Source organism: Zootoca vivipara, chromosome 8, assembly GCF_965207765.1.
Source record: "Zootoca vivipara chromosome 8, rZooViv2.hap1.1, whole genome shotgun sequence".
Taxonomy (NCBI): domain Eukaryota; kingdom Metazoa; phylum Chordata; class Lepidosauria; order Squamata; family Lacertidae; genus Zootoca; species Zootoca vivipara.
The window spans coordinates 57,198,053-57,270,141 of NC_142591.1; the positions used below are offsets into that span (position 1 = coordinate 57,198,053).

At 41.8% G+C, this 72,089-nt stretch overlaps 1 protein-coding gene across 1 annotated transcript; it reads left to right on the plus strand.

Moving 5' to 3' along the window:
• Positions 1–6,012: 6,012 nt before the first annotated feature.
• Positions 6,013–44,750, plus strand: CRISPLD1 (cysteine rich secretory protein LCCL domain containing 1). The gene is made up of 15 exons (XM_035125455.2): positions 6,013–6,447; positions 8,194–8,516; positions 22,869–22,987; positions 23,132–23,264; positions 23,731–23,846; positions 27,181–27,281; positions 28,311–28,463; positions 28,571–28,631; positions 28,735–28,801; positions 32,585–32,715; positions 33,763–33,806; positions 33,900–33,972; positions 34,673–34,748; positions 40,886–41,016; positions 42,467–44,750. Exons 1-15 carry the CDS (start codon positions 6,417–6,419, stop codon positions 42,516–42,518), a joined length of 1,611 nt encoding a protein of 536 aa, XP_034981346.1. The 5' UTR covers positions 6,013–6,416; the 3' UTR covers positions 42,519–44,750.
• The last annotated feature ends 27,339 nt before the right edge of the window (positions 44,751–72,089 follow it).

The following is a 72,089-nucleotide window of genomic DNA, read 5'->3' on the forward strand; positions in this document are numbered from 1 at the left end:
GATAAGGTACCCTGCAAAGTAGATACGTTTGCTCTGCCAATGCTACTTGTAACTCAATACTTGTCTTATTATTCACATAATGATTATTCAGAGAATCCGTAAAAAGTCAGAAATGGAGGGGGGAACCTGGCCTAACATTATAAAGCAATTTGCCCAGTACAAGGAAACACTGTTTAGCCAGGTTAGCACTCTTGCCCGTAAGCTGAATTGCAAATGACTAGCAAATAAGCTATTAATTAAAATGGAAATTGAATCCATCTTATGGGATTTATGGGAGAAATCTGATTTTCATGAGGTCTCTTCTGAGTGCTCCTTGAGTATAGCTGGAAACAGTGCTTTAATCTTTATATAATCCAACTCAATAATTAAAATATTTTTTCCCATAAACTTTAAAATATTAATAAAAACTTAACAAGTCTAGCCAAACTGCTGCTGGGCAATACTAAGGAGCTACTAATGATCATACATAATATATGTTTGCATTTTTGGCTCACTGGCCATTGCAAATTTTTATTCAGAAGTGCATACAATTACTGAAATTGAGCAATATTCACATGGCATTTCCCATCATTTTGTTAAATGCAATCTGCTGGTTGTGAGGATTTAAATGAGACTTTGAGGGTCATTCAAAAGGAATGTGAATAGCATGCTACCAAATAGGCAAGGAGCTGGGCAATAGATGTTGAATCTAATAGCCAGTATGGTAAGATGCCTTGGGTGCCAGAGTTCCAGGCACTGGGTGCATGAAATCCTTGAATGGGAGCACAGTCTCCTTGGGGGAAGGGTTCCTGATTATAGCATTTCCCCCCAGAAATCCATGCCAATCAATGGAGCAAAAATCACTTCCTGCCTTTCTTCATGAGTATGGAAAAGAGGCTGCAATATATATGGAAAAATATTTGGGGTGGAATATCCTATTCCTTGTGGCAGAGAACGAGAAGTGTGGATATTACTTTCTCAGAAAGATTGCCTGAATTAGGTCTTGTACTAAGCCTACCCCACTGTCCTAATAGGGCCATGCAGTGTATGGCCTCGAAGAAGCCATGGCTGCTTGAAAGAGGGCAGTTCTATGAATACAAGATTCCAGGTGGGGGAGTAATGAATGGCCTGGTTGCCAAGGATCCTTATCAGAGATTTTTTTGCCCCAGACTTTCAAACTATTCTATGCACTGAGGGTTTCCTAGATTATTGGAAAAGAACTGTGCTACTTATAAAGTGTGCTACTCATAGGCTGCCTTCTCTCCTAGAGGTGTCCAAGTGGGATCCATAAGCTGCTGCCTCCTTCTGCAATACAACCATAGCACCGTCTTCTTGGATGTTGGAAATGGGCAATGGGCCTGACCTGCTATGCAGCGGTGTGAAGCAACCCAGTTCAAAGGGATGGGTTATATGATGGTCGGAAATGATGCCTTAAGGATGCAGCAAGACTTTTAAAAATATTGACGCTAGAAATTATGTGTGGAAGGGAACATTTGGGCTCCTATTCAGGTAGCAAAATGTCTTGGGCCAGCGCCAATAGTTAACAATCCCCATTGTCACACACAAAAGCCAATTGAGTGTTTATAGGTCAAGGAACTGGTGGGGAAGAGGGCCATGGTGTTGTGCCCTGACTCTGACCTACACACATCCAGATTGTGTGCATTTATGCACTTAAGACTGTATGGATCTTAAGATACAGGGGCTGCAATAAATCTGCACAGTCTGCACACATAGAGTTTGCATGCACATAGTCTGTTCACACAATTTACTTAAGATACATTGATTGGAGGCACAGCCTGCCATCAAGATCCTGCTCCGTCCCTCCATGCTCACATGAATCCATCAGGGATGAGGAACCTGTGGCCATCCAGATGTTGTTGGACTCCAGTTCCCCTAGTCTGTGAACAATGGTAAATTCCATAATTTTACTTTGTGTTGTATGAAGAAGTACCGGTACTTATTTTTTAATTTCGTTTTGCTTTTAACTTGTCCCTCCCCCCCCCTTTTATGGTGTTATTGTTTGGTTCTAAGTTTTCACATTAATGTAAACCACTGTGATGTATTTTTTAATGATACATCAGGATATAAATATTTTTATAAATAAATAAAAGTCTTCTGAGATTCAGCTTCTTTGGATGTCTATGAATTTGAGTGTTATGGAGGACAGAGAAAAACTTTTTTCTGTCCATTTTCTCCATGTCATGCATACTGTAATTTTATAAATGCCTATCATGTCACGTATAACTCTGCTTTACTCCAAATGACAAAGTCCCCAATGCTGCAAGTTTTCCTCCACCCACTTTATAATTTTGGTTGTCCTTTTCTGAAGTTGCTAGTGAGCGACGTGCGCTGCCCTTGCATGGGTAAGTGAAAGAACAAATCCATAATCTGTGAGAGAAGTCTTGAGACCTGTATAAAATAGTGTCTTCTTACAATGTTAAGTGACACTGGCTATTATTGGTTGCCTTGCAGAAGGCTAGGCAGATTGTCAGCTCAGTTCACCACAGGGTCTGACTGCATTCTTGTCACCAGTTCAGCTAGGGCATTTCCCCCCGACTGCAGTTCATCTATATGATGTAAACTGATGAAGCAGGAAAGTGGTCTGATTAATCGTTCTTCTGTAGAACCACAGAGCAATGAAGGGCACCTGCCCTTTCTATCTGAACATCCATCCATACAAAATCCCCCTGGAATTCATTTGTGAAAGAGTGTGACAGCAGTGTGGTCCTTCCCAGCCATATAATTATGCTAAACCACGATTGCAGAAAAAATGTGCTGGTTTCCCACAATGCTATATTTCATGTTATTCTCTTAGGTCACCATTGCCACCAGTAGGGGAAAAGAAATCAGCTGAGAATAGCTTAGGAAAAAACAAAATCATTCTGGTGGCACAACCAAATCCTCCGAAGAAGTGGTTGTGAGCTCATCCAGTACATCTCCATCTAAAGTCAAGTGTTTGTCAGAAGGTCTCAGTATTTGGGCTTTGGACAGATCACCAATGTTTCTTAACATCAAGGATGGGTTATCACATATCACATGTCCACTCTGTCTATTTTTGTAATGCAGAGAGATGGAGACCCAATGGCCCTCCAGATGTTGTTGGACTATAACTCGCCTCAACCAGAGCCAGCTTGGCCAATAGTCAGGGACGATGCCCAGCATCATCTAGAGGGCCACAGGTCTCCCCTACTAGATTTAAGAATATGTGTGTGCCCACAAATTTATAGTAAAACATATTCATGGAAACCACAGACTTGTAGCATGTATTTATGAAATACTTTCATATGAATGCTTTTCAAATATTATTCATGGTGCAAATAACCTGCAGTGTAGACAGTAGGCCCCATTTTGTTGTGATCTGTGAAGTGGTCCTAAGCATAACATGTAAATCCGTACAATAACAACTCCCTCTTTGTCGCCTGAAATTTCACAAGAAGGTTTTTACTTTAAACATCTAAAGTCTTAAGCAATACATGTAAGTGGTTTTTTTGGGGGGGGGGATTTTAATATCTGTCAGGATAAGAGTTTCACCCAATAAATAAAGTGTGTGTGTGTGTTCTTAATAAGATCAGTTGCAAACTTACTAGTTAGAGATAATCTAATGCAAAGTAAATTCTTATCTACCTTCCATGTAAGTAATTCACTTTGAATCTAATATCTGTATGGAGACTGATTCTAGCCTCGGTCAAACCCACATTTGTCAAGGTTGCAAAAATGTTATGTTCCCACAAATCAAACAAATGCAGTCAGAGCACAGTCATAAAGTTTAAGTGCTTATTTACTTTCTGATAATTTAACAGCCCAAACTGAAATTGTAATCATCTTAAGATCTATCATTTCTGTTATATTTTCCTGAACATAAAAACTGCAATAAATTTTTAAGAGCAGATACAAAATCAGTATATCAGATCATAAGAAGAGCCTGGCTGGATCAGACCAGAGTAAAGTGAAATAATCTATTTCATTTAAATTCTGATGGCGTAGGTGTATGCAAGGTTGCATGTCACCCCAAGCAGACACCACTGAAACACAAACACAACACTTTTGGCTACAGGTTACTGTAGCAAAAAAAGATTAAAAACAGTGAACTAGATAATATTGATGGAAGTTGTTATGGAGATTCTGAGGCTTAATCAGAAGTTGAGTTTGCTGGTGGCACTTCTGTTTTTCTTTTATATTGTTGATGTTTGTTATGTTGTTATTATGTTTGTATTAGGTATATTATTATGTGATTGCCATGGCCTTTGGCTAGCACAATAAACTTACCAAATGAGAATAAGGTTACTCATGACCAGGTTATCCTAGTTATTGCTAGACTCTGATTTATATGATATGGCAAAGTGCCACTGGTAAAAGAAATGACCTCAGTTGAAATGATGCTACACTTACACTCTACCACTGCTGTTTCTCTAGTACACCACAACTGGACCACTGAAATATTTCTTTTGTATTCAAGTGCAGGGATGAGTTTTCATTAGCATCAACCTGCCTTCCTATGTCACAACCAAAACACGCTCAGTGGCACCAGCTTACTTAAAAGTGGTGTGACATGATGTAAACATACATCAAATGTTACCTGTGTCACAGCTGGCTGCCACTTCTCTGTGGCCTAATCAGCACCAAGGTGTGAGCCATGTGGGCTGGGTGGTGGCATGTTGGTCCTGACTACCAACTAGGATTTCCTGCCTTCATTTCTGGGTGGATCTCCACTCTGTCCATAGGGTAATCAGTTTATTTATTTCAGGTCAGGGGTGTCAACTTGAATAAAATATTGGGGGTGTGGCAGGGACAGGTAAGCCCCACCCTACATAATATATCACAATGAAAGGCACAAATACAGGATGTGTGACACCTGGCTTGAGAGCAGTACATGTGAAAAGGATCTAGGAGTCTTGGTAGACCACAAACTTGACATGAGTCAGCAGTGTGATGCAGCAGCTAAAAAAGCCAATGCAATTCTGGGCTTCATCAATAGGAGTATAGCATCTAGATCAAGGGAAGTAATAGTACCACTGTATTCTGCTCTGGTCAGACCTCACCTGGAGTACTGTGTCCAGTTCTGGGCACCACAGTTCAAGAAGGATACTGACAAGCTGGAACGTGTCCAGAAGAGGGCAACGAAAATGGTCAAAGGCCTGGAAACGATGCCTTATGAGGAACTGCTTAGGGAGCTGGGTATGTTTAGCCTGGAGAAGAGAAGGTTAAGGGGTGATATGATAGCCATGTCCAAATATATAAAAGGATGTCATATAGAGAAGGGAGAAAGGTTGTTTTCTGCTGCTCCAGAGAAGTGGACACGGAGCAATGGATTCAAACTACAAGAAAGAAGATTCCACCTAAACATTAGGAAGAACTTCCTGACAGTAAGAGCTGTTCAGCAGTGGAATTTGCTACCAAGGAGTGTGGTGGAGTCTCCTTCTTTGGAGGTCTTTAAGCAGAGGCTTGACAGACATATGTCAAGAATGCTTTGATGGTGTTTCCTGCTCGGCAGGGGGTTGGACTGGATGGCCCTTGTGGTCTCTTCCAACTCTATGATTCTATGATTCTAAACATGGCACACTCACTATTTGAATCAACTATGTGACCCATCAGCTGGGGGGGTTCTTAGCCCCCTCGAATATTTTATAGGAGAGGCGAAGGCACCTTGTCCCCCCCCCCCGCCCAGTTGGCTCCTATGTTTCAGGTGCAAAACTGTCTCTACCTGGCACGGGTGGAGCTGAGCACACTTTTTAACCTTTTGAGTTCACCCTAGGGCTACAATTCTACCTCTTCCGGAAGGCTTCCCCCTCCCTGCATCTCCATGGCAGAAGGTCCCAGTGGGTTCTCTTGAAGAGCAAGACAGGCCTCCTTTGCCTTCCATCCATGGACAGCCCGGCAAATCCGCGCCCCGCCCCTTTCCCACACGAGCTCGGCTAATTGTCCACTGACCCGCCCTCGAGCAGGTCTTTGAGTGACATCATGCGCAGCGTCTCACCGGAGCCCCTGACGTGGGCTGCTGCGGCATCCAGTCACCCAAAACGGGGTCAGGCCGGAGGTGGCTCTGGCCGGCGGGCGCGCGGGCGGGAGCGGTGAACCAGCAGGGCGGGAGCGTCCTGGTGGGTGTGGGCGCCCTCCGAGCTCAGGATAAAGGGCTGGTGGTGGCCAAGGAGGCGAAACAGAGCAGCGCCTCAGCTCCTCGGGCTCACCAGCGGCTGCCACTTGGAGGCGGGAGACCGTGCTCCGTCCGTGCCGCTGAGGGGGGGAAAGGCGGGAGGGAGAAGCAGGGAAGTGGCCGCACTGAGGGGATAAGAAAAAAAAAGGAGGAGGCGAGAAACTTGGACGAGCCAAAGTTTGCAGCGGGCGCCTGCTCGCTTCTCACAGGCCCCGAACCCGCCTTTCACCTCCGTGGGATAGGAGCTGAGGGGAGAAGGCGCGCTCGGCTCTCTCCTGAGCCGCGTATGCACAAGCGAGACCCCAGAGAGGCCCGAGGTAAGAGCTTTGCTTCACTCCGGCGAACTGCCGCGGGCTCTCTCGGCATCCCTGCCGGGAAATGAGCTGCACTTCTGCCGAAACGCAACGGGGGGAGACGTGAAGGAACGAGCCGGCGACGCTTCTGCCTCTCTCTCTCTCCTCTCTCTCTCCCCTCACAGTCCCTCCTCACTCCCGCCCTCCTCGATAGAGATCAAGGTAGCCAGCGGGAAAGTCATGCTCGCAGGCAGGCTGCTTGGCTCTCGGGAGAACAGCACCGACGCGGCAAAGGGAACATTGGGGGCGGGGGGGGGGGCGACGTGCAAAGGGTGGACTTCATCAAAGCTCATGGACCGTTGAACATCTCAAGGATGAAGACCAAACGTGGCGTCTTGCAGGATTCCGAACTGTGATTGTTTAGGGCAACTAAAGTTTTCTTGTTAAAAGTTTCTGAGATAAAGCGCTCTCCCTCCCCACCCCCCTTCATGTGACAGAAACGCAGGAAGACCAGGGAGCCGGTCTGAATGGTTCGTAGTGGGCAAAACCCCACACTGTCTAAGATGGCAATATAGGTGGGAGGTAGCAAATTACAGCCGGTCCTGACATTTTCTTCAATAATAAACGCGCTCTGTTTCTTGCCCGCCTCCCCCCCGCCTCCGATCATTTGGTTCACAGCTTTGAATGCAGGGGATGCTGAAACGTTTATATGGTTGTGGCCCCTTTCCAATCTAAGCAATCCTGTGTTGATATAAATTAAATGATGTGCGCTCCATTCATTTCTGTGAGAACTGCCCTCTCTGTTCAGGACATCTACTAGAATAATTTTTAAGAGTGTCAGCAATACTCCAAGGTGACTATTGATTGTAAAGTAAAGTAAACTTAGGCTGCAGCTTATAGATTTTGAAAACCTTATTATAATTTGTTGTTATGCTGGACGTTGAAAAGATTTTTAAAATGTGTGGCAAAGCCTTTTCACCAGACTTGTGGCATGATTGAGCCAACATTAAGTACTTTTACATTTTGGTGGGAGAGTTAAGCACACTGATTTCAGTGAGAATCAATGGGATATGCAGCACAGCCCTGTGCACATTTACTCACTAGCAAGTACTTCAGTATTTACTGGGGCTTCATCCGGAATAAGTGAATTTAGGACAGGCATCCCCAAACTGTGGCCCTCCAGATGTTTTGGCCTACAACTCCCATGATCCCTAGCTAACAGGACCAGTGGTCAGGGAAGATGGGAATTGTAGTCCAAAACATCTGGAGGGCCGAAGTTTGGGGATGCCTGATTTAGGACATTTGGTTAGATTGTGCCTTTATTTTATTTTATTTTTTAAAAAAATCTGACTCAGAAAGCTAGCTTTCTGCAGGGTCTCTTGGATATCTTCTTATGTTTATTTTAGGCTCATCATACATCTTGAAGTTACAACAATATTTTTAGATGAGTTTATGAGGGCAGAATTAATCTGTTAATTCTATGACTGCCTGTGCTTTCATGGAGAGAATGAGTTTCTTTCATGCAGGCTTGCAACTGTGCCTTCAAATAGATTCGTACAGCATCCTTCAGTTCATGAGAATGAAGATAAATTATCATCTCATACATACAGTATAATTGTTGGGTGTCTGCATTGGTTGGCTTCTTAGACAGTCCCCTAGCTACCACACTAGAACTCTCTTAAAAACACAGTTTCACTTTTGTTGTTCACCAAATTAATTCCTAACTGTACCTTAGCTTCAGAATAACCTCACTCTCTTTTGCTTTTGCAGCAAGTCAACTTGGAAGAAAGCTTTATCTTGGAGTTAACCCAGAGGAGTTTTTGAAATCATTCATCATGAAGGGTGTAGTGGAAGACTGCTTCAGAGTAACTGCTTTGCTATTCATAGCTCAAGCAGTTTCTGCTATGGTACTCCCCAATGCAACACTATTTGAGGAGATGCTAGAAAAATACATGGATGAGGATGGTGAATGGTGGATCGCCAAGCAAAGAGGAAAAAGAGCTATCACTGACAGTGATATGCAGAGTATCTTGGATCTTCATAATAAATTACGGGGTCAGGTGTATCCACAAGCTTCCAATATGGAATATATGGTAAGGATGTATTGCTGCTGGTTTGAGAAAGAAAGAAATAACATAATAGTTTGCATCACTGAACAACAAAGAAATATTAACTATGGTACTTGGCATTTGTATGTTTTTCAAAACTTGCTTCCTATTTAACTGTTTGTTTGTGATGTTATGATATTAATGAAGTAGGGGTTTTTTTTGGTGGACCCAAAACTTTGTTCCAAAAAGATTGAAAGGCTTCATCAATTCCAATTTTTAAAACTATTTCAGTTATTTTTTAAGGAATGTCTTAAACTAAGGGCATAACTCAGCAGTTTTAAGTCATATTGAACTGCACGGAGAAGACGTCTAGTAGGAAGTTAACTCTCCCATTGAAATCACGGGGACTTTGAACTGCTTAATTTTGGCTGACACACATAATGTTGGACAGTTCCTGAAAATTGCTGTGGGAGCCACGTGTGTCATACCTAAGATTACTTTGCAGTCATCTGGAAAAGCAAGGGTTTGCAGTCTTTTCCTTTTCAGAATGGCTTTCCCCTAAGAAGGAAGTACTACTATTTTCAATGGGCTTTACTTCTGTTGTACTGTAGCCCCTAGCAATGAACATGTTTTTCCCAGGTCTTTTATAATGAGTTTATTTTTTCAGAGCCTTTTTCTGTGAAAGCTTTAAAAACTATTCTACCAACATGAACACTTATTTTTCCTCAGGGTGGCTGGAGACAGGAATGAAACCTGATTCTCCCAATCATACCAAAAGACATACTGTTAGGATACATGGAAGTTGTAGTTTCCTATTCCACCCAACTCAGTTTATGGAAGTGGTGAAACCAGTATGTAAGTGGTTACCCAAGTGCACCATTACTTTTCTGGTGAAAAGGTTTGGGTGCATAGGTGTGCTTTAAGGAAGCATCAAGGTCTCATCAGAGCTCCAAGGAGAGTCAATTCCATAGTAAGGGGACTGCCAATGAGAAGGCCCTCCCACAGGTGGCCATTAACTGAGATGGGGCACAACCAAGAGGGCCTCCAAAGCTGAGTTCAAAGCTTGGGCAAGGCAGTAGGGGGAGAGAGGTATCCTGGTTCCAAGTTCTTCAGAGCTCTATGTTAAAACAGTCTGGAACTTGGCCTGGTAGCTGACTGGCTGCCAGTAACCCTCATTCACCTTGGTGGAAAGTGCTGCTAGCCAACATAGCCACTTGGGCTTCCAAGATCAAAGATGAATTACTCCCCAACTGAATACCTGTTCCTTTAGGGGGAGTACAATTCCATCCAGAAGTAGGACATTGCTGAACAACTTCCCTTTTGCCAGGATTCTATTTCAGTTCACTGGCCTTCATCCAACCTGTTACTGCATCTTGATTCTGCTTCAGCACCTACATGGCCTCATCTGATTCAAATGTAACAGAGAAACAAAGTTGAGTGTCATCAGCATATTGTGCACACTGTGCTTCAAACATTTTAATGACCACTCTCAATGGCTTCAGATGATAAATAACATTGGAAACAGGACAGTCCCCAGTGGCACCCTATAACACAAGGGTCAGGGGGCTGAGGTGCAGTCATCTAATGCTTTTAAAATACCAGTTCTTCAGATAGGATTCAAACTACCACACTGTGCCTCAACTCCCATCTCACAGAGTAGGTCCAGGAGGATAACATGGCCAAGGGTATTCAAAGTCACTGATAGGTCCAGCAAGAGTAACAAAGTTGTACTGTCCCATTTCCTGGTAAAGAATAACTATCAAAGTGACCAAGTGTGATTTAAGACCAGGATAAACCTGTGTTGAAATGGGTCTAGATAATCAATTTCTTCCAAGTATTCCTGAAGCTTGCCTGTCACCGCCCTCTCAAGCCTAGGAAGGGAGAATCTGTGACCAGGCAGTAGTTATCAAAAGCCTCAGGGTTCAAGGCATGGGTTTTTTGTTTTTGTTTAAATTCACATTAGCTGATTTATATAGGCTATGATACTGATGTGATATCAATAGTGGTGAGAACAGTTGGCATGGTGAGCTCCCCTGCTGCCAAGCTAAGGCATGAGTGTCGCTGTTCCAATTTTCATATCATTGACATTTGGAAGAGTCGTATGTTACTAGAGTGGCATGGAAGTGGTTTCCTTCTCTCCTAACCTCATGCTGCTCTGGGAAAGTGTGTGGCTTGGCTGAGTGGAAAAAAAGAAATTGCCTTGCCTTGCCAGAGGGTCTTGGGCAGAGGTCTCTCATATCATCTGCTATCTGATACTTTTAAACTGGGCATGCCTGGGATTGAATTTCTTTCCAGTAGAGCAGGCATGTCCAACAGGTAGATTGTGGTGATCTACTGGTAGATCACGGGGTGTTCCTGGTAGATCCTGGTTGATCTCTGGCCCCTCAGCCCCTAAAAAATCTCCACAACTTCAGGTAGATCACTGTCAGTCTTTTTATGACAATGAGTAGATCACTGCCAGTTTTTTTTATACTGTGAGTAGATCACAGTCTATTGAGAGTTGGGCGTCCCTGCAGTGGAGCATCTTTCTTTGATTTCCATGCCAGCTTAAATAAGATTGGCTTGGATGGAGTTGTGAAAGAGGAAGAGGTGGCTGATTGTGTTTAGTCAGGGCTCTTCTGAGGCTCTGTAATAGAATGGGGATTGAGACATTCAGCTAAAAATCCATAGATCAGGCACCAAGTGCTATCATGCAGGGTTTTTTTAGTGGGCATATACTGTATATCAGCCTATGAAACAATTTGAAAGGCACTTTACATGTTTTAGGCATTCAGATTTTAAGGGTATGCACAGGTTTTGTGGTGAATGACTTCACATCATGTTTAAGTTTCAGAAACTGTTATTGCTTTTTTATAGTCAAGTTTAATGTATTGTTAATATATATGTGTTACCATTCCCACACCAAATGGGAAAGCATTATAAATTGAAGAAGACAGAGAGCTTCCAGACAATGTCTATTTTCTTCAGTGATCATAGTGCTCTGCATGTGACTTGAATATCGAAATGCTGGTTTGTTGTGTACTCTTGTTATAGATACTGAAAGTGCTGATTGTTACTACTCAAAATATAATATTAGACAGCATAGGGAACAGCAGTTGTGTGAAGCAATGTCTCTTCCGTAAGGTATTTCCTGATATTGTAAACCACCCTGTGATCCTCAGATTGAAGGGCAGTATATAAATTTAATAAATAATTACAATAATTTGCTTCTTTGTTGGGACTACCTTCATTGAAGAAGCTACCTAACACATGGAAGTACTCTGTTATTCAAGCAGTATGATCAGTCATATTTGCTAATATTTCGTTGGGGTTCTTTTATGCAGCCAAAGGTAGAGATGACACAAGTAGCAGAAAAGGGGAACTTGTAAAAGTGAACTTCCCTTGTTTGATCACTTGCAATGAGTTGTAGATTGAGCAGCTATCAATAGGTCCCCCTTGATTTGCACATTGAGTGTTCACTTCAGTAATTGTCACCTTCTTCTCTTACTTCGCAAAGAGTCATTTCAATGTATTTGAGGCAAAATAAGGGGTGCCAGCTCCCAGCATCCCCAGTGACAATTTCTTCTTACAAAAGGTGATACCAAGAAAGCATGCTCAGCTGGGGAGTTGGAGCTGCCACTCTTTCTTCTGCCCCAGGTTAGATGGAACAGGAGAAGAAGGAGGCGGCAGAGGTGGGAACAATTCATAAGCACCCATGAATGATTTGTGTGCCCTCACTTGGAACATGCACAAAGGATTTAGCACCTTCAGGGTTAAATGAAGGTACACTTATGCACCTATATTCAGTGGGTTAGAGGGTTGCAGGTGCTGTCAAAAGATTCATATAAAGTCTACAAAAACATTTATTTTTGAATGAATGAGAAAATTATTACTGAACACAGAAATTTACACAATCACTTATAACATTGTAACTCACCAGGATTACATTTGTAAACAGGATCACAGTCCCATTGTTTTATGCTGTAAGCAACAAACTTTAATTTGATTCAGATAGAGCCTTTCTAGCTACAGTGTTGCCACGGATGTGGGTGGAACTGCAACTTGTCAAAATGTGACAATATGTCAGTGCTGAATTTATGCGCTTTTTCTCTAAGCTTGCTCCTTTTATGTATCTCTTAATTTGCAGAAAGTGGATGTACTTTCCAAAGGATAAATAGAATAAATAGACTAATTAGAGCCCCCAGTTTATTAGAGTGCCACAATTCTACTTGTTCTCAGTTCTGTTCAACATAAGTGCCATTGCTTTCTTGATGCAACTAAGAATTCCCTGGCTCCTGGCCATGTGCTACTGAGCACAATGTTTTGCACAATGTTTACTGGAGGGTAACAGTAATGCATGGTTTTTACAAATTGCATAGTGATCTGGTTTTCTCTAGGATGAAGGAAGAGAAGCAACTGTAGCATCAAGTTACTTCCTAAAAAATGCAGTGGTGAAGTAACTAAATCAAACAATTAAAAAAACAGAAGTTGGAAACTTTTGACTTCAGTTGAGAATTTATTGCAGCAAGGAAGTAATGGTCAAGTAGAAACATTGAGTCAACATATTAGCATCTAGTAGAGTGGTTGAGACTATCCTTTACCTGCTGCAACATGCTACACACAGGCTGCAACACATCTTTATGGTTGTAGTTTTGTTCACATTTTCATTATTTGAAAATGAAAATAAAGTCCTGTAGCTGGAAAGGATTGAACGGGAAAGGCATCAGGGGCTTAAGGTGAATCTTATAAAATGTAACAGAGAAGGTATGAAAAGGACCTCAGAGAAGGATGAGAAAGGTAACTGACAGAAGAAGTCATTGAAGAAACATGGAAGAAGACAAGAAAGTAACAAAGATCAAGCAAGAAGAAAGTAGGTAGGATCAGCTGTGAGACTAGCAGAAATAAGGAAGAAAGGGAAGGATGTGGGGAAGCCACAGGGGCTTAAGGAAAAGAAACAGATGAAGAAGTGCCTATTGAGAAAGGAGGCAAGGAAAAGTGAAAGAAGGAGGAGAGCTGGAGAAAGCAAGAGGTCATTGGAGATAAGTAGGGTGGTCAAGTGTCCCATGAGACCAGTCTTCCATTTGAAGGGGTGTCAAAGATAGTAATCTGTTTGAAAGTCTTGTCCAGTCCAAGAACTCAGCTACATTTGTAAAGTTAAAACACTTTATATGTGTCCCTTCATGGATCAATGCCTTGTCGTGGTGAAGGGGCTTGAATAACTCAGAGAAGCTATGAGCTATGCCATGCATGGCCACCCAAGATGGACAGGTCATAGTGGAGAGTTTTGACTAAATGTGATCCACCTGGAGAAGGAACTGGCAAGCCACTCCAGTATCCCTGCCAAGAAAACTCCATGGACAAAGACAACAGGCATATAAAAGTTATGACGCTGGAAGATGGGCCCCTCAGGTCGGAAGGCATCCAACATGCTACTGAGGAAGAGCGGAGGATAAGTACAAGTAGATTCAGAGCTGATGAAGCGGCTGGGCCAAAGCCGAAAGGTCGCCCGGTTGCGGATATGCCTGGAAGCGAAAGGAAAGTCCAATGCTGTAAAGAAAAATATTGCATAGGAACCTAGAATGTAAGAACCATGGATGTAGGTAAGTTGGATGTGGTCAAAAATGAGATGGCAAGAATTAATATTGACATCCTGGGCATCAGTGAACTAAAATGGAAGGGAATGGGCGAATTCAGTTCAGATGACTATCATATCTACTACTGTGGGCAAGAATCCCGTAGAAGAAATGGAGTGGCCCTCATAGTCAACAAAAGAGTGGCAAAAGCTGTAATGGGATGCAATCTCAAAAATGACAGAATGATCTCGATACGAATCCAAGGCAGACCTTTTAACATCACAGTAATCCAAGTTTATGCACCAACTACCGAAGTAGTTGAAGAAACTGAAAATAACCAATTCTATGAAGACTTACAACACCTTCTAGAAATGACACCAAAGAAGGATGTTCTTCTCATTACAGGGGATTGAAATGCTAAAGTAGGGAATCAAGAGATAAAAGGAACAACTGGCAAGTTTGGCCTTGGAGTTCAAAACGAAGCAGGGCAAAGGCTAATAGAGTTCTGTCAAGAGAACAAGCTGGTCATCACAAACACTCTTTCCCAACAACTCAAGAGACGACTCTACATATGGATATCACCAAATGGGCAGCATCGAAATCAGATTGATTATATTCTCTGCAGCCAAAGATGGAGAAGCTCTATACAGTCAGCAAAAACAAGACCTGGAGCTGACTGTGGCTCAGATCATCAGCTTCTTATAGCAAAATTCCAGTTTAAACTGAAGAAAGCAGGAAAAACCACTGGGCCAGTAAGATACAATCTAAATCAAATCCCTTATGAATACACAGTGGAAGTGAGGAACAGGTTTAAGGATTTAGATTTGGTGAACAGAGTGCCTGAAGAACTATGGATGGAGGCTCATAACATTATACAGGAGGCAGCAACGAAAACCATCCCAAGGAAAAGGAAATGCAAGAAAGCAAAATGGCTGTCCAACGAGGCCTTACAAATAGCGGGGGAGAGGAGGCAAGCAAAATGCGAGGGAGATAGTGAAAGATACAGGAAACTGAATGCAGATTTCAAAAAAAAAATAGCAAGGAGAGACAAGAGGGTCTTCTTAAATGAGCAATGCAAAGAAATAGAGGAAAACAATAGAACGGGGGAAACCAGAGATCTGTTCAAGAAAATTGGAGATATGAAAGGAACATTTCGTACAAAGATTACCATAATAAAGGACAAAAGTGGTAAGGACCTAACAGAAGCAGAAGACATCAAGAAGAGGTGGCAAGAATACACACAGGAATTATACCAGAAAGATATGGAGGTCTCGTACACCCCAGGTAGTGTGGTTACTGACCTTGAGCCAGACATCTTGGAGAGTGAAGTCAAATGGGCCTTAGAAAGCACTGCTAATAACAAGGCCAGTGGAAGTGATGATATTCCAGTTGAACTATTTAAAATTTTAAAAGATGATGCTGTTAAGGTGCTACACCCAATATGCCAGCAAGTTTGGAAAACTCAGCAATGGCCAGAGGATTGGAAAAGATCAGTCTACATCCCAATCCCAAAAAAGGGCAGTGCCAAAGAATGCTCCAACTACCGCACAATTGTGCTCATTTCACACGCTAGCAAGGTTATGCTTAAAATTCTACAAGGCAGGCTTAAGCAGTATGTGGACCGAGAACTCCTAGAAGTGCAAGCTGGATTTCGAAGGGGCAGAGGAACCAGAGACCAAATAGCAAACATGCGCTGGATTATGGAGAAAGCTAGAGAGTTCCAGAAAAACATCTACTTCTGCTTCATTGACTATGCAAAAGCCTTTGACTGTGTTGACCACAGCAAACTATGGCAAGTTCTTAAAGAAATGGGAGTGCCTGATCACCTCATCTGTCTCCTGAGAAATCTCTATGTGGGACAAGAAGCTACAGTTAGAACTGGATATGGAACAACTGATTGGTTCAAAATTGGGAAAGGGGTACGACAAGGTTGTATATTGTCTCCCTGCTTATTTAACTTATATGCAGAATTCATCATGCGAAAGGCTGGACTAGATGAATCCCAAACCGGAATTAAGATTGCCAGAAGAAATATCAACAACCTCAGATATGCAGATGACACAACCTTGATGACAGAAAGTGAGGAGGAATTAAAGAACCTTTTAATGGGGGTGAAAGAGGAGAGCGCAAAATATGGTCTGAAGCTCAACATCAAAAAAACCAAGATCATGGCCACTGGTCCCATCACCTCCTGGCAAATAGAAGGGGAAGAAATTGAAGCAGTGAGAGATTTTACTTTCTTGGGCTCCTTGATCACTGCAGATGGTGACAGCAGTCACGAAATTAAAAGACGCCTGCTTCTTGGGAGAAAAGCAATGTCAAACCTAGACAGCATCTTAAAAAGCAGAGACATCACCTTGCCGACAAAGGTCCATATAGTTAAAGCTATGGTTTTCCCAGTAGTGACGTATGGAAGTGAGAGCTGGACCATAAAGAACGCTGATCGCCGAAGAATTGATGCTTTTGAATTATGGTGCTGGAGGAGACTCTTGAGATTCCCATGGACTGCAAGAAGATCAAACCTATCCATTCTGAAGGAAATCAGCCCTGAGTGCTCACTGGAAGGACAGATCCTGAAGCTGAGGCTCCAATACTTTGGCTACCTCATGAGAAGAGAAGACTCCCTGGAAAAGACCCTGATATTAGGAAAGATGGTGGGCACTAGGAGAAGGGGATGACAGAGGACAAGATGGTTGGACAGTGTTCTTGAAGCTACGAACATGAGTTTGACCAAACTGCGGAAGGCAGTGGAAGACAGGAGTGCCTGGCGTGCTATGGTCCATGGGGTCACGAAGAGTCGGACACGACTAAACGACTAAACAACAACAACAACAATATGTGTTATAACAATATGTGTGACACCAGATGGAGCTGTGGAATCCCGTCTTTCGCCAACGGAAACTCTCTGTATGGCGTTTACAACACGTTTAACTGAATCACTTCTTTGATGTATCTAGATCCAGCCCAAGACAGTCACTAGTTCAGTTCAGATGGATGCTGATGTGGCCTCACATGTTTCAGTAGGGAGTAATTACTAAATATTATAGTAATTATGGGATGCGGGTGGCGCTGTGGTCTAAACCACTGAGCCTAGGGTTTGCCGATCAGAAGGTCGGCAGTTCGAATCCCTGCGACGGGGTGAGCTCCCGTTGTTTGGTCCCAGCTCCTGCTCACCTAGCAGTTCAAAAGCATGTCAAAGTGCAAGTAGATAAATAGATACCACTCCGGCAGGAAGGTAAACGGCATTTCCGTGTGCTGCTCTGGTTTGCCAGAAGCAGCTTTGTCATGCTGGCCACATGACCCGGAAGCTGTCTGAGGACAAACGCCGGCTCCCTCGGCCTATAAAGTGGGATGAGCACCGCAACCCCTGAGTCATCCGCGACTGGACCTAACGGTCAGGGGTACCTTTACCTTTTATAGTAATGATAAATTAGCATGGTCACACATTATGCAAATTTGTGTCCTTTCACCCTCTTTTTTGCTAACATATTTCCTGTTTTTTGGTGATGTGTTAGTGACAAAAGCTACTGAGTTGGTTCTAGCACTATTTACTTAGTGATGCCTCATCTTTCTATACATACAGTATTTACATTACTTGTCAGATATAAGGTTTATAGCTGAGAGAAGTTGAAGGAAAAAACAAAAAAATGCCTGTTCTAAGGTTAACAATACAGTATTATATGAGTATACTTAGAAGTAAGTCCTATTAATTTGGATTTACTGCCAGGCAAACTGATTTAGGATTGCAGTCTTAGTAATCCTATACTTACTTCTGAGTAGGCTTGTATAGGATTGAACTGGAAAAAATGGTTTCCAATGTGCCTTCTTACTTATTTAAAATACTTTTCATATTTTTCTGCTTTCTTTCCTTTTCTCTGTATATTTATTTCATTTCATTTTTTATTTACAGCATCTGTACCCTGCTGTTCAGCCAGAGCAGCTAACATAAAATCATTAGTTTCAGAGATACCTAATGAACACAATTCCCACTTTCAGGAACAGAGTACTATAGCCTGTGGGGTGTTTTAAGTGGTTGGTTTTCGTAAGTAGAGCACTTAACCAAGTTTTCAAAGTGAAAATGCTTCCTCTCCAGCTTTCCACTTTCCTGCTTTACTTCAAAGCTTGGCGGAAGTGCTCCAGATTCCATGCCTTCACCCAGAGGCTATTGACATGGCATCAAAGGGCTGAGCAATGTCAACTTATCCTCTTATTCTTATCTGGAACTTTTCATCAGTCGATTCTGCCTTGTGATAGTGGTCAAGAGGGCATGTAGGTAAATCTCTGCTGTGATACCCAAGGATGTATACTGGTAGTCTTGATGTAAAGTTTATCAAAGTGACAACAACATTTTTAAAACACAGAACAGAAGCATTCTTTTATTTATCTTTCATTTTGTGCATTTATTTTCTGTTAAATTCGTTTTAGCAGTATTGAGGGCTGCAGGCTTTAAGTACATGTAATCAGTACACTAACCGAAATAAAAGATCAAATCAAATCAAATGCACACACATAACATAGTTTAGCGCAATCACCTGATGCATGTATACCAGATCAAATCAATGTTTCACCTCTAAATTTAATTAAATTAATTAAAGTGACATTTTTAAACTGATGGCACTGAGATTGTTTTCTAGCCATTACAGTTACAAAATTAGACTTGAAAGTGTGTGAACCATGCCATGCCTGGTGGGATTGCTGGAGGGGTGGAGTTTCAGTGCCCTTCATAGTTCCTGCCCCCTCCCCATGATTTTAGTGGCATAAATTACACAAAATAGTAAAAAATGGGCATAGTTCCAAAATGTGTATAATTCATGCAGCTTTCAACTTCTTTTTGGCACTCAGTTTGGGTCATCATTATTTTACTTCCATCAGTATAATGCAGATATGTTTTGGACAGTGTGTAATTTACTCAAAGTGGTAATTAGTACTTTGTGTTGGGCCCAGAATTAAGTGCCTAGGATAGTGCTGGTGAAAGCTGACTTCCCTGCCCAGTCCGATGCCATATGTAGCATGGGGGGTTGGGTGGGGTGGGACTGGTGAGAAAGGAGGAATCCCTGCAAAAAGGATGGAGACAACTTCAGCTAGTGGAACCAGGAGCTTTGAATATTTTTTTTAAAAAAAACATCCCAACTATTGGCATTTAGTTTGCAGCATTGTATGAGAAGTTCAGGTAATATATTTTTGAATAAGGAAGCTTCACATTGTTGTTTTTAAATAAAGTGAGAATGCCTCCGTATGTCAGTGGTATGTGCTCATGTGTGTATATATCTTTTCTAGCAAATGCACACAAAATTTAAGCCCATGACTCCAGGTTCAGCAAGAGATGTTCATGGAGACCTGCTTCTCTACCTACATCTCTTTAGCTGGATCTGGGCATCTAATAAAATGTCCTGTTTTGCTATGATATTTCCTATCCAGTTTTTGTATCCTTCTTTCACTTATTCATTGTGATTTGGCTTAAAGAATATAGTGGATTTTATTTTAAAAGTAAAAAGCACCATACTGTACAGTGATATTTACTCTACGAGTCTATTCCTTATATTTAGAATGAATACTGCATTGAGGCTTTCTTTCATGCCACAGTAAATGTTTACTTTTGTTGGTGCCAACTGTATGCATTACTGTCTTTACCAAGTCTGAATCTTAGCTCTTTTTAATTTACTTTACAGGTTTTCACATATTGCTTTGGAAAGGTTTTCTTTGTGTTCTGTATGCCATTCCAAAAGATTCTGTGATTCTTTGGCCCAGTTGAGATTTCACATTAAACCATGGATTAAAATAAACTATGGTTAAATCATGCAAATGCACAGTGTATTGGTGCTCATTGCTCAAATGTTTCTGGGGTGCTCTTTCTCCACAGATGACACAAGCTTGCCATGCCATGTGAACTGGGCTTGTGGTATGTCAGGGTTCATTTTAGTGAAAGAAGCACTGAGCTTGGATTCTGATGATACAAAAAGCTGCATTTTAACTGTTCTGTCTGTGAAGTGAGGGAGGAGTGTAATGGGAACTTTTGAGCAGTGTGCATTACTAGCATGCTGCTTGTTCACATTTAACCATAGTTTGTTTTAAATTATGGTTTAATGTGATGTGCACGCCAAGCCTTTGTCTGAGTCAGGATACTGATTAGAAGTTGCTTGTAGAAGCATTTCAGAGTACAATTATGAAACCAAAATCAGTGACATTTCTGGTAAATTGTTTGAAGATTATTTGATAAGATAGTTGCATGTTTCTCAGGGTGAGGCATCTGTCTTGGGGATTGGTCCGAAGGCAGCTGGACATATCCTTTTTTCACCTTTTAATTCATATTCAAATCTGAGGTACATATTCAAATCCCTGTGTAACTTTGTGTCTGTGTCATACTGATTTTTTTGTGAAAATGAGTGAAAATTCACAAACATGAAGCTGGTTGTATGTGAACTTTAGCAAACTGAACAGAGCTTGGGGGTTTAGTATGGAAACGTGTATCTACTGATAACTATCAGTTATTGTACAATCATACTAATATAATTGCTTTGGATATTTGCCTGAAATTAGGCTATAATGGAGAACATCAATGATATATTAGAAACCTTTGCATGGCAGAATACTGTTTTGCAGCTAGTTCAATCTTTCCTTGCTACATTGGAATCATTTAATCACTGTAAATGGATTACAAATTAATTGTAACTTTGTAACTGTGATTATTTCTACACCAACAACGACCCAGGTCAATATCTTGTGCAGAGATAAAGATTCCCATTCCATATCATTTTAGGTGCTATTTAATTGCATGGTTAATGTTAAGTGGTATTTAACTTCAAAGATTAAGAGGTCTGTATTTCCTTCCTTTTATAGAGACTACAGTCCCATAACATTTGTGCCCACCTTAACCTCCTTAACATTAATTGCAGAGTTAGCTAGTGGAAATGCACTGAGCAACTGTGCATGGATCAGTACTCAGTGAACAAATACAGTGGTACCTCGAGTTAAAAATGCCTCAGATTACAAACTCCGCTAACCTGGAAGAGTTACCTCGAGTTGAGAACTTTGCTCCAGGATGAGAACGGAAATCGTGTGCCGGTGGTGCAGTGGCAGCGAGAGGCCCCATTAGCAAAAGCACGCCTCTAGTTAAGAATGGTTTCAGGTTAAGAACAGACCTCTGGAACGAATTAAGTTTGTAACTAGTACCACTGTACCTTATGTGCACCAAGGTCGCATGCAATGTATACATTTCAACTACAGTAATGTAGTTAAAGAAAATATACATTATTCTGCCTGCATTGAAACATACACATTATTCTGCCTGCATTGAAACATACAAAAGTAAGGTGGATATTTTGCCATGTGGGCAATGTAGAAAACAGAATATTATTTTAATTATTTTAAAAAGTATAAATCTTTCAGGATGATTTTGAATAATCTATCTAACCTCAACAGTTTCTAAGCATGTATGTGTTCATCTTCATGAGTGAACACAATAAATTAAATGCTTCAGCAAAGGCAGCTTTTGCAGTGCTTTGGGCAGTTGTACTTCATCATTCACTGCAGAAAATGGATTCCCGCTAAAAATTCAGTTGATCACAAACATTGCCTTACTTGCTTGAATAACTATAGATAGATTAACAGTGTGATTCTCTCTATATGTCCACTCAGACATACCGTATGCCCCTTTAAGTCCAATGGGGCTTTCTGCCAGGTGGTTGCTATAAGATACCATTAATTATTACCAAAGTAGAAACATCTCCAAAAAAAGTATGTAGAACAGTGAAGGGGGATCTGTAGCTCATCAGATGTTGAAAGACTACAACTCCCATCACTCCTGATAATGAATTGTGCTTGGTGGAACAGAAGGGAGTTGGAGTCCAGCAGTATCTGGAGGGTCACAGATTCCGAATCTCTGCTTTAGAGCAGCATTGTACTATTTGTTGAAGCGTCAAATTTCTTGAATTTGTAAAAATCACTAGTTTAATTACAAAAAAAACCCTTATCATTTCACTGGGTCAAAGTCAGTCTCATTATACAGATGGGAGTTATGAACAGATTTGATTTGACATATGGACTGACTAATTATGAATTCTGGTGATACCACTAATTCCAGTTCAATCTGCTTCTCAGGTTAGCAATGGGCACAAAAGCTAATGGCAACAAATGTGGTATCAACAATTTAGATGCTTGATAGTTGAAATAATCTTTATGATATAAGTAAACTAGCCTCCTTGCAATTTGGAATCTGGCAACCAATTCATGAGTCCAAACACAGATTATTGTGAAAATATAGAATCTTCAGGGGATCCAAGATATATCTGGAAAAATGTATGAAGGATATCTTGTGGCTTTCCATTTAAGTGTCTCAGTTTAGGCCTTGATTACAAGAACGAACTTTTTCACTCCAAAGTCTTGCTTGTAGGGTTGCTAGACTAAATAGAGGACAGGACTTCTGTGACTTTAATTGCCCTGCTCTCTTTTGAGTCTGGAAACCTTAAAGAGAAACTAGCAGACCCTTTGTTTAATTTCCAAGGAAAGGGTCTGCTGGTTTCTCTTTAAAGTTTCCAGACGCAAAAGAGAGCAGGGCAATTAAAGGCACAGAAGTCCTGTCCTCTATTGAATCTGGCAACCCTACTTGCTTGTTTCCTTCTTCTTTGTAGGATGAATACGATTAAGGACTCTTTTGTGTGTGTGCTATTTTTGACACATAATGTTCTAGATTGTGCAACTTTAATTGCCAAATGAAGTCCTATTTCACTGGGATAAGTGGTGTCATAGGTAGTTTGTTCATGTGAATCACAAAATGTCCCCTTTCATGAGCTAAAAACACTTTCAAACAATTGCAATTTTCCTTCCCTCCCCACCTCCTCAAATATAGACATGGGATGTAGAGCTGGAGAGATCAGCACAATCCTGGGCTGAGACATGTCTTTGGGAACATGGTCCTGCAAGCCTTCTTCCATCCATTGGACAGAACTTGGGAGCACACTGGGGAAGGTATAAATAAATATATTTTACGAATGATTTCAAATAGTGTAAAAAAAGGTTCTCCTTAAAAATGTCATATAAACATTGTCTCTGTTGATAACTGCAGTGGCTGTTTGAATTATTATTGAGTTTTGTTTGGTTCCTTTTTTGTAGATATAGACCTCTAACATTTCATGTCCAAGCATGGTATGATGAAGTGAGAGACTTCAGCTATCCTTATCCTCAAGAATGCAACCCTTATTGCCCTTATAGATGTTCTGGTCCTGTATGTACCCATTATACACAGGTGGGTATGCATTATTCTTCCCAATGTCAACACTGATGTAATCAATTTGAGTAGTTTTTGCTTCGGATATAACACTAAGCCAGGGATTGTGTTTCTTTTCTTCCATTCACAACTGGTTTTATATCTATCTATCTATCTATCTATCTATCTATCCACCCATTCTGGTTTTAAGAGCAAAATAATTGCATTTTTATGCATAATCAAAGACCATAACTGTTTTATTTTATTGAGATCAACAGATGATGTAAATAAGTGGAATCCCATCAGAATCCACTCATGTTGGCAAGAGATCTGCAGTATATATACTTTCCTCGACTATTCAGTGTGTTAATTTTTCTTCTCTCTCTATGACTGCAGTACTGCCCGTATGTTTTTTTTAAAAAAGTTTTCTGGATAGTATTATAATACTCATTTGTTTTGATTTGAGTCAGGCATTTAACTGTCTTTCTTTTGTTTTGTCCAATAGGTGGTATGGGCCACAAGTAGCAGAATAGGTTGTGCAGTTAATTTGTGCCATAACATGAATGTCTGGGGACAGATATGGCCAAAAGCCATTTACCTGGTGTGCAATTATTCTCCCAAGTAAGTATATATGACAGATTAAGAAGTTAGCTGTGGTACATTGGTACACAGAGATAGGTATAAAAGAACCCCAGTGCCATTTTTTTAAAAAAACAAAAAAAAAAAAACAGAAAAGCTATTGGGAGGGTTACTTTGGGAGCATTGGAACCCATGGCCCACCAGATGTTTTTGGACCAGATGTTCAGCCCCAGATTTGCCCCAGCCAAAGGCCAAATGTTTAGGAATGATGGGTGTTATAATCTAACAACTGCGGGACCAAAGATTAGTACCCGGTAGTCACCCCTGGTCTACAGAAATGGTGAGGGTGTGGGTGCTTTATTATTTTCCCACACAAGCTGCTTTTTAATCTCATAAGGTACACATGGGTTTGTGACAATTTAACACCCTATTCCATATTCCCAATCCCTAAGGTTTCTTTTAGCATTGGGGGGGGGGTTCCTGTTACATTTATAAATATATCAGCCATTCCCCATGTGGCTGGGTCATTAAAGTATTACCCCAGCCACATGGAAGCTGGTCACAGAAAATGCGCCTGTTATACATAATTAAACTTTGACACCTGTGTTTATTTTGAAAGGACAAAGAAACTTTTAAAATTTTACATTTTAAAAAAACATTTTACAAACTTTAAAATATCCAGTGACTTCCCTTCTTCTCCTTCCATGGTTCATTTTATGTATCATATATTCCTGCATATTTTGCTATAACCATTCACATCAGTTTTCCACTTTTACATCCATCAAAAATTATTTACTCTGTTGAATTTATCTTAGTGCTGTCAGTGTTTTCAGCTGTATAGAGTTATTTTCAATAAATGTTTTGCACTCTTCTTTAAATATATGTTCTTCGTGCTCTCTTATTCTCTGTGTTAAATGTGCAAGTTCTGCACTTATCAATTTAAGTTGCCAATCCTCTTTAGTTGAGAGCTCATTCACTTTCCAGTTTGGGGCTAACAAAACACAGGCTGCAGTTGTTGCATACATAAATAACCTTTTGCATGCCCAGTCACAGACCCCTCATCCCCGGAATTCAGGCCTGGATAAATAAGAAACAACACAGCATAGTTATGGGATTAAAATTAGGTCACAACTAATCAGATATAGGAAACCTTGGCTTAGGCATTGGACATGTATCCCTCTCAGCCCCCAATTGGGGTCTGAGGCTAAGCAGGGACAGACAGGAATTATGGGGAACACTGCAAAACATGCGTTTACGCAGCTGCCCCCCCTCCAGTTCTGGGAGTTTGACCATACACTGAACACTCATGGTCAGTGACTCCCAGCATAAACCCCTCTAACAGGGCCCTGCTAACAATCATTTTCAAATAATTCTCTTTCAATGAATAACATGCAGTAAATTTCAGGTCGCTTTTCCAAAGCTTCTCCCAGAGGTTAAGTTCTATATTGTGTCCTATATCTATTTCCCAGTGCATCATTGGAGCTTTACGTTGCTCGTCTTTTGTTTCCCATTCTAATAAAAAATTAAGAATTTTAGACAGAAGTTTATTCTTATTTGGTAAGAGTTCTTTTTCAAATTGTGAGCTTTTGTCCAGAAATCCATTCTTTCTATCTAATTTAAACATGTCATATATCTGGTGATATTGCAACCAATCCGTAACTTGACTCCTTAAGTATTCCATTGATTTCAGTTTGGGTTCTCTCTTCCCACCCCCGGTAAAATCCAGCAGTTCCCTGTAAGTCACCAATTGTCTGTCTACGGACAAAGGAACTTTTAATCCATTAGATAACAGAGAAAAATCAGACTGAATTTTCTGTTTTGAGTTTCTGTAAAGTGTTGCTTTGTTTCTAGTGGAGCTTTGACCCAGTGCAATGGTAACACGTTTTGAATTTTGCAAGCTCCAACCTAAATCTGTTTTCGTCCAAAATTACAACATTCCAAGCATTCTCGAAAATCTGCCAGCTCCATTTATATACACAATCTGCTCATTTTACAACAGATGATTAAAGGGGATTTGATTGGCAGCAGTTCACCTGCATTATGGTAATTTTGCATGGTGTTAAATAAGGCTGCACTCGGCTACATTCCTCCTTGGCTTTGAAACAGCATGGGCATAGTGGACCTATACTCCAAATTTTTGAGGTTGGGGAGCGGAGGGAGATATGCCGCTACTGTGCTGGCAGAATGATAGTCACATACTGTACCCAAAGGAGTGGAGGAACAACCATAAAGCTCCCATATGGAGAAAAATAGCAAACACCACTTCTCCCTCCCAGATACCTCCATGGAAACACCACCAAAATATGCTAATGAGGGGTTGTGCCAGACAGGTGCATGCATGACAGACTTGGAGGGAGCCAATGAATTCAGATCCTAGGAGCAGACCCACAGCACACTCCCCTGCATTGCTGCACAACATGGAAAATGATACCCCAATGCCCCCTTTCCACAAGGGCCATTGGCACTCGCATAGGCAGAATCAACCCCACTATTGTGAGTCCCCAAGGATCCTTCCAAGCAAGGGTTTGAGTCCCCCTTGTGTGGCTCATGATCAGCATTTCAGAGCACAGCACACACAAAGAGAAGAAAAAAAAATACAACACCTTCTAGAAATGACACCAAAGAAGGATGTTCTTCTCATTACAGGGGATTGGAATGCTAAAGTAGGGAATCAAGAGATAAAAGGAACAACTGGCAAGTTTAGCATTGGAGTTCAAAACGAAGCAGGGCAAAATCCCATACAACACTGTACCCACATAGCTTTCTGAGCAGGAAGCCTGCATAAAACACATACAAAGAGTATGCACCCCAATGTATCCTGTCTTCTGTTCTCATTAGAAAAAATAAAAATACCCCTCAGTTTGGCCAGTTAGCAACCTCAGCCCTCATTTGTGAAACCAAGCAATTTCTTCTGTACCTTTGGATCTACCAGCAGGAAAGATAATCTTCTGAGTATGTTTCTGGGGATTAGCTATATATGTTGCAACTATAGATTACGTTGTCCTACTTACCAAATGCATTAATTGTGTCTGTAGCGCAATAAAATACTATATCAAAAGCTTATTAAGGCCTGAGAATACATGTCTCTGCCCTCCCTGCCCCCAGAGCATTTTAGGGTAATGCTTTGGAAGCAAATCTACCATTCATGGCATGTCGCCATAGCTACAGCTGTGCCACTCTTAAAGCACCATCTAGGAGGTATGACTTGTGCCCCCTAAAAAGCTGTCCAGGTGAACCAGCCACCCCAGTTGGGTGAGAGGAAGTTTCACAGTCACAAGTGCCTGTGTCCTTATTAGGTCAGTGATAAACCTTTTAAACTGTGCAAAACAAAATATTTATCATGAATATATTTCACTAAATAGCATTTCTCCCCTAGGGGTAATTGGTGGGGGCATGCACCATACAAGCATGGTCGCCCATGTTCTGCATGTCCACCTAGTTTTGGAGGAGGCTGTAGAGAAAATCTTTGTTATAAAGGTGTGTATTTAGCAAATTAAATTGTATCTGCTGCCACTTTTCTTGGTATCCAAGGGAAAGGGAAGGGATCATTTGATTCCATGGGAATTCTATGTGTTGGTCAAAGGCTTATTCGTATTTTTTACTCCACATGAAGTGACTTTGATGGTCAGAAAAACATAATGAATATTTGGCTTTAACAATTGGTACAAAAAAAAAATCTTTTGTAAATTGACACCTATATCATTCCATCTTCTAAGAAAGACCAAAAATCATTCAATGAATTCACTAACAGTGCAATCATTTTGCTTTTGATATGGCTGGGGATAAAATGTAGCATAACTGGAGTGCTGACCAACATGTACTTATTAGAATATGAGTAAAGAACTTCCCTGCATACAACTGTACTTGAATAGGGTTTTCTCTGTGTAATCTGGAATGTTGTCTTTGTACGCTTCCTGAGTGCATAGAGCAGGCATGGGGAAGCTATAGCCCTCCAGATGTATTTGGACAACAATTCCCATCATACCTGGTCATTGGCCGGGGACAATGGAAGCTGGAGTCCAACAACATCTAAAGGGCCATAGGCTCTCCACCCCTCACTACTATAAACTGGCTCTCTACAGACATTATAATGAACCATGTATATTGAGGAAAAGCCTCTAATGCATCTTCATTATCTCCAGATTGAAGAGGATAATCTCTCATTGTGTCAGTAGCTTTGCATCCTAATACATTTACTTTTGTTTATAACCTTCACTAAGTGACATGATAGTAAAAGCAATTATCACAAGCCAGCCAGTATTAAACATTTTCAAGTCCCATTAATTGTAGTGAGAGATATTTACTCCCAGCAGGGCCTGGAGGTACTAAGTACTACATTTGTACCCAAGCTCCATACAGTGGGACTTACTTCCAAGTAGACCTCCATCGGATTGCTTTGGCTTCCTCGTGGATAGTTACAAGACATACTCGCTATTCCATTTCTGATTCACAGGAATTGACTATTGTTTAAAAAATGGCATTTGTTCCATTTGTTTGCTATAACAGAAGGTTCAGAAAGACGTTACTCTCCAGAGATGGAAACCAATGAGATTGAACGGCAGCAGTCACATGTTCAGGATTCATCACAAAATCGATTAAGGTCACATGCAGCATCTGATGATGGTGACAGAAATGAAGTCATAAGCAAACTACAAATGTGTAAGTCAATTTAATTTCATTTTTATCATCGGCTTTATTTTGTTGTTGGGGTTTTTTTTTCTAACGCTGTGGGACACTGCAATAATAATGGGCACTTTCTCCCCCAGCTCAAATTGTTTCCTGTGAAGTACGGCTAAGGGACCAGTGCAAAGGAACAACTTGTAATAGGTAGGGCATCCTTCCAGTTTATCCAGAATCCCTGGGATTACATGCATTTTTAAATTTTATTGTTTTTGCCATTATTCTCAGATCAAACTATTTTCCCTCCTAGGTATGAATGTCCTGCTGGCTGTTTGGACAGCAGTGCCAAAGTAGTTGGAAGTGTACATTATGACATGGTAAAAATATTATGATTAACACTCACTGTTGTTGTTGTTGTTTAGTCGTTTAGTCGTGTCCGACTCTTCGTGACCCCATGGACCATAGCACGCCAGGCACTCCTGTCTTGCACTGCCTCCCGCAGTTTGGTCAAACTCATGGTCGTAGCTTCGAGAACACTGTCCAACCATCTTGTCCTCTGTCGTCCCCTTCTCCTAGTGCCCTCAATCTTTCCCAACATCAGGGTCTTTTCCAAGGATTCTTCTCTTCTCATGAGGTGGCCAAAGTATTGGAGCCTCAGCTTCACGATCTGTCCTTCCAGGGAGCACTCAGGGCTGATTTCCTTAAGAATGGATAGGTTTGATCTTCTAGCAGTCCATGGGACTCTCAAGAGTCTCCTCCAGCACCATAATTCAAAAGCATCAATTCTTCGACGATCAGCCTTCTTTATGGTCCAGCTCTCACTTCCATACATCACTACTGGGAAAACCATAGCTTTAACTATACGGACCTTTGTCGGCAAAGTGATGTCTCTGCTTTTTAAGATGCTGTCTAGGTTTGTCATTGCTTTTCTCCCAAGAAGCAGGCGTCTTTTAATTTCGTGACTGCTGTCACCATCTGCAGTGATCAAGGAGCCCAAGAAAGTAAAATCTCTCACTGCCTCCATTTCTTCCCCTTCTATTTGCCAGGAGGTGATGGGACCAGTGGCCATGATCTTGGTTTTTTTGATGTTGAGCTTCAGACCATATTTTGCGCTCTCCTCTTTCACCCTCATTAAAAGGTTCTTTAATTCCTCCTCGCTTTCTGCCATCAAGGTTGTGTCATCTGCATATCTGAGGTTGTTGATATTTCTTCCGGCAATCTTAATTCCGGCTTGGGATTCATCTAGTCCAGCCTTTCGCATGATGAATTCTGCATATAAGTTAAATAAGCAGGGAGACAATATACAACCTTGTCGTACTCCTTTCCCAATTTTGAACCACTCAGTTGTTCCATATCCAGTTCTAACTGTAGCTTCTTGTCCCACATAGAGATTTCTCAGGAGACAGATGAGGTGATCAGGCACTCCCATTTCTTTAAGAACTTGCCATAGTTTGCTGTGGTCGACACAGTCAAAGGCTTTGGCATAGTCAATGAAGCAGAAGTAGACGTTTTTCTGGAACTCTCTAGCTTTCTCCATAATCCAGCGCATGTTTGCTATTTGGTCTCTGGTTCCTCTGCCCTTTCGAAATCCAGCTTGCACTTCTGGGAGTTCTCGGTCCACATACTGCCTAAGCCTGCCTTGTAGAATTTTAAGCATAACCTTGCTAGCGTGTGAAATGAGCGCAATTGTGCGGTAGTTGGAGCATTCTTTGGCACTGCCCTTCTTTGGAATTGGGATGTAGACTGATCTTCTCCAATCCTCTGGCCATTGCTGAGTTTTCCAAACTTGCTGGCATATTGGGTGTAGCACCTTAACAGCATCATCTTTTAAAATTTTAAATAGTTCAGCTGGAATATCATCACTTCCACTGGCCTTGTTATTAGCAATGCTTTCTAAGGCCCATTTGACTTCACTCTCCAAGATGTCTGGCTCAAGGTCAGCAACCACACTACCTGGGGTGTATGAGACCTCCATATCTTTCTGGTATAATTCCTCTGTGTATTCTTGCCACCTCTTCTTGATGTCTTCTGCTTCTGTTAGGTCCTTACCACTTTTGTCCTTGATTATGGTAATCTTTGTACGAAATGTTCCTTTCATATCTCCAATTTTCTTGAACAGATCTCTGGTTTTCCCCATTCTATTGTTTTCCTCTATTTCTTTGCATTGCTCATTTAAGAAGACCCTCTTGTCTCTCCTTGCTGTTTTTTGGAAATCTGCATTCAGTTTCCTGTATCTTTCCCTATCTCCCTTGCATTTTGCTTGCCTCCTCTCCTCCGCTATTTGTAAGGCCTCGTTGGATAGCCATTTTGCTTTCTTGCATTTCCTTTTCCTTGGGATGGTTTTCGTTGCTGCCTCCTGTATAATGTTACGAGCCTCCATCCATAGTTCTTCAGGCACTCTGTCCACCAAATCTAAATCCTTAAACCTGTTCCTCACTTCCACTGTGTATTCATAAGGGATTTGATTCAGATTGTATCTTACTGGCCCAGTGGTTTTTCCTACTTTCTTCAGTTTAAGCTGGAATTTTGCTATAAGAAGCTGATGATCTGAGTTACAGTCAGCTCCAGGTCTTGTTTTTGCTGACTGTATAGAGCTTCTCCATCTTTGGCTGCAGAGAATATAATCAATCTGATTTCGATGCTGCCCATTTGGTGATATCCATGTGTAGAGTCGTCTCTTGTGTTGTTGGAAGAGAGTGTTTGTGATGACCAGCTTGTTCTCTTGACAGAACTCTATTAGCCTTTGCCCTGCTTCATTTTGAACTCCAAGGCCAAATTTGCCAGTTGTTCCTTTTATCTCTTGATTCCCTACTTTAGCATTCCAATCCCCTGTAATGAGAAGAACATCCTTCTTTGGTGTCATTTCTAGAAGTTGTTGTAGGTCTTCATAGAATTGGTCAATTTCACTTTCTTCAGCACCGGTAGTTGGTGCATAAACTTGGATTACTGTGATGTTAAAAGGTCTGCCTTGGATTCGTATCGAGATCATTCTGTCATTTTTGAGATTGCATCCCATTACAGCTTTTGCCACTCTTTTGTTGACTATGAGGGCCACTCCATTTCTGCTACAGGATTCTTGCCCACAGTAGTAGATATGATAGTCACCTGAACTGAATTCGCCCATTCCCTTCCATTTTAGTTCACTGATGCCCAGGATGTCGATATTTATTCTTGTCATCTCATTTTTGACCACATCCAGCTTACCTCCACTCATTGTTCTTACATTCCAGGTTCCTATGCAATATTTTTCTTTACAGCATCGGACTTTCCTTTCGCTTCCAGGCATATCCGCAACTGAGCGTCCTTTCGGCTTTGGCCCAGCCGCTTCATCAGCTCTGAATCTACTTTTACTTGTCCTCCGCTCTTCCTCAGTAGCATGTTGGACGCCTTCCGACCTGAGGGGCTCATCTTCCAGCGTCATAACTTTTATATGCCTGTTGTCTTTGTCCATGGAGTTTTCTTGGCAGGGATACTGGAGTGGCTTGCCAGTTCCTTCTCCAGGTGGATCACGTTTAGTCAAAACTCTCCACTATGACCTGTCCATCTTGGGTGGCCCTGCATGGCATAGCTCATAGCTTCTCTGAGTTATTCAAGCCCCTTCGCCACGACAAGGCATTGATCCATGAACACTCACTGTAGAACCATTTGATTACATTTTTTTTTTAATCTAGGAGGTTAGCTAATGCACACTATCATTGACAAAACATTATGTAAACAGAACTATCTGAGGATAACTGTTTGGTGAAATTTTACTCATTATCTCATTTTGAGTTGGAGATTTAGTTAGCACCTCCCGTAGAGAATTCACAAGTATAGTCAGACATACTGGGTCATATCCAGTGTCTTTCATATTCAGAATAGACATGTTGAAATTGATGGACCTGATTAACTCGGCTCCATTGATTTCAATAGGGCTATTCTGAGTAGAACTTAGTTGGACACAACCTAATATATCTGGTATCATTTGCTAACTCATCTTTGATAGCATGAAACTGAAAATGACTAATTGATAACTGACTTGCAGTGTGCCAGAATACCGTATAAGAAAAACACAATAGTTTGTTTTGGAATATAGCTGCTCTTCCTTTTGGAAATGTCATGGGGAAAATAATTGTTTGGGTATGGATGTTAATTTCTGTTTCTGTGTTTTTCAATCTTAGCAATCAAGCATTTGCAGAGCTGCAATACATTATGGCATCCTAGATAACGATGGTGGCTGGGTTGATGTTACCAGGCAAGGAAGAAGAAACTATTTCATTAAATCCTATAGAAATGGAGTTCAGTCAATTGGGTGAGTAAAATACAAATATTCAGCCACAAATGTTGTAGGTAGGTCTCAGGTTTTTAATATATGAGCCTATAAGCATATTTATATATCTTTTTTTAAAATAAAAAACCCAATGTAAATTCTGTTTTTCTGCCATATAAAGCTGCTTTTATAATCAAGCAATATATAAATGTTGTGAAATTAAACTATATATCCTGAGCAGAGATTTTGTTTTACCATATACAGTGGTACCTCTGGTTAAGAACTTAATTCGTTCCGGTGAAGCACCCCTTTAGCCAATGGCGCCTCCTGCTGCCGCCGCACCGCCAGAGCACGATTTCTGTTCTCATCCTGAAGCAAAGTTCTTAACCCGAGGTACTACTTCTGGGTTAGCGGAGTTTGTAACCTGAAGCGTTTGTAACCCGAGGTACCACTGTACTTGTCACTGTTTACTGTTATGTTGTAAGATGACATAGTATCTATGAACCTTGAATACTAATCAGAAAATTACTTCAGTAGTCATCTCAGTCTTTCTGAAATCCTCTGGTCTTTTGAAATAACCTGGCTGCCACTACATTCACCTCCCCAAAATTTATCCATTATAATTTTTGCCACCTCTTGTTCAGTAAGTGGAGTTTTAGGCTGCATGAACACAGTTAAGGATCCTTCAGCAGGTTTAAATCAATCACTTTACTTTGTGTTGGATATTCTTAAATGTTTAGCACATGTTTATGCAGCCTCTTTGAAGTTATTTATTTATTTAGAAACCTAAAGCTACATTCTTATTCAAGCTTGGGAATGAGATGCATTGAAGTTAATGAAATCTACTTCAGAGAAGGCATGCATAAGTTAGAAAGATGCTTGCAGAGTGGATTTCTACACAGTTGTAGAAGTATTCAAACAACATATTTTTTGTTTCATTGTCCCATTAATCTGTGCTCCTTTCGCTCGGTTATTAAAAATGTTTGTGGCAATTGTTTAGTGATTTCATTGTACATCACTTTGGTGAGCATACATAAAGCAAATATATGGATATTGGTAATAATAGCTATGTTTCTGTTTTTATTGTAGCAAATACCAGTCTGCGAATTCCTTCACAGTCTCTAAAGTGCCAGGTTAGCATTAATTTATATAATACAGCATTCCTCATTCATTAATGTATATGTCATCTATTAACATTCATTTGAGTATGCTTTTTAAAATTTCAGTGCAAGCTATCACTTGTGAAACAACTGTGGAACAATTATGCCCATTTTACAAGCCAGCCACACATTGCCCAAGGTAAGCTATTTAGTTATGTCTGTTGTTTAATTGCCATTCCTATCACAATGCAGGGGAAAGGCTATTACAAACCATATGGGGATGTTGAACTAGAAATATTAGAGTCATTACACTTCCTTATATATTGAACTTCAGGCTGCTGATATTTTACTGAATCTTATGAATATAAGTTCACACACTGAGGGTGCAGATGGGGGCCACTATGCCAGTCCTGGAACAGGCATATTTATTCTCCTTCCCATTAAAACATTTTAATGGGGAGAAATGAAAAAGGAAAAGGAAAAAACTGAAAAGGAGCATGGCAGGGCTTTGGATTTGGCCATTTGCTAACCACAACCCCTCCCTATGTTGACTAAGTCAGATTGCTCTGTAGTTGATACATACGTGGAACTCTCTGAGCCCCCATTCATAAAAATGTGCTTCTCCATTCACACAGTGAGTTCTGTGTGCACATTGAAGCATGTACAAGTACTAGGAACTGGTGGCAAAGCCAGAATTGTTGGGAAATCTTCAAGCAGTCCATAGTGTAAAAAGCCCATATGACCAAGAGAACAGGAAAAATAATAGAACAAAGCAATGCATGGACATAAAACTGTTCCATTATGCGTGCTTTACATAGGATGAAATGATCAAAAATTTGTACTTTACATGTGAAAAAGTTATAATTGTCTATGTTTTTATTTTATTTTCAATTTTCAAGGCTCTATTGTCCTCACAATTGCATGCAGGCAAATCCACACTATGCTCGAGTGATAGGATCAAGAATTTATTCTGATGTAAGTAAGATAACATATTTCTAAATATGGAATGTAAAATAATTGCATTTATACAAGTATTTATTATTATTTATACTAGCTTAGCAGGTGGGGAATTGAATCATTAAAAATCTGTGGCTTCATTTCCAGTTTAGATCCATTAATATACATTGATTCTCTGATTTAATTTTTTTAGTGCAAACAGACACTATGTTTGCAAAGCTGCTTGTTGTCTGTTTTAGCCACTTGAATGAATTGTGAACCAGTATAGATACATGCAGTTCAGATATATTCAGTTTCTTTCCAGTCACGGGATGCTTTTACACATACCGTATTCATGTGGTAAACCCTAACAATTAAAACCTATTTCAGGATGCCACATGGCCACAATACATATTCTGTGCTAGGAAAGATCTGAAATTGTCAAGAGGAATGTTGAACTGCAAGCAGAAAGTAGACCACACAACACAAGCGGACTAAGAAAAGCCAAACCAAGAAAGATTTCACTGACTAGCTGTTCTCAGCTGACTGTGGCTCCATTTATACACGTACATGTCTCAGTTGCTTTTGGCATCCGTCTCCCTTGGGAGACAATGGGGGAGTGCGCCTTTGGGGGTAGAGCCAAAATGTTGGAAGGTTACACCATCTGCTGTGGCTCTAGAGATTGAAGTGGAAGAGACATGTCTTTTAAAGAATTTTTAATGTTTTTATCTTCTTTGGGGTGGTAGGTGGGAGGGATTTTTAGTTGGGTGTGGGAATCTGTTAAATTTTAGTGTATTTGTAATTTTTATTGTTTTTGGTTTTATTGTTTTATTGTGTTTGGGGTGGTAGGTGGGAGGGATTTTTAGTTGGGGGTGGGAATCTGTTAAATTTTAGTGTATTTGTAATTTTTATTGTTTTTGGTTTTATTGTTTTATTGTCTTTTTTGTGCTCTTCTTTTGTTGAGTTCTTTGCTGTTTTTTAGAGGTTTTATTTTGTTTTTAAGGGGAGGGGTCAGGGCTGCCCGGGAGGGGGTCCCAGCAAGCAAAATGGCTGGGGCAGATTCCACAGGGGTGTGTGCACTGGAACAACCGATCTCAGTGGTCACGGGTAGGAGGAGGAGTTACGCTAAGACCAGACCATGTCATTACCGAGGAGGCAGACTTAGTCGTTGTCTGAGGACTATCCCTGCCTCCAGGTCTGGTCCTGACCGGACGGATATTGGAATCAGCAAGGGATACCCACATGACCTGAAGGTGCTGCTGTGCAATGCCAGGTCGATGATGAATAAGACCACCGCCATTCACGACCTGATTGTGGATGGAGGATTTGACCTGGCATGTGTGACAGAGACCTGGTTGGAGGAAGCCGATGGGCCCGTTCTTGGCGCTGCTTGCCCACCAGGTTTCTCTTATGCACAGCAACCCAGGCCATCTGGGCGGGGAGGGGGGGTTGCAGTGATTTTTAGGAAGTCATTAGTTTGCACCAGGCGTCCTATTGGGAAGACCCAGTTCTCTGAGTGCATGTTCTGGAAGTTGGGCAATAGAGGCAGTACAGGATTCCTTTTGGTGTACCGACCTCCCCGCTGCACCAAGGATTCCCTGCCCGAGCTGCTTCAGGTCGTGTCGGATGTGCTCCTGGAGACACCTAGCTTGGTTGTCTTAGGGGATTTTAACATCCATGCCGACACGACCTTACAAGGAGCCGCTCGGGACTTCGTGGAAAGCATGGCCACCATGGGGCTGTCCCTGAATAAGTCTGGCCCAACTCATAGCCGCGGACATGCCTTGGACTTGGTGTTTACCTCTATGGATGTTGGTGATCTGACATTAAGTAAAAGCGAAACAAAAGAAGTGCCATGGTCAGATCACTTTCTGGTGCAACTGGACTTCTCCGCAACCCTTTCCCTCTGCAGGGAGGTGGGACCGATTCGGATGGTCCGCCCCCGCTACTTAATGGATCCAATTGGCTTCCAAAGAGTGGTAGGGGATGTTTTATCCCATGTCGATGGCCTTTCAGCTGATTCCCTGGTGGCCCGCTGGAATGCGGAGTTAACCAGCGCTATTGACTGTCTGGCTCCGAAGCGCCCTCTCAGATTGCATGGAGCCCGGACAGCCCCGTGGTTTTCCCCGGCGCTGAGGGCAATGAAACAGTCGTTGAGACGGCTAGAGCGCCGGTGGCGGAAAACTCATTTTGAATCAGACCGGACACGGGCTAGAGCTCAACTTCGAGCCTACCAAGTGGCAATGGCGACGGCGAAGAGGACCTTCTTCACCGTCTCCATCGCATCTGCAGAAAACAGCAGCAGGAGACTCTTCCAGGTGGTTCGCAATTTAGCGGAACCACCTGCTCCATCCGGGCCCAGTACGGGCCACATGATCTCCTGCAATGATTTTGCAAAGTTTTTTGCAGATAAAGTCGCTCAGATTCGGGAAGAGGTAGACTCCACCGTGGGAGCAGGGCCGGGGCGGGGGAGTGCTAGAGTCCTGTCTAGTCAAGTTTTGTGGGATCAATTTCAATCTGTTACCTCCGAGGATGTGGACAGGCTGCTTAGACGAATGAAACCAACCACCTGTCTCCTTGATCCTTGCCCATCCTGGCTTATAAAAGCTAGCCAGGAAGGGCTGGGCGATGGGCTTCGCGGGTTGGTAAATGCTTCTCTCCATGAGGGAGCCTTCCCAGACCCGCTGAAAGAGGCGGTTATTAAACCGCTTCTTAAAAAACCATCTTTAGATCCGGCCAATATGGCCAACTATCGCCCAGTCTCAAATCTTCCATTCTTGGGCAAGGTGATTGAGCGAGTGGTTGCGGAACAACTCCAGGCACGCCTGGAAGAAGCGGACCATTTGGATCCCTTCCAGTCAGGATTCAGGCCTCATCATGGGACTGAAACTGCCTTGGTCGCACTGGTCGATGATCTCCGGCGGGCTAGGGACAAAGGTAAGAGCTGTTTCCTTGTTCTGCTGGATCTCTCAGCGGCTTTTGACACCATCGACCATAACATCCTTCTGGACCGTCTAGAGGGCTTGGGAGCTGGGGGCACTGTCATGCAGTGGTTCCGCTCCTTCCTCCTGGGCCGTGTTCAGAAAGTGGTGGTGGGGGATGAGTGTTCAGACCCCTGGGCGCTCACTTGTGGGGTGCCTCAGGGTTCTGTCCTCTCCCCCATGCTTTTTAACATCTATATGCAGCCGCTGGGAGAGATCATCAGGGGGTTTGGGCTGGGTGTCCATCAGTATGCTGATGATACCCAGCTCTACCTCTCTTTTAAATCAGAACCAGTGAAGGCGGTGAAGGTCCTGTGTGAGTGCTTGGAGGCGGTTGGAGGATGGATGGCGGCTAACAGATTGAGATTGAATCCTGACAAGACAGAAGTACTGTTTGTGGGGGACAGGAGGCGGGCGGGTGTGGAGGACTCCCTGGTCCTGAATGGGGTAACTGTGCCCCTGAAAGACCAGGTGCGCAGCCTGGGAGTCATTTTAGACTCACAGCTGTCCATGGAGGCACAGGTCAACTCCGTGTCCAGGGCAGCTGTTTATCAGCTCCATCTGGTACGCAGGCTGAGTCCCTACCTGCCCACTGACTGTCTCTCCAGAGTGGTGCATGCTCTAGTTATCTCTCGCTTGGACTACTGCAATGCGCTCTACGTGGGGCTACCTTTGAAGGTGACCCGGAAACTACAACTAATCCAGAATGCGGCAGCTAGACTGGTGACTGGGAGCGGCCGCCGAGATCACATAACACCGGTCCTAAAAGACCTACATTGGCTCCCAGTACGTTTCCGAGCACAATTCAAAGTGTTGGTGTTGACCTTTAAAGCCCTAAACGGCCTCGGTCCGGTATACCTGAAGGAGCGTCTCCACCCCCATCGTTCTGCCCGGACACTGAGGTCCAGCTCCGAGGGCCTTCTGGCGGTTCCCTCATTACGAGAAGCCAAGTTACAGGGAACCAGGCAGAGGGCCTTCTCGGTAGTGGCACCCACCCTGTGGAATGCCCTCCCACTAGAGGTCAAAGAGAACAATTACCAGACCTTTAGAAGGCATCTCAAGGCAGCCCTGTTTAGGGAAGCTTTTAATGTTTGATGGATTTCTGTATTTTAGAATTTCTGTTTTTTTTGGAAGCCGCCCAGAGTGGCTGGGGGAACCCGGCCAGATGGGCGGGGTATAAATAATAAATTATTATTATTATTATTATTATTATTATTATTATGTTTTGTTGCAGCCGGGGCAGATGAAGGTGTCCAGGAATGTGCTCCTCCCAGTGGTCAGGGCCGGCCCTAAGGCAAGGCTGGGTGGTGCAATGCGGCAGGTCGCCAGGGGGCGCCACGCTGCGCCCGCCAGACAGCCCAGCCGCCCTCCCGCTCGCCCTGCTCCTTGCCTCCCTCCCTCCCTCCCTCCCACCGCAGGTTCGAGTCCCGGCATCAGCCTGGTGGGTCGGGGGCATGAGGAGGACAAGAGGCTGGGTGCTGCACAGCACTGCCCCCCCCAGCAGAGGAGGCGCCGCCGGCGCCCCGGAGAACTACCAGGCAGCCCGGCCAACCCGCTGCGGCGCCCCTGAGCCCGGCCCACCCTCAGTGCCCGGCCTGCCCATGCCATGTCCCTCCTCTGCGTCCGCGGTGAGTTGGGGGGGGGCGCCGGCGGAGGGACCTTTGCGTCACGGCGCTCGATGTCATTAAGACGGGCCTGCCAGCGGTCATTTCTACTCTGGTCATTGCTATGGATACATGACTTAACTGCCTGTCTTCAGGCACTGCAGTTGTCTGCAAGGGGTTCCCACATGGGGTGGGGGGTTGATGTTAGCAGACTTCATGTTACGTTTGCAGACATCTTTGTAACACAGAGTTGGTCTGCCAATTGGCCTGGTGCCAGAAGCCAGCTCCCCTTAGAGAACGTCCTTGGGGATCTTGCCATCTTCTATTCTGTGGACATGACCAAGCCAGCGTAGAATGTCACTGGAACAGGAGTCTTAGTAGTGACTGGCTATATAATAATAATTTATTATTTATACCCCGCCCATCTGGCTAGGTTTCCCCAGCCACTCTGGGCAGCTTCCAATAGAAAAATGAAATAAAATAAAATAAACATTAAAAGCCTCCCTAAACATATCACTATGCAGTACCCTCCAGATGTTTTGGCCTACAACTCCCATGATTAGCTAAGATGACCAGTGGTCAGGGATGGTGGGAATTGTAGTCCAAAACATCTGGAGGGCCGAAGTCTGGGGGTGTCTGATGTTGGGGAAGGAATGAGGCAAATTCATGTTTCTGTGGCTCACTTTTATTGCTTTTAGCATCACTTGTTTGTTAGAAAATACTCTGGCAATATTGGTTTATTCAGTACTTGTCAAGTAATGATGAAAGCCAGAAATGTGATCATGCCCTTCTACAATATATATGCTGGTGACTGCAGTCATGTACAACAGTATAGAGCGATTTCAGCTATGCTGACAATCTGATTGCCATTTGAATTATATACACACATCTTTCCTCATATATTTGAGAGCACACTGATAACTTTCTACAGCAGAATAGGTAAAATTCCCACGAATTCTATCTGTCATCAATAATAAATATCTATGCAAATAAAGGCTTGAAAGATCCTTTTATAAGTGTTTAACATCCCTTTGCAGACTGATTCTATGCTGTTGTAGGTATCTGGAATTTTGCTGAGTAGCAAAAGAAGGAAAATGATTAAGCAGCTCAGTATTCAGATTCTGTGACCTGTTAAATGCTGATGAATGCCAAAGGGTTCACAGCACAGCAATAAAGCGAGACCTTGTAATACTATATGAAATGTTCATGCTAACTTTTAAAGTACTCTAGACAGTCTTATTTATGCATGGGGCTCTTACTGCAACCCAGTAAGACTATGGCATATATATATATATATATATATATATATATATATATATATATATACATATGCTTAGTAAAGTGTGTTAAATGCAGACTATGAGTTACCAAGTACCTTTCATAGTTACCAATGCATGGTCATTTCATCTTTATTAAAACTACATTTCCCCCAAAGAAAATGATGGTGCTACATTAACCACAAAGATATATATATATATATATATATATATATATATATATATATATATATATACTGTTCCAGTGATAAACGTTCCGCCACCTGATTTGCAATTCTTCATTTAAAAAAATCCTTCTATTTTAATTTTCTTAGGCATCTAGTATCTGCCGGACAGCTCTACATGCTGGAGTGATTCGGAATGAAGGAGGCTTTGTTGACGTTATGCCAGTGGATAAAAGAAGGATGTATTCTGCTTCATTTCAAAATGGGATTTTTTCAGAAAGGTACAGAGCATGACCTTGAAGACCAGTGTTTACTATCTACATGCACACACCTGCCATTCTTTGCAGTCCTACATTAATCCTGGAATAGTTGTGTTCTACTTAGTGCTAATTAACCAGACGTGAGTTGTATAACAATGGCAATTGCCAGGGAGAAGCAGCACCACCAGAACTGCCTGTTTCCCGTAAGCTCAAATCATAACCCTAAAAGCTGCTTATGAATGAAAGCAACTCTTTTGTTGTTGATCCAGTAGCCAATACCATAGTAGCTGATAAGAAAGTTGCATTGAGTTTCTTCAGGATTTTCAGGTTTGTTTCTGCCTAGGTATACACATTTATATCCACAATTTATCAGCAAAATCCTGTCAACAATAAACATGTGAAATCTCATTTAATTCAGTGATAGAGTTGGCATTTGAAAGCAGAAGTGTTTCACCTTGACTGTATTGTGCCCTAATTATTTAGTGTAGGTAGCTAAGTTTTCTTACACAGGAGGATTTCAACCCCCACCTCCCCAAATCAGACAGGCAATAGCTGTGTACTGTAAATAATCATCTTCTTTAGATTTAAAACTCTGACTTTGCACTGAATATATATGAGATGTGTAGAGGTATAGAGAAGATATATTTGGTGGCATGTAGAAATAAACAACAAGATAAGTTTTACTAAATTCGTAAAATTGCAAAAGAACATGATAGAACTATCCCAATTTCCTAGTGTGGATGGCTTGAATGGTGGTGGTGGTTAGGATAGCGTGCAATTGCCTATCCTTTGGATTTCATTGGTGGAGAGGAATCCACTTATGGGGAGGCTCTGTCTCTGTGGGCAGAAGCCAGTAGGAAGCCCCTAAATGAGCTGGACCAGCGCCTTGTGGATTTCCCAAGGGATCCCATCTTTCTTCTCTCTGCTATGCCAGCCTTGTTTGGTAGATAGTAAATATAACAACAAAATCTGTAACCCCACCTTCCGCCCGGGCTGGCATGAGCTAGCTGGGCTCAGGATGTGGCAAGCCTGGTGGCTTCCCAGCCTGAGGACATTAGGCCTACTCTGCCCATGCCATAAAATGTGTGTCAGGATTTCTGATCCTAGTAGTTGTTTTGATAGCGCTAAGCCATTGAATTGTGTCATAATTTTACATGCTGTCAGGCATGGGTCTATAATAACCTTGAACACAAGATTGGCCTGGAGTGTTTTTTTGCTGGGAGGGTTGGACTTATTGAGAACTAGATGTTTTACTTCAGCAGGCAGTCTTGAGCATTTGGAAGTACAGATGGAAATACTGATAGAAATTTCTGAATGTCTATTTGTACATCTGATGGTGGGAGGACGAGGGCCTCTGCAGATGGCTTAAATGTATGGGTAGATTTATCTCTAGAATAAGTGCTTGGTAAGATTGGGATCTTAAAATACAAACTAACCGATATGAAATGTTACAATTTTTTCCCTTCTGTAGTTTACAGAATCCTCCAGGAGGCAAGGCATTCAGAGTGTTTGCTGTGGTTTGAAGGTAACAAGCAAACTGTAAAAACAAAAGCTAAATACAGTGCTTGGAAGAAGAGAAAGAAAATGCCATCTAATTTCCTTCCTCAAGTTTGTATAAAGATGTAATATTGCTGTACAGAATATATTTACTGTTTTCTGACTGAAAGGGGGTTTAACTGCATGTAAATCTTAATGGGGGAAAATCTGTAAAGTTAAACATGGGAAAATGCATATGAAAAACTATGATGATAAATAACTTGTTTTGAATCCTGTGTTAAATATTGCTATATTTTCTTAGCATTTATTCCTATGCAATTCGTTCGAAGCTCATAAATGTTCCACAATTTAAAAACAAAACAAAACTGAATACATTATTATTATTATTATTATTATTATTATTATTATTATTATTGTGTTTTATGTATGCCACTAACATTAACTGTAAAGGTATATCTATGATAGATCTTATATCCACTGTATATATCATTTCTCGTTGCTTAAAATTGGAAAAAAAAATAACTACGGTAATTCCCTAAAGCAAGCAGTGAACATATATTATTGCAGAAACACACAAAGTCAAAAGAATGAGATATTTTGCCATTTTTACACTTTTCTATTTTGATCCAACTTTTTAAAATGCCAGTTAAAATGAATCCTGGTTGAGAGCAGTACATTTTTAAAAATATAATAACTGTCGTGTTTTTGTATCGTGTTGGTAATTCAAATCTTTTTTAAAAAACAGGATCAGATGCCACCAACTTGGTACAAGCAGTTGTTTACATAATGATATGCAACATAGGGTTAAAAGCCAGTAGCAGCCCCTGTGTGTGTGTGTGTGGGGGGGAGACACTGGCTTTCTGGCATCGGTATCACTGCAGCTCACCTGGATGAGGTTTTGGTGTGGCAGGGCAGCAGCAACATCAAGTCTGCATGAGTACGCTGGCAGAGTCAATCTAGCACTCTCACAGGTGCACACAAGGACCTTTCACCTCTCTGTCACCCTGTCCCAGCCCCATAAGCATTGCCCCAGCACTACTGTTAAAAATTAAGGGTTTTTAATCCTACAATCATGTCAAGCATTGCTGAGACTGACATTTGAGTAAACCCTTAGAACTGGGTTTAAGACAGACTATATATACACTGTACTTTTCCGTGTATTAGACACCCCCATGTATAAGACACCCCCTCTTTTTTGGGACTCCAAATAGAGAAAATGGGGGGGAGATTGCCCACAGTTGCTGAGCTTTTTTCGGTGGGGATTGCCCAGATTTGTAGAGCTTTTGTGGGGGGTGGGGTGGTTGCCGAAATTTGCTCACCCGCAGGAACGCAACAGCCAATCGCATGCACATTGACGACGTCACCAATCATCTGCATGCTCGCTGAAAGCAAGCACCAATCGCCCACCCAATTGCCGCAGCAGCCAATAGCCAGCAGACCTTGCAGCACCCACCAATCACCCACAAAAATGCCGTGGACAATATCCTGCTCACAGCAGCCACCAATCACCCGTCCACCTCTCCACTATCCGTATATTAGACGGCCCCAAGTTTTTAGCATAACATTTTAATAAAATAACTACATACAGTAGTTCATTTGGGCTCCAGTAAATCTGCTCAAATCTATGTCATAGACATAGAATCACAGAACCCAAAATTTCTAAGGAAACACAAGTGTCACCCCTCTTGCAACCCCCTGCAATGCAGGAATCTTTTCACCCAACGTGGGCCTTTTCACCTGACCCTGAGATTAAGATGCTCTACCAAACTGAGGTATCACTATGCACAAGATTGTTTGTAAGACTGACACCCCAACTGTCCTGTATAGTACTGGTAAATGGTGAAACTGCAAAATAACGGAATTTGTAACATAGGCCCTAATACCTTTAATTGCTTCATCTGATGCATATTCCTGCAGGGCAGGACATAGTGCCAAAGATTACTATCATATTATTTCACCATTTCATTTGCTCTCATTTATGGTAGATAGCCCTGTGCATTACATCTGCCCTATTGTGGTATACTAGAGAAATTATATAATGGTGACATTATCAAGCTTTCTATGAAAAGTATATTGTGTAAGACTGTAAAACTGATAAATAGTTTTTTCCCTGTTTTTTTTTATCTTTAGAGTTGTGGACTTTCTTTCGAAATGCCATTGGTAGTGATATTCTTCATACATGCAACACAGTATTATTTTGTTCAGCTACATGTACTACCTCATGTAGTTAGGCAATCATTTTTTTGAATAAAAAGTCTACTAAATGAAATGACAGTAAAATTGTGTTTCTTTTTATAATGCTAAAGAAATATGTATTTGGCATATCACATTTGCTCATTGCAGAGATTAAAGCAGACTTAGGGTCTCTTTGAAAGCATCCTCCATTTGAAGATCACCCTGTCAAGAGTCTTCCTCGCTATGCTGAAATTATAGCATTTCCATTTAGTTAAAATATTTCTAAATCTATACATACAAATTAGCACATGCAAATATATATATATATATATATATATATATATATATATGTGTGTGTGTGTGTGTGTGTGTGTGTGTGTGTGTGTGTGTGTGATGCATTTACCCTTTTTGCATGACACATAGGTGCCCACACCAAACAGTGCATATACTATGTGTCAGAGGGTCGTCATGGCTACTGAAGAGTAAATCCACCTGAGTCCAGTTTGTCTTCAAAGAAGTTTATTGTGCTATCTATTTGCAGTGTAGAGACAGCTTAAAACATGACCTCTCATCCCGAATCAGAATCCGGCAATGGCGTACATCTGTTCCTACGCCAGCAAAGTAGTCTGGGCACCCCAAAACGTCACCCCCTTGACCTGCGTTGCAGTGCTCTCCTTATTTCTGGCACTGGAAGGAGCGATGCCCTTTCAGATTCCTCCCTCAGCAGTCGGTTCCCTGGCTCTGCAGTATCCCCAAGTGTCTGCCTGCATCCCTCCGCCCCAGAGCTTTCCCATTGTTCCTCACTCTGATTTCTCTCCCCTCTGAGTCTCTTCCTCCCCCTCTGGTTGCTTCAGAACCACTGGTGCTCTCTGTACTTGATGAGGTGGACGTTAGGATGATGGGGGCTGGCTCCCTGTAGGGAGTCCCCCTTACACTATGAATGCAGGAAGTCTCAGATTCAGTCTCTAGAATCTCAGAAGATCATGAATAGGAAAGACCTCTGAACCTGAAACTCTGGGGTGCTCCTGCTATTCCATGCAGACATTACCTGGCTGAACACATTCACACTGACTGTAGAAGGTAGCTGTTATTTCTTATTACTTTTAACTTATTTTTAATAGGGAAAAAATAAGCAAATAATTGGATCCAAACACCATCCAGCCAAGAACTCACATGTGAAATTGCAAACATATTGCAGCCACAGTGGTCCTGTAAACACTTTGCTGAGCCATCTGTGAGGAAACATCAAATGCCTTGCCTTCCCAGCAACTCTGGAGATGCATTTGGGAGGGCCTTCCCCATCCTTATGGGGTCCGTGGTTGGGGTGTGGGGAAGATTTTGCCCTCAGCTCAGTTCAACAATGCCACAAAGCACAGCACTTTCCTTTCTCCATAGAACAAATGGTAATAATAATAATAATAATAATAATAATAATAATAATAATAATAATAATAATAAATATATTCATACCCTGCCCATCTGGTTGGGTTTCCCCAGCCACTCTGGGTAGCTTCCAACAGAAAAATAAAAAAGCCCAAAACAATCTATTAAACATTAAAAGCCTCCCTAAACAGGGCTTCCTTCAGTTGTCTTCTAAAAATCTGGTAGCTGTTTTTCTCTTTGACATCTGATGGGAGGGCGTTCCATAGGGTGGGCACCACTACCGAGAAGGCCCTCTGCCTGGTTCCCTGCAACTTGGCTTCTTGCAACAAGGGAACTGCCAGAAGGCCCTTGGTACTGGACCTCAGTGTCCAGGCAGAACGATGGGGGTGGAGACACTCCTTCAGGTATACTGGACCGAGGCCGTTTAGGCCTTTAAAGGTCAGCACGAACACTTTGAATTGTGCTCAGAAACGTACTGGGAGCCAATGTAGCTCACAGTCACCAGTCTAGCTGCCACATTCTGGATTAGTTGTAATTTCAGGGTCACCTTTAAAGGTAGCCCCACATAGAGTGCATTGCAGTAGTCCAAGCAAGAGATAACTAGAGCATGCACCACTCTGGCGAGACAGTCTGCAGGCAGGTAGGGTCTCAGCCTGCGTACCAGATGGAGCTGATAAACAGCTGTCCTGGACACAGAATTGACCTGCGCCTCCATGGGCAGCTGTGAGTCCAAAATGACTACCAGGCTGCACAGCTGGTCCTTCAGGGGCACAGTTACCCCATTCAGGACCAGGGAGTCCTGCCCGCCTCCTGTCCCCCACAAACAGTACTTCTGTCTTGTCAGGATTCAACCTCAAACTTAAGCACGCACTTACATGAGGAAAAAGTAAAATGATGCACTTAGAAACACATTGGGGTGGAGTTGAAACATGCTTCCTGACTGCTTGTCCCAGCTATTGAAAAATAAGCTTGTTTTGTCATGATGACTCACTCTGCTCTGTTTCCTGATCATAGTAGAGTACATATAACAAGATATTGGCAAGTCACGATAGGAGTGGTCTGAATGCAGCTCCCATTGTCTCTGACCATTGACTATACTGGTAGGACTGGTGGCTGTTGGAGATTCATTCCCTGTGTGCAGTCATAGGTTTATTGTATGTCATATCACTGTATGTGTTTGCATTCCACAGGAATGGGAAGTGACGTAGACAGGATGTTTGTCTTACTGTGTTCCTGAAGTGGAACTGTTGTTCTTTCTTCTCTCTCTTTGCTGTGTGATGCGAGAGAGAGAGAGAGAGCCATGTTGCAGTGCTCCATGTGTTTATATGTAAATAAAGTAGATTAGCCAAGATGCTGTGCTACTGAGTTCTGTTATGCAACTGCGCAACCTCTGCGGATCCGTGAAGTGTGCTGATGTCTTCTGGCATCAGTTGCTGTGATGTTCGGGCTGGAGAATGCTTAAGAAGCTCCCGAATGATCACCCAGGAGTGAGAGAACATGCTAGCCAGGCATGTGTCTCTGCCAAGATTCTACTTGTGAGTAGGACACCTCCTGACAGTGGCAACTGTTAACGACATCTGAAGGCCACCATGTTGGCTACCACTGATCAATAATGATTGACACAGAACAATTCATAGATGAGCAGTGCTTTGAACTCTGGCTTACCAAATTCCATTCTAGCACACTACTAGAGTCCACAGTCTATTATCGTCTCTAAAAAATACAGTCCATCTGAGAATGAGATTGGTCAGTTCCACTAAATAAAACTTGCCTCTTAGACTGCAGAGTCTTTGTTCCTTCTTTGTCAAAATCCATCTGTTTCTTGTTTTATTTTTATTTGTTCTGGAAGCCTTTGCCTTCTGAATAAGCAATTCTATTCTTGTTTCAGGGCAGCTCCAAAACCTTTTGGGCAACAGGCAGTATTAAGTACAGAAACAGAGAGGTGATTTATTTATTTATATGTAATAAAATTTGCATAAAAGCTTAGGGGTTTTTCCTTCTTCTTCCATAAAAGCTTATTTTCCAATTCTGGATTAAAACCATTTGAAGCACACAAAGGACTGCATTGTGAGATCTGATTTAATACTTGCTGCACTGGGGGTGATATGCCTACCCTGGCACAGCTATAACAGATCCAGGAGCTAAAGAAATGGTTTAGTGAAATACTCTGATCCTCTCTCATTCATCTAGAATGAATTATGGGCTAAATTAGATGCTCTGTGTATGTGCGTGTGGTTTAATGGAACACTTATTTTTGCAGTAGCGCTTGGCCTAAATATATCTTTCACCATTAGCATCAAAGAGCAAAGCGTGGCAACACAGGAAACTGTTTTATAGCAGGTGAGATTATTTGTCCATCTAGCCCAGTATTATCTCCTCTTGCAATGTCTCTCCAGAGTTTCAGGGAGAGAGGGTCTTCCCCATCCATTTAATCTGAAATGCCAGGATTGAACATGGGACCTTCTGTGCAACAGCACTTGCCCCAAAATTTAACTACTCCAAACAGAACTGCATACACTGACCTTCAGTGTGGAAGCTATGCAGTTAGAATTAATTCTAAGCATCATTGTTAAATCAATTTTTAAAGTCAAAGTTTCTTAGTTGGTGCATCTGCTAATGCCCAACAGTCAGAATGATAATTTAAGCCTGAAGGGATTTCCATGTCGAGCACAAAAAAGCCCCTGATGATGTAGCATTTAAGAGTCATAAAACAGACAAACATGTTAATTCACGTATGAAGCCAATTTACCTCACATAGTCTTTACCAGACTGAGCCCACGGAGGTCTGAACTCCTTGGAGGAAGAAGAGCACAAACAAAATAATCAAGTAAACCAACCCTTTTGGATGAGGTGTGCCAGTCTTTTTGTGATTGTACGGCATACTGTCATGACTTTCTTTGCTGTTCATGGCAGCCATTCTGTGCTGGCACTCACAGCACTTTTATCAATATATGAATAACAGCAACTCTCTCTCTCTTTCTCTCTCTCTCTCTCTTTCTCTCTCTCTCTCTCTCTCACTCACACACCATAAGTGTATTTTTTACTAGATGACTACTGCCACATGAGTGATGAAAAAGGATTGAAGGGTAAAGAATTTAGCTGAGTGCCAATAAACCACCAGTGGACTGGAAACATTGGGAATGCTGAATTGGGCATAAGATAAACCTAACATAGCATCCTTTTTCTGTAGAAAGGGTGGGTTGTTCCTTGGATTATGGAACAAAGCTGGAAACTCCACCAGCATCAATGAATAAGTCAAAGCACTGCTTCCTTCTTTTCCAGCTGTTTGCAGCCTATTTGGAGAGATCCAATGTGGTGGAATATATAGACATATAAAAACCGTTCTGAAAAAAGCTTTTTTTTTTTTTTAAAAAAAAAAAAGCTTTTAAAAAAATACATTGAATTTTCCATGTCTCACCATCTAGTGTCACATTGTATACTGCACTTAAAACGCACTTAAAATATTTTATTTGCAGCTGTATAGCTGAGTTCTGTGTCCAGGACTTCAAGCACTTCTATACTTCCTTCTCCTTCTTTCAGTTTCACAATCAACCTGTATTTGAATCCCACTTCAATGGTACCTTGTGTTTTTCTCTGAATTGCAGAACAAATCTAGAATGGAGAACTAACAATATACGCCCCAAATGAGAAAAAAGCAGTTTTTTAAAACAAACAAACCCTGGAAACAGAAATACTTGAACATGCAGATCAAAAGATTATGTTAATGGGAGTCTTAAACGGAGTTCCATCATTAGAAAAGGACAGATCAGCTAGGAAAAAGGATACAAAAGAAGGCAGATTACAAAAAACTTTTTTTTGACTTGGTCCAAACTTTAAATCTGATTGATATTTGGAGAGTAAAACATTTGTTTGATAAACAGTGCACTTTTTATTCCCATGTTCATTTTAGCAGTTCAAGGATAGATGCCTTATGGATTTCCCAGACCTTAAATTACATTACGAGGCTGCATGTTTGGTTTCAGGGACTGGATAAAATTGGAAAAGGAAGAAGCATTAGATTCGGAAGGACATGATAATAGATATGGATGGCATGCATACTTATGGTATGGGAAAGGGAAAGTACATAAAGGATTCTACAATCATATAATTAGGAAATCATTAATGAGAGTGTGGGAAAGATACAAGGATTTATTAGAACAAAAAACACCTTGGTGGTTATCACCAATAGAAACTTCGTTACTCAAACTGTTTGGCAAAAAGGGAAAGTGGCCTACATATAGAGATTTATTGAAAGACCAAGAAGGAAAATGGAAATTAAAAGACTATGAAGAAATTAAAGAGTTGGTTGCATTACAGACAATTAAATGAGATGTTTAAGGAGGATTAAAAAAGGGTTTAGTTATACAATTTCTAGATTTCAAAAGGAGGCTATAGAAGAAGATGTGAAACTACTGAAGAAAGCATACAGCATTCTGCTAGAATTGGAAAAGAAAGACGAGGAGGTCAAATTGGTTATGATTAAATGGGCGCAAGATATAGGATGTTGTTGTTTAGTCGTTTAGTCGTGTCCGACTCTTCGTGACCCCATGGACCATAGCACGCCAGGCACTCCTGTCTTGCACTGCCTCCGCAGTTTGGTCAAACTCATGTTCGTAGCTTCGAGAACACTGTCCAACCATCTTGTCCTCTGACGTCCCCTTCTCCTAGTGCCCTCAAGATATAGGATATAATATACAATTTGAGGACTGGGGAAAATTGTGGAAGGTAGATTTGAAAAAGGGGGAATTGAAATTGGCTATGTATTGGAAACTTTTTTCTCTAATAAAATATTTAAAAAGAAAGAAAAGAAAAGCAATACAAACAACCTTTTGGACTCACGGCTGTCCATGGAGGCGCAGGTCAATTCTGTGTCCAAGGCAGCTGTTTATCAGCTCCATCTGATACACAGGCTGAGACCCTACCTGCCCGCGGACTGTCTCGCCAGAGTGGTGCATGCTCTAGTTATCTCCTGCTTGGACTACTGCAATGCACTCTACATGTGAGCGGCCACCGAGACCACATAACACCGGTCTTGAAAGACCTACATTGGCTCCCAGTACGTTTCCGAGCACAATTCAAAGTGTTGGTGCTGACCTTTAAAGCCCTAAATGGTCTCGGTCCAGTATACCTGAAGGAGCGTCTCCTCCCCCATCGTTCTGCCCGGACACTGAGGTCCAGCACCGAGGGGGCCTTCTGGCGGTTCCCTCACTACGAGAAGCCAAGTTACAGGGAACCAGGCAGAGGGCCTTCTTGGTATTGGCACCCACCCTGTGGAATGCCCTCCCACCAGAGGTCAAAGAGAATAACAATTACCAGACCTTTAGAAGGCATCTCAAGGCAGCCCTGTTTAGGGAAGCTTTTAATGTTTGATGGATTTCTGTATTTTAAGATTTTGTTGGAAGCCGGCCAGATGAGCGGGGTATAAATAATAAAAAGAATGGAGAATGTGACTTAATACAAGAGACCTCCATCATGTTTACCCTCTCAGTTTCGTGTAGTTCGTTTTCCGTCTCCAATCCTTGTTCCTTCCAGCCCATTTCTTAAGGAAGCCTCACCCTCACAAAGGGAACCCAGTGAACACGTTTTAATCAAGGAATTCTGCTTTGCCTTTGAGAATTTCCTCCTTGTGTGTTCTCTCCTCTAGGCTCCATTTTTCACTAGCAAAATACTGTGTCCTTAATCTTTGCCATCTCTCCTGTTGCTTCTGTATCCTTAATGGATGGCTGCCAAAAATCACAAAGCATCAATGGCCTGACATCCAAAGAAGTAAATTCATCAGGATGCAGAGAATTTTGCATAACTTCAGAAACAAAATGCTGCTTCTCTATAAAAAGCAAACAAAAGTACCCTACTGAAAAGAGTAGAAGCCTTTGGGAGAGAGAAGAGTCATGGTTATTGTTTTTCATGGAAAGGTCTGTTGATGCCCTTGATCAAAAAGAGCTTTCATTCCCTCTTGCAATCACTTCCATGAATGGCCTATGAAACACCTTCATCCCATTTAAGGGTTAGTTTAAATTGTCACCCTTTTCTTTCTATCCCCCAAGGCCCTGCTTCATTTTTATTTTACTTTGACATGTAAGCAACCCAATTTACCTTAGATATTGGCTCTTTGGCAATCACAGGGAAAATATCATCTAACTACACACTTTGTGTAAACAGCAAAAATAGCTTTCTTAATGTGCGTAGTAAAAGTAAATAAGTATCTTCCAACATAAGCAAACCAGTTTGCCAGCAAAGCCAGATAAATCCCCAGTAAGGTTTCTTGGGGGGGTGGGGAGAGTTGCCTTTATAATAAACTGTATAAAAGCTTAAGTCTTTTGCAGATTTAAAAAATAAGTCTGATGTTACAGTAAAAACAGTATGGGTTGTTAGAATTAAAATGTCTTATGCAAGCAAAAGAATTGGACATGTCCTGACTTTACTCCTTAGTAAAGTGAAAAATGTTAGCAGATTAGTGATTATATATACAGTATGTATGTGTGTGTATGTATGTGTGTGTATAAAATAGCACTTGGTTTTTTTATACAAATTGATTGCTGTGTCAAACTTTTGAGACAAATAATGTTAAAATAAGAACTGCTGCAAAACTGTACTGTTGATGACCCTAGGAAATGAAGAAGGTGGAGATAAGAACATATGAAGTGACATAAAGGATTGAACCAAAGATACTTCTAGACATACTACTATCTGTCCTTAGGTAAAGGGATTCAGATCTGTATAGCTTTTGAAAATGGATACTACAGTATCAGCCATAAGTCAAAATTTAATTAAATTCCTTCTTTCTTTTGTTACTAGAAAGTCAAGACATTCAGTGAAGTTGACTTGCATTAGTTGACAACGGACAAAAAGTTGCCCTTGTACCCATGGATGGACTTTTGACCCAGCCAATGCACCTGCTAGTGGGAGGGAAGGGAAGGGAAGGGAATTTTTATTAATTTCCCTTCCCTTCTGCAGTTCTCAGCACTCCCCAGATTGTGGCTCCAGAGAGCTGGGGGAGGGGGGAAGATGGTGAGTAGTGCAATAGGGGTGATCAACAAAAATTGCATTTCCTTCTCTTCTATTAACAGGGGTTTCCAAAGGACAAAAAGTCATTTCATAAACATCAGGCACCCCTTGGATTCCACCCAATAAGTTCTTCACACATAATAAAAGTGGACTTTGGTTTCACTATTTGCTCAGTCTGAATGGCAACAACTTTTCAGATTGTGCAGTATTGGTAGACTGTGACAGAAATGCTTCAAGTGTCCTATAACACTTCACTGGGAGCAAATCCCATTAAACTCTATGGGTCTTCTTTAATGAGGGATTCCATCAGCAACTTATAAACCATGTTGATATGATGGTATTTTCGTACATTATTCTTTCTCTTATAGTTATTCTAGTAAATGTGAGGAACAACCATCACATCGGCCCAGTTTGCACACAACACTAAACCATACATTTTTTGTGAATACATGAGCATGCAGGCTACTAGAAAGGAGATTGCAGCCACTTTGCTCCACTTCCGGTCCTGCTGCTAATGTGCTGCTGTGAGCTAAGCCATGGTTTGGCTTAACATGCCATGGTTTGTTTCCTCCGGACAAACCACAAGGGCTAAGTCAAAGAACAAACCTATGGAAAGCTAAAGTTATTGAATGCTCTTAGGCTGGCATACACAACACAACACATATTTAAGCCCCCTCCCAAAGAACTATGGGACCCATAGTTGGTTAAATGCACTGAGAACTGTAGCTCGGTGAGGGGATAAACTAGAGTGCTTTAAATGGATGGTGTGTTTGCAGTTCTAGTGTGCACAGAAGTCAGATACAATAATCAGCTAGTATGAATCAAAATATTGCCAGGTTAATTCTTCCAGGATACCTGGAAAATGTCAACGCAAAGGTGTTGGAGTTGAGCTGCGTTATAGGAAGTGGTTGTTGCTTGTACCCTACACTAAACTACTGACAGAAGGATGACATTTCTCTAGCACCCAGGAGGCTACCAGGAAGCTCCAAGAGTTCAAGTCACATTGCAGGAATGACACTGATAACTCTTCACAACCTCTACTTCCCCCTGCTAGCCCCTTTAGCTAACAATTTTATACCCTCGAAAGCACTATTCAACTCTTTTTTACAAGGTAAAGTCACAGTAAGTAAGGTTTAAGCTGTTACAGTATACAACTTTTAGCAGGATTAGATTCCCTCCCTCCCCGCCCCCGTCCCCCAACTAGCTCCCTGTATTTATGGATTCATGAGCTCTGGAGATGATCCAGCTTTATTTTCCAACTTGTGACATGGTGCCTGGTCTCTGATCTGTAAAGAAATGGGATCAAGGTGCAGGCATGCTGATTTGTTTACATTCCAATGAGAGTAAAAGGGCCCAGACTGAGACAGCACTAACTCTCTCTAAGTATGTTTTAATAAGGGTTTATTTCATATTAACTCTGGTCATTGACCTTAGCAGTGGAAAATATAGCTGTAATTAGGTGCTCACGCATCATTCAGGAAAAAGAGAGCAAGCAAGCATCTGATTTAAACAGTGGCCTTCCCTCTCGTACTTTAATGGACCTGAGATGAAATTTGGGTTCAGGGAATACATTAAAGAAATTGTGCTTTCAGAGGACTTTTTCTTTCCCACCTTCTCTCTCCGGTCTTTTAAACTGCTAGGGTAATTTCCCCTTGGATTCTTTGCAGGAGTACAAATTGTGCTCGGATGACAGCACACCTGAGGTTCCACGTTCTTCAAGGGTACTTTTATTCATTTATCTTTATAAAAAGCATTTTTATACCTCCCTTTCACCATAACAAGGATCCCCAAGGTGGTTTGCCAGAAGATGACCCCTTGTCACTTTAACAAGAACAGAGTTACAGTATCAAAAATCAAGACGAGCAGAGCTGAAACCTTCAACCTCAAATTATGAACCTTTAAAAGCCAACAAAAATGTTTCTGCTGCCCACATAAAAATCATCACGGGATTTCCATAGCATGGTGCTGTCACAGAAAAGGCCCTGTCCCACATTCCCACTACCTAAATCCCTTTTAAGTGATGGGTTATACAACAGGGCTTTGGAAAATAATCTCAGTTTAAAGCCATGTTCATATAGGAGCGTGGTGTCTTTCCAATATTCTGGATTTAAATTGTTTAGGGCAGGGGTAGAGATGTTCCAGCCCACAGGTGAAAATTGGCCCATCATGTCTCCTCCTTTGGCCTGCAAGGTCATTTATCAGGAATTCAAAGCATAGCATACAACAGGGCTTTGGGAAATGATCTCAGTTTAAAGCCATGTTCATATAGGAGGATGGGGTCTTTCCAATATTCTGGACACAAAGCTTTTAAGCAACCACTCGGATGCTCCTTCAAATGTGTTTTGTCCTCTTTTTTTGATTATGCATAAGGACATACCTTGACTTGGGTGCTAAACTCTCTTGTTCTCACCAAACTTTTAGTCTCTAACTCCCAGCTCTAGTGGATAATGGCTTATTCCTAAACTTGAGATCATGTGATTGACATTGTTTCCTGTCAATTCTGGTTGTTGTGGGAACATAGCTGCCAAGTTTTCACTTTTCTCGCGAGGAAGCCTATTCAGCATAAGGGAAAATCCCTGTAAAAAAGGGATAACTTGGCAGCTATGTGTGGGAAGGCTTTTTTAAAAAACAAAGAAGGTATGGATGTGTCTGCAAACCATAGGGGTCCCTTCTGTTTTCCACTACAGTGGTACCTCTGGTTAAGAATTTAATTCGTTTTGGAGGTCCGTTCTTAACCTGAAACTGTTCTTAACCTGAAGCATCACTTTAGCTAATGGGGCCTCCTGCTGCCGCCGTGCCACCGGAGTACGATTTCTGTTCTCATCCTGAAGCAAAGTTCTTAACCTAAGGTACTATTTCTGGGTTAGCGGAGTTTGTAACCTGAAGCGTCTATAACCTGAAGCATTTGTAACCTGAGGTACCACTGTATTGGTATCAACCAGACCCATGCCTGGGATACTCACTTTAGTAATAAAGGAAGTGATGGCATGAAAACCCATTTAATGATCAGATAGACAATCGGGAAGAAAATATATTCAGTATTTGGGCCTATTCCTCGCTAGGCCTCAGTTATTATACTATCCTGTGCAGCTGTTCTTGTACACTATAAATCATGTATTAGATACTCTTGAGAAAAATATCCCAAATTTTCCTTTTAATTTGGCTAAGGGGCATGTTTCTATATGTTCAAAGTTCATTAGCTCTAACCTCCCTCAAGCTATTGCTTATTCGTCTTGTTTGGCTTATTCATCTAGTTGGAGAAAATGAAGCACATGAAAGAACATATTTACGCAAAGCCTGATTTGGTAGAAATAATAATAATAATTTAGGCCCTAGGTGTTCAATAAAAGCCAAGTCCTACAAACATTAAGTGAATATTTAGATTTCAAGTTTCCGTAGCATAGTGTGGATCCCTTACAATTATGGCTGGAAAGGAACCACCTTTTCACTGGTTTCAAAATCCAAACGTTCTACTTAAAAGTCTGGAAAATAAATAGAACTATATGGAAAGCAGCTTGAGTAGTTAAAAATGAAAAAAGAGGGGTGTTGTTCTCCTTTAGAAATATCATCATAGACACTGAGTGTCAGCGCCAGAACCCAATGGCAGTAGATCCAGTGCAGAGGCAAAGGTAAACATGGCTGCTTGATTCACAACCTCCTGAGACCTCAAATAGGTAGTGAACTTGTCACACTGCTGCAATCATCTCTACGTATGTATCTATTGTTCATTACGCAAAATATACAAGGTCTAACTCTTTAATCTTACAGAGGATGAAATTGTTAATTCGGTGCTTGGACTGCTTGTTTGCTGAACATTTATAGACTGCTTAATAATAATAATAATAATTCCATAAGCGTTTGACAAAAAACATTTAGAAGAAAACACTGATTAAATCAACAAACTTTAAAAACAGATAGACATAACAGAATTATTGAAATATTGAGAAGACCAGCCGAGTTCAAGTTTACATAATTAAAATACATGCTTGAGTAGACCTGTTTAAACAAAAACACATCTTAGCTTATTATATATATATATATATATATATATATATATATATATATATATAATCACTCCATCTTTTAGATGACCATAAAATACATCCATAGAACATAAAAAAACCATAAAATGCAACCAACAAAACTTTAAGAAGGCAGTCCCTGAATGACTTGGGCCCTTGGTACCTGGTAATGTTACATTCCCTGTATAAACTAGTCCAGGATCTCAGATTGACATAGGCGTCCCTTTTTTATGTACCATTGGCAAATGTTGTTTGTGGGGTAGGTCCTTCTTGGTAATTGCACCCCAACTGTAAAACTCTCTTTCCTTGGAGACATGGATGGCTACATCACTGTTGAGCTCTCATCATTTAATTAAAATGTATCTGTTCTCACAAGGTTTCATTGTAAATGCTGTGTTACTTTGTTTAGCATTGGAAACTGCTTTTTAACCAGATCTGTGATAAAAAGTGGCCTACAATTTTTACAATAAACATACAGAACAGAACAAGGCAGGGCAGGCTAAACAATGAAAATATTATGCTTATGTTTATATCCTGTTTCTTGAAAATTAATAAAAGGGAAAAGAAAAGGGGGGAAAGGAGGTGCCCAAACAAAATTTTGACTTGGAGCCAAAAAGCTGACAGAGTTGGCAATAATTGCACAGGACTCCATTGCACCATGACAAGGGAGGCTTTCGTCCTCTTTGCATAGGAGCCAACTTGGTGCTTGGGCACCCAGAAGAATATAACTGTGGGGAGCCTGGTACCCACAAAGTCAATGAGCAAAGCCAGACAGAAGCAGCCAGACAGCTTCTGCGGCTCAGCCTCCTTGAAAGAGGCAGTTCAGCTCCACCCTCCACAGCCATCTAGGAAGTCACCCTTTTCCAGGAGATGGGTGCTCAGACACGGTGGCAGAATCTCTCTGCCTCTGTGTCTGAGCCTCTTCCCGCAGAAGAAGGTGCCTTGCTGGCTGTGGAGAGGAGGAGGAAGAGATCTGCCACTGCCAATCACTGCACTGTGTGACACGATGTTGCACGTTATACCGTATGTGTGACATCATATGCACTACATGCAGGCCTGTGCATTGACGTCACACATCCACATGACAGTGGCAGGCACCCACAATCCTGAGGGTGAGATGACGCCCCTGCCTCTTTGATATATGAGTAGAAGTTACTTCAAGAAGTGTTCCCCCACCAAAAAAAGAGATTTTATTAGATGTCTGCTTAGTGAACTGAGGCTTGAACAGACTAGACTACTCTCTTTGGCACACCATTAGGCTTGAATATGTGGGCTGAAATTATTTCAGTTTTATAATCCAAATCCACACACATACCTTTTAATCTAGAAACTTTCCCAACTTCCCTGGAAGAGAAGGCACCAACAGATAGAAAAAGTGACACTTGGAATGCATTTTTGTTTTGGTCCATCCAGAGAGTCCACCCAGACAGGTGTTTTTATGTTATCAACATAAAATTTAACTATAAAACCCACAAACCACTAAAATTGTGCATTAATAGTGGATTTATTCTGCTCTTTTAATCTGTGGTGCTTCTGCAATGGTATCCCATTAATGTTGTCCAGAGGGACTACCATGCCACAAAAGTAAGACAAAAAAAAAACTCCAGAGCATCTATACTAGGAAAAGTTATAGGATTTCAGCTGGAAGTTACAGGATGTGCACTAATTGGAAATGAAGCACTATGACTACGCCAAAACATTTGCATGTGCAAACGGTATTGAAACTGGGATCATGTATAAGCAGTCTGATAATATAATGAACACAAACCATCATGAATGTAACAGGTAGGTAGCCATGTTGGTCTGACGTAGTCGAAATAAAAAATAAATAAAATCCTTCCAGTAGCACCTTAGAGACCAACTAAGTTTGTCATAGGTATGAGCTTTCGTGTGCATGCACACTTCTTCAGATACAAAGGGCTAGCCCAAGACATTTTGACACCTGAGGCGAACCCCCAAATGGCGCCCCCTTCCTGCCAGGGTAAAAGGGGTGAGTGAAGATGTACATCAGGAACAAGGGGGAATAAAGATCTACCTCAGGATCTGCTGCCCCTGTGGATCCTGCTTCCTAAGGCAGTTGCCTCACCTTGCCGGCCTTGTCCTGAAACATCTGAGCATTTCAAAGGAAGCATCTAGACAAGCTTTCTACTGCATTCTGAAGGTGAATAGCGACGGCATCTTTCAGAACTAAACATATACACCTGCCACATACTAAATCCTTGCATGGTACAATCTCCTCTGGTGGCCTATGGCTCTCCATGGCCTCAAAGAAAGATTTTGTCCCTCAGTTTTGCTACTTGAGATCCTCTCGACTGGAAATGACCGGGGACTGAACCCAGGGTCATTTGCATGCAAAGCATATATTGTACTGCTTGAATGCCTCTACAGAGAGGCATCTATCCCTATAATAATCTACTCTGCTGAATACTGTGCCTTACTAATGTAAGGTGAAGTACCTGATTGACATAAATAGAAGTGACATGTCACCACACGCTGCGTCACTGTGGCACATAGGAACAGATGTGCTGTTCAGAGGCCCGCGGTTAAAATATCTGTAATGTGTGATTAAAGCAATATTTGTTTTTCAGATGCAATAGATTTTCTACCCACATAAAAATACCAGACTCGTTAAGGACCTTGCTGCTCAGTTACAAGGCTTCACGCTTTCAACAATACTGCCACTATGGCATTGTATGCTATTTACAGAACAGCCCCATGTAAGTCTACTCACATGTACAATAAGTCCAGTTTGGTTCGGTGGGGTTTACTGCTATATAAAGGGGCAAAAGATCCCTCCTTTTCTTTGCCTCCAAGCACCAGTGTTCAAGGCCTATGCATTTTTTGCTCAGAAGTCCTGTTAGAGTAATCGTGTGCTTAGGAGTTCAGGCATGGTCCCCCTCCGTAAAAATAATTTCCTACTTTCTATCAAAGCTGTTGTTAATTCTCCTCTTTGAGGAGAAGAGGGACAAAAAAATCTAAGCAAATGCTTCTGCTGTAGTCAAAAACATCTGGATATGGCCAAGGTTTCATATGTATTAGATATAAATAGTAAAATTAGTGCAATTATAGCCATTTAACCCTCTCCTCCTTTCAAAATAACTATGCTGCACTTAGGGCAGTATGCATTTCATAATTTTTTGTTTTAAAGCAAATTTTCCTTAGATTTGTGTGTGTGTGTGTCTTCAGTGGGATATTAAATGCCTCAGCCAAAGTTTAAAGCGCACCACAAAAGCACCTTTGCACTGTGCTTTCTTAATCCCACAAAGCTTTTTAACTTCTTTCATTCACTTTGACATTCCAAAAATGCAACATGGGCTCTTTGCCAAGAGAGAAATTTTGTACTGAAATCTAATTTAGCGCAAAGAGAGTGACTGCCATGTGTTTTATAAATATAGAAGCTTATGTTTATTGAAAACGTATGTGATCCTCATGCATTTTCTTTATGTTGCTGGGAAATAGAATGATAGTATAATTGTACGATGCACTGCGAGACCAATCTAACTCTGGTTTCTTTTGGAACAAGAGAAATCCACAAATTGGGAAGGTTGGAAATCAGGCTCTCAGTTTTCTGAGACAATTCACTGCATACCATACAAAGCTCTGAATGGATGATTTGGAAATGCATGATAATCCTCTTCCATCACAGTACTTGTTGCATATGTATGTTCGAAATGGTTTGAAGCCCTCCATCTTAATTGAGAAGATACTTAGAAGTTTGTATCTTAGCTGTTTGTGGGACAGGGGGCGGGAGGGTGTGGAGGACTCCCTGCTTCTGAATGGGGTAACTGTGCCTCTGAAGGACCAGGTGCACAGCCTGGGAGTCATTTTGGACTCACAGCTGTCCATGGAGGCACAGTTTAATTCTGTGTCCGGGGCAGCTGTCTATCAGCTCTATCTGGTACGCAGGCTGAGACCCTACCTGCCTGCAGACTGTCTCACCAGAGTGGTGCATAAATCTGGTTATCTCTCGTTTGGACTACTGCAATGCACTCTATGTGGGGCTACCTTTGAAGGTGACCCAGAAACTACAACTAATCCAGAATGTGGCAGCTAGACTGGTGACTGGGAGTAGCCACCAGTCCAGAAAAACCTACATTGTCTCCCAGTACGTTTCTGAGCACAATTCAAAGTGTTGGTTCTGATCTTTAAAGCCCTAAACGGCCTCGGCCCAGTATACCTGAAGGAGCGTCTCCACCCCCATCGTTCTGCCCGGACACTGAGGTCCAGCACTGAGGGTCTTCTGGCGGTTCCCTTGTTGTGAAAATCGAAGTTACAGGGAACCAGGCAGAGGGCCTTCTCAGTAGTGGCGCCTGCCCTGTGGAACGCCCTCCTATCAGTTGTCAAAGAAATAAACAACTCTCAGACTTTTAGAAGATGTCCTGAAGGCAGCCCTTTTTAGGGAAGTTTTTAATATTTGATGAATTATTGTATTTTAATCTTTTGTTGGAAGCTGCCCAGAGTGGCTGGGGAAACCCACCCAGATGTTGTTGTTGTTGTTGTTATTATTATTACTGTTATTAGTGGAGGGTACTTATATTTTTTTGGATTGTTTATACCCCACCTACTATTCCAAAAGTGACTTAAAATACATTTAAAATGCAATAAAACAGATAATCTCAATGTCCTTCTCAGGATGAGGCCTCCCCATCTGGACTGATGCCTCATGTGACTCCTGGCTCCTGGAATGAAACACAGGAAACCCTGGGGAAGGCAAAATCAAAAGTGTTTACAAGCATCTCCCCTGAGATAATTTGGTTTTACTTGATCAATTCCAAACCTGAATGGGGAAAGTTCACACCATCTATTTAAAATCAACAATACGAAAGCTTTCAAAATTCAAACCCATGGGAAAACATCAAATATTACTGCATTTTTGACAACTTAGAGTCACAGTTCTTCAGGACTAGACGTTATTGGACATATTGCCCATCCACTGCAATTGCAATGATGCTCACATTTATAATGACTTGTCCCAGGGAGATCACTTTGGTGCTGCTAACATAGTGATTTGACTTCACACCTGGAGGCAGACGGATGTCAACAACAAATCTCACGTTTACAACGATACAGGCTCCAACCCATTGTGGTAGGGCCTGTGAACTTGCTCAGACTTGGCTTCCCTTAGTTCATGTCACCTTTTGGTCCAAGACTTCAGGCCCATGTTAGTGCAGTATTTGGTGTACTTCCTAGCATGTTGCATCGTGTCCAAGCAGTGCAGTCCCTCCAATCTGCTGATGGACATGAGTATGATACGAGGACACCAGTAAGGAGTGGGGACATGCTTTCTGTCCCAAACATCTTCCTATTGCAGGGAACATTTATTTATTGCAAACAGAACAATTAAACAATATGCCCTAATATTAAAACCACATAGTTTGAAAACACTGCCCACAAATTACCCCATACAGCAGCATTTATTATAAAAAGACAGCAGTTGGATGGAAAATACTCAGACCTATTAACTGTGGCTGAATTTACAAACGTTTTCTTGTCATCCAGTTTGGCAGCTTATCTGGAATGGTGAGACTAGCAGGAGCCAGTGTGATCCAGTGGTTAGAAGAGGGTTACATCTGGGTTCAAACCAGCTCAGTTATGTACTAGATTATCGTGGGATTTGAACCAGGATGTTCAGGTGATGGGCATGGCCAGGAGTGCCTTTGCCCAACAGTGGACCAGTTATCCATATTTCTTAAGAAATCAGAAATCTGACCATGGTGACATATGCTGTACTTGCATCACAATTAGACTGCAATGGCCTTTCCGTGAAATTCCCTTTGAAAAGTCTCCAAAAACTTCAGTGGATTCAGAAGACTGGTGCGAAGCTGTTGACTTGAGCTCTCTATTGAGAGCAAATGCATTTGTAAGACTGTACCTTCTTTCTTCTAAGTAAAGCTGGGCTAAGTTGCTGTTGACCACAGACAGAAACACCTCTGAAAACTGTTCTACTTCCTGTGCCAGATCACCATGGAAACAATGCTCTACAGCATCATTTTCATAGGAATCTGACTGGCATAGATTGGTGGGTCACAAAGTGGTTAAGGGAAAGAATAGGAATAAATGGACAGCCCTCCTAATGGAGTCTCCCAAGGATCGTTTTTGGAACCTCTGATTTTTAACTTGTTCATAAAAGATCTAGAATTAGGACTGAGCAGCGAGGTGGCCAAGTTTTCTGATGGGTCAGGTTTGTTAAAACAAAAAGAGATTGTACTCCAAAAGGACATCTCCAAACTGAGTGAATGGGTGACAAAATGGCAAAGGAAATAATAATAATAATAATAATAATAATAATAATAATAATAATAATAATAATAATATTTATACCTGCCCATGTGCCTGAGTTTCCCAAGCCACTCTCGGTGGCTTCCAACAAAAGATTAAAATACAATAATTCTTCAAATATTAAAAACTTCCCTAAACAGGGTACCTTCGGATGTCTTCTAAAAGTCAGAGAGTTGTTTATTTCTTTGACATCTGATGGTAGGGTGTTCCACAGGGTGGGGGCCACTACCAAGAAGGCCCTCTGCCTGCAATTGTTCCCTACGTTTCTTAGCTCTACGCTCTACAGCTGAGAAGGGAGGAGGGGAAGGGGCCCGCCGGCTCCTGTACTCACAAGGGCCTGATTCTGACTCGACTCCTTCCTCCTCCTGTTCTGGTCTTCCCTCTTCCCAGGCCCATCCTAGCCATAGAGGCTAGTGGCGCAGAGAACCACGGCGCCGGGCGCTGGAGGGCGCTGGAAGGGCGCCAAGTGAGCGTAGGGTTCCGGCGATCTGACCAGGACTGCACTCCATGAGCTGAGAGGCTACGCCACGTCTCTCTCCTTCTCTGAGGACTCCGCGCTGCGCCTCCTTCTCGTTTCCCCAGCACTGAGTACCCTCAGTCGAGCTTTGCCACCAGCATGCGCACAGCGCCCAAGCAGCTCTTGCTGGTCCCACGGTGCGCGCGCTGGTGGCGAAGCTTGACTGAGCAGAACCCAGCGCTGTGGAAACGAGAAGGAGGCGCAGCGCGGAGTCCTCAGAGGTGGCCTCCCGCTGCTGCCGCGGCTCACTTGGCACTCCCTTGGAGAGGCTCTGAGGGGGGCGCTGGAAGGACCTTAGTGCCAGGGCGCTGGATGGGCTTAAGACGGCCCTGCCTCTTCCCTACCTGATTCTTCCTCTTCCAAGGAGTGACGCCACCAGTCTTCTCCAGGTATGGATTCCTCCCTATCTCCAGATTCCGGGGGGGGCATCCTCCCCAGGGGGGGGGGCTTGCCACCACTCCTCCTCGTCCGGCTCAACCCTGACAGTTGCAGCTTTTATTTTAGAGAAAAGGCAATATCAAAGAAGGGTATAAAATGATGCATGGCGTGAAGTAAGAGGATAGAGAAAAGTTGTTCTCCGTCTGTCATCACTCTAGAACTCATGGATCTCCAATGAAGCTGGATGTTGGAAGATTCAGGACAGATAAAAGAAAGGACTTCTTAGTGCAGCCCGTTGTTAAACTATGGAACTCACTTCCACAGGAGGCAGTGGTCACCAACCTTGGTGGCCTTAAAAGAGGATTGAACAAATTCATGGAGGAGACAGCTAGAAATGCCTCCTAGCCATGAAGACTATGCTCTTGCCTCCATAATTGGAGGCAGACGTGCTTCTGAATATCAGTTGCCTGAAACTATAGGAGGGAAATGTGCTTTTGTGCTCAAATTCTGCTTGTGGGTTTTTCACAGGATGCTGGATTAAGCCATTGGTCTGATCCAGCAGACTCTTCTTATGTTCTTAGCAAGTGCTATTTTTCTTTTCTAGACAAAGAGGTGCTGGAACTCAACATGAACATCTGAAGCCCCTAATCAACTGTCCCAGAGGTTGTTGGACTACACATCTACCCTTACCTTTGGACATGATGGCTATGGATGATTGGGGGGTGATAGTCCCAACAGCATCTGGAGACCAAAGGGCTGGCTGTGCTAAATGATACCAGGATAGCTTAAGGACTGCCTTCTCTTGTGTGAGCTTGCTCTTCCACTTACATAGGCATTTGCCCATTTATATTACAGTGGTACCTCGGTTTATGAACACAATTTGTTCCGGAAGTCTGTTCATAAACTGAAGTGTTCATAAACTGAAGCAAACTTTCCCATTGAAAGTAATGGAAAGTGAATTAATCTGTTCCAGATGGGTTCACGGCGTTCGTAAACTGAAAATTTGTAAACCGAGGTGTTCATAAACCGAGGTTCCACTGTACACCAATCTCTGAGCTATATTTGCTTGAGATGCAGGAGCTGACCTTCAGTGTAGAAGTTCCTGCCAAGAGTGGCTTCTCGCTGCTCTCTGATGGCCTTCTGCTCCTGTGCAAATATATTTGCTTCATAGCAGTCATTCTGCCTGCCAAGCTGTTCAATTTATCTCCATTTTTGTCAGCTGAAATGTTTTATAAATCTAACTAAAAAACAATTACTGTAGCCCCTTCCCACTTATTTAATTTGTATTTTCTTGATCTGTTGATCAAATTATAAACCAGTTTAAAAACATTTCTTTTTATGGAAGGGGCGAGTGTATAGTGAAATTACCATATTGGCCTGAATATAAGCCTCACTTTCCCCCCCAAATTCCGACTGTGAAAAGTTAAAGTGCGGCTTAAATTTGGGACCTTACAAAAATTGGCTTTTGCGATATCACTGCTGAAACAGACATACGGTAAAACGGAACGGGTGTGAGTGCCTGTGGAATTTTAAGGGAGCGGCTTATATTCGGGTATGGCCTTTTCCCTCTCCCCCCCCCCTGAATTTTAAAGGTGCGGCTTATATTCGGGTGCAGCTAATATTCGAGCAAATATGGTATGTGCTAAGTTGTTTTTGTTTTTGTTGTTTTAAACTGAGTATATTTTAAGGATGCAGCTATGATAACTGCCAGCTCCCACTGGGATTTCTGGTTATCCATTTTGGAGGTGGAGGGAATCACTGGGATTTTCCACTCACTCAGAGCACAGTTTTCATTTGCAGCACTTTTTGGTGGACTAGAGAATCTGATTTGTGAAATTAAAAGAGCTATCAAGTAATGCAGTGTGTGAACACACATGCACATGAACACCCTTTTTGTTTACATCACATCCTCGTGTAGTGCAAGTAAATACAGGATTTCCATGGCATTTGAATTTTGCTGCTTTCCTGGAGTAATAACATAGGTAATCTAATGTATAGCTTTTTCATTCTAAATGATCTTTTATCATCAAAAATTATTTTCTAAAAAAAGGTTTGCCAGGAATTAGTTTAGATGGACATCGTTTGGTGTCTCTACTTTAATGGGGTGCAAATATACCCTAAAATTAAAGCCTAGTGCTCTGTTTATCCCTGCTGTTTGGAAAGCCGTCAATAAACTGCCAACAACATCATCTCTCTAGTAAGCTTCCAATGTCAGCTGTTCCTGTGGCCAACTTTAACCTACTGTGAATGGATTTCATTTAGTTCCCCCATCTTCCACGTACAGTAGGCTGACTATCCAGGAACCATATTTTATTTTCAGCTTCCTTTCCACTGCAAACAACAACAAAAACTGATTCATATCCCTGGGTTTGCACTGTTCTCAATCTTTGGGATGTATGTAGATGTGTGTGCATGTGTGCATGCATGTGTACCTACCGTCTCAAAGACATTGATGTGATCCAGTTCAAAGAGCTGTATAAACTGTGCACGCCCTCCTGAGCTGATCAACAAGAAGCCAGTCTGAGGTTCATGTCTCAGCCCCATAGGTTCTAGGTAGATATAACTAGGGATCAAGCACACACCTCACACATTTCCGATTCAGTTCAGATCCCATTCAGTGATTCAGATTCAGGGCCCTGAATCAAGATTATGAAATCTGAATCTCCGTTCTTACCATGAACTTGTGCTAAGAAACCGAAATAGCCATAACTTTTTTGGGTTTGTACACATACTGATGAAATCTGGAGACCTGGTGCTCCTAGAGAGGAGATTAACGTTGACAGGGTTTTTTTTTGTCCTAGCCACCTTTAAAGTTTACTTTCCCCACAGAATAAAATAATTGTAAACAACAACAACTACCTGTATTTAACTATGTATAATATACTCACAAGACTTACACACACACACACACACACACACACACACACACACATCAAAGTTCTCATAAAGTCAGATCCTGATAGCACTGCTGTAAAGAAAGTGCAAACCTAACCTTAAAAAAACTAGGGCCAAAACTGGAGGGAGGGAAGGATAAGGGAAGTGATACTGTTTAAGTAACTAGTAAGGCTAAGGATTAATTTAGACTTCCTTTTGTGTCGTGTTTCTAGGTACAGGTCCAAGCATTGCCCCCTGTGCTTTCCCCACAAAAACCTGCTCTTTACCACTGAAAAAGTTCTCAAGAAAACCCAAATTGCTCTCGGACATGGACCAAGAAAGCCTAGAAAGCGTAGGGCAAAAGTTAAATGTGAATAAGCCCCAAGACAAAAACACAACAAATTGTGTGGGTATGATCAGTTCTAATTAGGGAGAGAGATAAGACCTTCTGACATGGCCCCTTTGGATCCAACCAACTGTTGCTCATTGGTGGAAAATCAGATCTGAGCATCAATAAGAGGTCAGGTACAAAGGATGGCCAGTCTGCAACAGGAATACCAATATACCTGAAGGAGCATCTCCACCCCCATCGCTCTGTCAGGACACTGAGGTCCAGCGCCGAGGGCCTTTGGCAGTTCCCTCACTGTGAGAAGCAAAGCTACAGGGAACCAGGCAGAGGGCCCTCCCATCAGAGGCCAGAGAGATAAACAACTACCTGACATTTAGAAAATACCTAAAGGCAGCCCTGTTTAGGGAAGTTTTTAGTCTGTGATATTTTAATGTATTCTGATGTGTGTTGGAATCCAGAGTGGCGGGGGAGACCCGGCCGGATGGGCGGGATACAAATAATAATAATAATAATAATAATAATAATAATAATAATAATATATTATTATTATTATTATTATTATTATTATTATTATTATTATATCTGGATTCAAGAATGTATAGACCTGTGTAGTCCCTGTACTAAACCTGCTGTGCAATCCAGCACTAATCCCCAGAGAGTTCAAGGGTTGTGCTCTCAAGTAAACATGCAAGAGGGCTGTAGCCTAAGCCCAAGCGTTTGCATTTGCTGATATCAGCCTCAACTAACAGAACTCCTCTGAATGGTCTCAGTGATAGAGAGAGGATATAAGAGCTTGGACCGTCCTTAAGGTGTCCTGGATCTAAGTTGTTCATTGTATATCAAAAAGTATACTGATACTTACAGCATTATCCTATGCATGTCTACTCAGAAGTAAGTCTCACTGAGTTCAAAGAGGCTCTGAATTAAGTGTACACTGCCCTGGTAGTTCTCTACTGTATGTACCTTCCTAAATGAATCCTTATGTTGGTGTGGGATTTGAAACTGGATTTATTACATTTTTCAAGCTTTCCTGGGGAGAAGTTCCCAATAATTGTGGTTTTGTAAAATAAATCACTCCCGCACTTTGATATACTTTCCTTTTAGTTTATTCGCTTTTACTATTCATCCATATATATTTCTTTTCTGAACTGAATATGAAAAATAAAAAAGTTAAGGATGGAGCGGTTTACCAGAATGGTTAGCATTATAACAACATATAAAAAAGCTGAGCTGTATTTTATTTTATTTTATGTATATATATTGCTTTTTTGGCCTCCAGGCAGTTCTGGCCCTCAGAACCCTTTCCATGCTATGAAAATTTAATAATAATAATAATAATAATAATAATAATAATAATAGGGGCATGCTTCTGCACAAGTGGGAAAGGCTAGCAGTGGAGCCTGGCAACTTAATGGTGATACTTGGTGAACAGTGGTGAGTTAACACAATCCACACTCAACTATTTCACAAGTAAAAAGTGGGGGGAAGGGATGCTTCCAGACGGGTGTACAGTATGATCACATCTTGTTTGCAATTAACTTGCGTGATATCAACTTTATTCAGTTGAAAGCCAGCTGATTGAAATCCTGCAAATTTAATTCACATAAGGTGGGAAGCTTAAAAGTTCCCTTTGTGCTGGGTTTTCTCTCCGTGATCCTCTTGCATGATCTTCTGGGGACTTGAACAGCCCTGCAAGATCTCATGAGAGCATCCCGGAACCTAGCAAGTAAGATGGACAGCTTAAAAATTCCCTGCCTTGCTTGGAAGGTAAGGACAGTCCCACTTGTTTCCAATGTGCCGTTTGTGATATATCAACAATCCATTTGCAACACTAAGCCATAGCTGCCAAGTTATCCCCTTTTTAAAGGGATTTTCCCTTATGCTGAATAGGCTTCCTCGCGAGAAAAGGGAAAACTTGGCAGCTATGTCTCTTTCTCTTTCTCTGTCTGGAAGCACTGAATATGTAGGAGCAAATGATTGCAAGACCATCAGAAGGTGGGTTTTTCACTGGAAGGGAGCTCAGAAAAATATTGCTGAAAAGGGACAACTAGAGAGTAGAAAGACATAGTAAAATACTTTCATCGATCAACATTTCAGTATTGTTCCTTCATTTCTTTTGATATTTATAGCCTGCCTTTCTACATCTTCATCCATAGATCTGTCTGTCAGTGCATTAGATGGCTTAGTTCAGAGACTCTGTAAATTAAATGTTTGTTTGTTTTTTACAAAATGTCAGTGTAGAGCAGGCTTCCTCAACCTTGGCCCTCCAGATGTTTGGGGACTACAATTCCCATCATCCCTGACCACTGGTCCTGCTAGCTAGGGATCATGGGAGTTGTAGGCCAAAAACAGCTGAAGGGCTGAGGTTGAGGAAGCCTGGTGTAGAGCGAATCCTTGAGCTTGGTTAGATGACTACTGTAACAAATGCAAATAAGAAGTGGTGAGTAAATATGGAATTTTACAGTGGCACTCCTCACAAACTTCCAAGGGTAGTCTACAGTTTAATTAAGAGTAGGTGGGGATTATTATTATTTATAAAAAACAACTCTTAGGCCTCAGATGGCACTGGTACAGTTTTAACAGGTCGGTGCAACGCAAAATGTTGCTTCCCAAAGCTGAGAAAGTACCTGCTCAATTCAATAGCTTGAATGTAATGTTCCTTGTGTTTGGGGGGAAAGTTTATTTATATATGGGCAAAGAGGACAGTGAGGAGTCATATAAAATATTGAATGGAAACTTTGTAACAGCTTCTGCTGTATACCTTGGCATATTGGTATAAGGCTGGTTTTTCCTTATTATGATTGGCTCACCATGTGGATTGGCAAACTGGTCTACCAGGCTTGGCGTAACATTAGCTGTTCGCCTCATCAAATATTGAATTTTGGTGCATTTAGCTTTCATCACTTAATTTGCCTGTACAATAAGATGTTTTTGAGCTTTCGGAATTGTCGGCATCTAGAACGTAGATGCTGTTCATAAACCGATGGGGAACTCATGCTAAGTTATTTTGAGGGAATATGGGCCAAAGGAGAAGAAGATGCAGCTTATTTGCTTTGGGCATGCGGTAGCTCCATATGTATGCCAAATAAAGATGCAAGCAATTTGGGGGCAGACTCTCGTGTTCCCACCTTAGATTGCATTGTTAAGAAGGTGTGCCAAGGCAGATTAGAGAATCTGCAAACTTCTCTCCATTTTTCAAAAAAAAAAGTTACATTTGCAACCTAGGGGAATGCCCAGAACTTGAGTGAGAAAGTGGTGGGAACATCTGTTTTGATGAAAAGGTCCAGCTTTTAATCACAGTGCCTAATTTTTCCAGTGCACGCCAATCATGGTGATTACAAGGAGGGACGGTGAAGCCAATAAGGTAAACAGAGTTGTTGTTCCTGTGTGATTCATCCCTGAGTTTTGATTGTGATATTTCCCCCCCCCTTACCATTCACCACTGTCCTCCCCTAGCTTTTGCAGGACCATTCATGGCCATAGAAACAGCCATATTTCTCCCTCAAGAATACAACTGAGAAAGATGCTACATCATGATGTTGCATAACTCCTAGTGCAATTCTGTCTCAGGAAGGCACCTGAGATGCTTAAAGCAGGCAAGGCTTTGCTTGAAGCACCAGCAAGGCTCTTCCTTGTGGTTGAGAAGGGGAGGAGAAGAAGAAAGAAGAAGATATCTTATTTAAATACTTCCTATTTAAAGGCAAGATTTGAAATTCATCACCCCTCCCCAGAGTAATCCAGTCTTCGGAAACCACTTTTTCCATGCACGCACCCAAATTGGAGAAAATCATTGGGCCAAATGCTTCTGCTCAGAACTAGCAAAGACAATAAGATTGAGGTACACCACACAGAGAAGAATGTGTGAGGACTTCCTAAATATTAAATGCCCAGATTGTATCTTACACTTTTGGGACGTGGGATGTTATGTTGATTATGAACAAATTTTGATCACTTTTGGTTACCATCCCAAAATCTGCTCCGAAGGACTGGGGGAACCCCCAGAACAAATTTAGGAGCTCTGCGAGGGCAGAGAGGAGGAAACCACTCTGGTGTGCCAGGAAAATCATTTGTCTCTGGCACCCACTTATATGTATTCTCTCAAAAGCAAATAGATCGGAAGGAATTTGTCTTTGCCTTCCAGTTACTTTACATCTCTCTAACACTGTAGAGGTTCTCCAACGACTACATTTTGCAGGACGATGTAATTCTTTTTTTCGTAATAATGTCCCGGTGCATTTACTGTACATGGCTGTATGAAGGTAGGAGATGTGCTGCAGTACAAAAACATGTTTTATTAGCTTTCTGGGAGGCCACCCATGCTGAGATTGGCATAGGCAGTGTGGAAAAGAAAGCCTTCCTGTGCCTGACTTAATCTACACCAAATTTGAGCCACAAATCCATCTGATGCTATTAAAAAATGGCACCACCTTTACCAGTGTTTCCCTTTCAAAACTACTCACATCTTCCCCAGTTCTTCTGTTCACTCTGGACATGTTAAGCTATTTTAAAGCAGAGCAGCTGCCTGTAAACAGCATCTTAAAAGTACTTACAGCACGTTGGAGTGCTCAGATTGTGACAACAGCGCTGAAAAGTTGGTCAGTATATTATGATTGTC

Excerpts from the sequence above, each read along its gene's own strand:
- CRISPLD1 (XM_035125455.2), top strand. The coding sequence starts at position 6,417 with ATGCACAAGCGAGACCCCAGAGAGGCCCGAG. Across the intron at positions 28,802-32,584 it reads GAAGTGTACATTATGACATG|CAATCAAGCATTTGCAGAGC; the intron begins GTAAAAATATTA and ends TTTCAATCTTAG. Across the intron at positions 33,807-33,899 it reads CACAGTCTCTAAAGTGCCAG|TGCAAGCTATCACTTGTGAA; the intron begins GTTAGCATTAAT and ends TTAAAATTTCAG.